General features: G+C 39.6%; 4 protein-coding genes across 5 annotated transcripts in view; 1 reads left to right on the top strand and 3 right to left on the bottom strand.

The window, feature by feature from the left end:
- Positions 1 to 2,913, bottom strand: part of mmadhcb (metabolism of cobalamin associated Db) — a 4,334-nt gene extending 1,421 nt beyond the window's left edge. The window contains exons 1-6 of one of the 2 annotated variants that reach the window (XM_079881069.1): positions 2,808 to 2,913; positions 2,160 to 2,198; positions 1,873 to 2,011; positions 1,434 to 1,651; positions 520 to 625; positions 67 to 197 (exon numbers count right to left, since the gene is read on the bottom strand). In XM_079881069.1, coding sequence (XP_079737195.1) covers positions 67 to 197; positions 520 to 625; positions 1,434 to 1,651; positions 1,873 to 2,011; positions 2,160 to 2,168 — 603 coding nt within the window. In that variant the 5' untranslated portion in view covers positions 2,169 to 2,198; positions 2,808 to 2,913. Of the gene's footprint in view, positions 1 to 66; positions 198 to 519; positions 626 to 1,433; positions 1,652 to 1,872; positions 2,012 to 2,159; positions 2,199 to 2,289; positions 2,374 to 2,807 lie in introns of those variants that run through there. The other variant, XM_079881070.1, reaches the window with a different exon arrangement.
- Positions 2,914 to 10,147: 7,234 nt separating this feature from the next.
- On the top strand, positions 10,148 to 15,268 carry rnd3b (Rho family GTPase 3b). The gene is made up of 5 exons (XM_079880406.1): positions 10,148 to 10,761; positions 10,916 to 11,003; positions 12,719 to 12,828; positions 13,832 to 13,960; positions 14,350 to 15,268. The coding sequence occupies exons 1-5, from the start codon at positions 10,654 to 10,656 to the stop codon at positions 14,590 to 14,592; spliced, it is 678 nt and encodes a 225-aa protein (XP_079736532.1). The 5' UTR covers positions 10,148 to 10,653; the 3' UTR covers positions 14,593 to 15,268.
- Positions 15,269 to 23,615: 8,347 nt separating this feature from the next.
- Positions 23,616 to 30,292, bottom strand: cyp27a3 (cytochrome P450 family 27 subfamily A member 3). Its single transcript, XM_079881132.1, has 9 exons — positions 29,997 to 30,292; positions 29,007 to 29,197; positions 27,967 to 28,166; positions 26,448 to 26,645; positions 25,367 to 25,530; positions 25,071 to 25,237; positions 24,655 to 24,736; positions 24,370 to 24,573; positions 23,616 to 23,788 (listed from the first exon to the last, which is right to left on the bottom strand). The coding sequence occupies exons 1-9, from the start codon at positions 30,222 to 30,224 to the stop codon at positions 23,675 to 23,677; spliced, it is 1,548 nt and encodes a 515-aa protein (XP_079737258.1). The 5' UTR covers positions 30,225 to 30,292; the 3' UTR covers positions 23,616 to 23,674.
- A 4,313-nt stretch (positions 30,293 to 34,605) lies between these two features.
- Positions 34,606 to 39,106, bottom strand: eaf2 (ELL associated factor 2). The gene is made up of 6 exons (XM_079881409.1): positions 38,883 to 39,106; positions 38,345 to 38,439; positions 38,117 to 38,253; positions 37,842 to 38,005; positions 35,088 to 35,315; positions 34,606 to 35,002 (listed from the first exon to the last, which is right to left on the bottom strand). The coding sequence occupies exons 1-6, from the start codon at positions 38,983 to 38,985 to the stop codon at positions 34,953 to 34,955; spliced, it is 777 nt and encodes a 258-aa protein (XP_079737535.1). The 5' UTR covers positions 38,986 to 39,106; the 3' UTR covers positions 34,606 to 34,952.
- Positions 39,107 to 60,948: the final 21,842 nt, after the last annotated feature.

The raw sequence follows: 60,948 nt of genomic DNA on the forward strand, positions 1-60,948 counted from the left end.
TTGCAAATAACATGATTTATGCACTTATATATATGTTAATCATATCAAGCAACTAGTTCAACTCACTTTAGCCAGCAGCTCTTCCCTTTCTTTGTCCACTTGCTCAGTCCAGGCCGTCATGTCGTTCTGTGTCCTCTGAGTCACAGTGACCACTATCAAGCCAGTTGACGGCGCCTCAGGGAACATGGACTCAAAATCTGAATTAGATAATAAATAGGGTACACGCATGTAAATAAACATTAACCACATGAAAGCGACACTACAGTACTAAGTAATAAATATCTGTACAGTAATTACATACAAAACACAGTTAGATTTTGAGATTTAGAACAACCACAAAATTCAGTGCCTAAAATACATATGGAAATGCTACCCTCTTGTGGTCATATTTTACACTTGCACCATTCAAACCGAGACCACCGCTACTGCCAACAACCTCATCAGAAAGTCACAGTGCAATATAACAAGTCCATGCTAAATCTGATGAATTCAAATACTCTAAAACAGCAGCATACTGACCTTTCTTTAACAGTTCAGGGCAAGACTGAATGGCACACTCCACACTGGAATTATCAAAAAAGTGCTCTGCTTTATCTACGTTCTGTGCTGAAGTTTGATCAATTTCCTAAAAAACAAAACAAATACATGTATATGTACATATATATACACACAGTATTGTATTCTCTCTCTCTCTTTGTATAAATAAAAGTTTGGTGTCAAGATCTTTTTAAGGAAAATTATACTTTTATTCAGCAAAGATGCATCAAATTGATCAAAAGTGACAGTAAAGACTTTTATATTACAAACAAAATAATTTATATTTCAAATAAATGCTGTTCTTTTGAACTTTCTATTCATCAAAGAAACCTAAAAAAAAAAAGTACGGTTTCCTAAAAAATATTAAGCAGCACAACTGTTTTCAGCATTGATAATAAGAAATGTTTCTTGAGTAGCAAATCATCATGTTAGAATGATTTCTGAAGGATCGTGTGACACTAAAGACTAGAGTAATGATTCTGAAAATCCAGCTTTCAATCACAGGAATACATTTAATTTCAGAATATATTAAAAAAATAACAGTTATTTTAAATTGTAGTAAGATTTCACAATTTATAGTATTTTGATCAAATACATGCATCCTTGGTGAGCAGAAAAGACTTCTCACCAACCCTAAACATTTGAACAATATAAAACCTAACATTATTTTACATTATATTAAAATTATGAGGTAACATTTAGATAACCCTTATTATAAGCAACAGCAAAATAATAACTTTATTAATGATAGTGAACTATTTTGTTTTTCAAATTCATGTTGTTAATTATGATCTTTAACCATTAATGCATTAAGCATTAACTTCACAACCATTAATAATGTTATTTTTACATTCTGTCATTGCAAATACAGATCTTTTTTTCTGAAAGCATCATACATGTAGCTCATTGATGAAATGGGCCAGGATGAAGTTGTGCCTCTCGCTGCTGGACTGAGCAGTGAGCAAGTCCGGCATCACACTGTGGATCGGTGTGCTCCTCTGCTCCGCAGGACCCTCCAAATGACAGTCAAAGCCCACGTTACCCGGCAACTGGAAGCGCTTATCCTGAGGCCCAAACGGGCCCATGTTCTCATCCGGCCACACTGTCCTGGGTGCTATTCACAGGAAATAACCAACACAAACCATTAGAAAACACCCTTTAAAAGTTATATTACATCAAACTAATGATACAACAGCAAATGTTGTTATTAATCTGTATGTTAGCCTAAATATTTTGTAATTACGGTAAGTTTACCTGAAAAGGCAATTACTAAATTCTGTTTTATTGGAGGACAACTGGTTTTTAAATATTCTAGAGAGGAATACACTCATTTACCAATGTTAGGGGTTGTGTTGTTCAAGTGTGGCTCATCTGAGCCGGACGCCCCAGAGAAAGTTCTGGCTCCAACAACACGATGAACTAGAACGTGAAGCCCTGGCAGGTACGTCACCAGCCGAGCTCTGCTGCAGAGCACCTGAGAAAACACAGCAAGCAGTTATATAGCGCTTATAGACATCTCTACCATAGGAGAACAATGACAAACATGTAGTCATGATGTTAGATTTTGTTGTGTTTACTTGGATCCACCTTGCAATGACTAGGGTTTACAGTAGTACACTTACACTGGTCATCCTGTTGGGCTTCTCTTGTTTACAGTTCACCTGTGGATGGGGGGAAAATAATATAGTCACATAACAATACTTATTAAAATAAAACACACACACACAACAAATGTAGCTCTTCATTAGGTACCTGACAAAACAATAATTATTTTGAGCTGGATAAAACATGGATGAGAGCCGTGGGTCCAAGACTTCATAATTTACAGAAGATCTGTACAGCCCAGTAAAGAAACGGATCATTTTGTTAAAAATCACCCTGAGTTGCAATATTTCCTCTTATAACTAAGAACTAAACAATACTAATCAGCAATATGTAATAAACCAGCTGCTGTCTGTTGTGCAACTTACAGAGAGGTCATAAAGGAGCAATAAATAATACAACGTAAGTTACCACTATAAAAAACTAACATTTTCGGCCTTCAACCAATTCTCACAAATATAACAGATGAACTATAAGTAAACAGTTAATGACACATTTGTTATTTACTCATGTCTCATTAGCCCATTGGCTAAACTTTGTTGAAAAGTTCAATTTAATAACATTCACTCCAATAAAAATGAAACATATCCTGTGTTCTGTATTATTTGGTACTCTCTTTGTAGATGCGCATAACAATATTCAAAGTAAGCAAATTTATATGTTCTTACCTGAATTGTGTATGATGTATGTTAGCTGTTAGCAAGCTAACAGCTACTCTGGTTTAACCTTATGATTACGTAACAACGGAAGCGTGTGAAGGACAAACACAAGAGCGTCCCTGAAATTTCTTACAGCTCCACTAGATGACGTCCGCAGAACATAATAGAAAATGTTTCTCTTGCTCGTTCTTGAGACTCAGACTTGGGTTCTATTCAAGCATATAACAGACATTTTTAACGACTGTAGGCTATTATTTAGCCTAGTTCACACTCTTCATCTTCTTCTTCTTAAGCGTTTTTGGCGGTTGGCAAACCAGCTGAAAGGTGCCTAGTTCACACTCTCCAACAATATGCTAATTAATAAAAAATAAAGTAGGCTATTTCACCTCTTTAAACTAGGCCTACATAATTTAATTATTTTGCTCTTGGGTTGCTTTATAATAGAATGAAACCGGAAAAGCTTGTTGCCATTGACTTGTTTCCATTGACATTGTTGACTCACAAACATGTCTGGCAGGATAAAAGCACACAACAAAAACACAGGAAAGATGGCAGAAGAATAATTTGTCGGGGGTCGAAATTCGGCACAACACCGGCAATGTTACTAGGTCCCCATCCCGGCATCGATCCCGGGATTGGGACGTGTTTGCATTAACACAGAAGGCACTCTAGCAATTTTACTGCAATGTCCCGGGATCAACGTGCTGTGTGAAAGGGAAGTTTTTCATTAGGATCCTTGAGTAAAAAAAGAATGAAATAGCTAATTATAACTTATTAGGTGTTTTGAATTTGTTTTACTGAGGGGGGGAAGCATTGCAATGTGATAAACTTGGAGGTGTAAGAGGAACTGTATGGCAAGCCGTTTTGACTTTTATTCATTGGATATGAATTTGTGATCAACAATTCAATTTTCACTAGTTATAAAATGCTTATTCTTAATAGGCTATCAGGAATTAGACTTCTAATAGTAACAATGGTAATTTGTGATAGGCTATCAGGAATTACATTTCCACTGGTAAAATATTTAATTCTTGATATCAACAATGACATCATCACTGACAGAAAAATGAATTATTGATATCAAGAATTAAATTATATAATTGTACTAGTTAAATGTCACCATATCGTTTAGATTCAATTGTTGATTTAGATTTAGATTCAGTTGTTGATATCAAAAAATAGTTTTCTTATAGTTGAAAATCAGAAATACAAAAAATCATAAAAAATATTTTTTTATATATATATATATCAATGAATAATTAGCCTACGTAGTTAGGCTACTAGTAGAAAATAAATTTCTGATATCATGAAGTAAATTTTCACTAGTTGTAATGTTACTTCTTGATATCTATAAATGTGTTTCAACAGGTTACATTTGTTATTTCTGATATCTGAAAATGAATTTCTGATATCAATAATTAGGAGAGTATTTCAGATATCTAAAATGGCTTTCTTACAAGTAACAATCACATTCATGATATCAGAAATTAACATTGTCACTGGTGACAATCAAATGATTGATGTCAAAAATGAACATAGCAATTCAGTTTTTGATATTAAGAAAAGACATTTGCACTAGCAACCACGTAATTATTGCTAGCAAGATTTTCACTAGCAAGAATTGTATTTCTGATAATGTGAAATTGGAATTTCAGCTAGTAAGAAATCAATTCTTGATATCAACAATTGAATTTGAATGGCAGCCTATATAGTGACAATAACTACTGAAAATAACAATTATCAAGAATTATAGTTTTTACTAGTTGAAATTTAATTCTGATATCAAGAATTCATATTTCTGCAAGTGATGATGTCATTGTTGATATCAAGAATGAACAATTTCACTAGTGGAAATGTAATTCCTGGCATCCAAATTTGCCTTTTTTTTTTTTTTTTTTTTTTGTAGAAATCTAATTCCTGATATCAATAATTCACATTTTAACTATAGATAAAATTGAATTTTTGAAATCAAGAATTAATATCCAGGGAATGAATAAAAGTCAAAATGGCTTGCCATTCTACTGTGAATATGCTTCGGTGCTGTTCTGGTGATGGAATCACCTTCACATTAAATAAAAGCATCAATGTTAGCCTATAATAATTTATGTTATTTTCTGCCTTGCACCAGAACGGGTAACAAACCTTATTAATTTCAGCCATGAAGAAAACTTGCCATTTGAAAACCAAACAAATTTATATAGATCTTTCCATTTCTTCCAAGCATGTAAGACCAGCCAGAGAATGTGATTTATATAGTCTATTAAAAATTGTCTTGGCATTTCTTCCTTTATTCTGCTAAAGCCAGCTTAAAATACATGAAAGCAATATGTGGCTTTTCTGCAGTACAGCATGCTTTCAAAGTATGACAATAAGAAAAAAGTGATTTATTGTTTCATCTTTCACTGTATTTTTAGCAAATGTAAGTTGCACCAAATGCTTTTGACTTTAATAAAAGCCAAATACATTAAAGAATCCTCAAAGGCTTAATAATGTATTGGTCTATTAAAGATTGTCCATCCTAAACAAACAACAACGGAATAATGAGAAGATACTGACAGACAGATGTATTTGTACCCAAGTTCACTCTTCATAAGTAAAACCAAAATAATCAGCACATTTGAAGCACTGCATTACATGAGTTTATGATTAGTGTTACAATATGAAAAATATAATGCAAATACAAACATAATAGTGTCCCACAATAGGGTATTTCGTTCTCTCTCTCTCCTTTTTTTTTTTTTTGGCCTATTTTTTCCTACATTATGGGTCAGGTGTGATATGCACCAATACTAAAAACAGCAACAGAGCCCATTTCTGTAAAGGGCGGAAAGCTTTTGTCAGGGCCTACTGAGGCTTTCACTGCCTCGCATGCTCTTCTGAAACTCGGAGGACATTCCAGGTCACCCTGAAGCAGTGAATTGCATTACCGGGCGCTGTTTGTCAGTCCTATGTGGCAACTCAATATCTAAAAGCTGTACCAAAGCCAAAGGGTTTCTCCTCAACAAAGACACAGTTAAAAACTGCAGCACTGTACTTACTCAAATGAAGTGTAATGGAATTAAATAGCTTCAGGTTTTCCCTTAATGTTCTTTTAGTGGCACTAGTCACTTGGCTGCCTTATTTTTCTCATGATAAAAAAAAAGATGAAAAGACAAAAGATGTCCTAGATGTCTTGTTCTTTCAATGTCAAATGTGTGTACTGATGAAATGCTGCAAATGAACATTAACCTGAAGTAAATCTGTTTAGAAATGTATTAGTTCATGATACCTAAAGCTTGTTAGGAATTGTTCCTTATTGTTAAGCAGTTTCTGTTAGATATCAAATGAGAAATAGACAGACCATTCTGCACAGTGGGAGGATTTCCTGTGATCATCCTTTTCTTATTAGTGTTTTGGCTAGGCCCCTTAATTCCAATGAAGACCATTCTTATCTGCATGCACAGTCCAGTGACACTAGAGTACTAGATAACTGTTTGAGTTCAACTTTTTTGCATCAGTTTGGGGAGTTGGAGGGCTTTTTAATTCCAGCATGACAATGGGTCTCATTCACAAATAACTGTGTGGATTAATCATACTTACAGTACGCACAGGAAAACTTCTAATGAAAAATATGCTGCCTTAAGATGAGGCAGCAAGATGTGTTTAGTGGAACTGCGCATTTCATTACAGATCAGCCAATAGAGGTAAACGTATAACTGATAATGATAATGTAAAGTTATTTAATGTTATTTTATTACTCACTGGATGGATTTTAGTTGTGTTTTGTAGACACCAAGTAATCATCCAAGTTGCCGTTCCCCAAGAATGTGTAACTGAAGGACTGGAATGCCTGAGAGATTCCAGAATGATGCCACAGCAGGATTACCAAACACATTCAGCCGATCAGACATTTGCTCTTTTTATGGAGGAAAAAGAGTCAGATAGTAGGAAAGACAGAGGCAACAGGCATAAATATTGAGAAATTGTTCCTCTCTGGGGTTTCAAAGACAAAACATCCTGACTTACGACAAGCCACCACATGCTGTGGTTTCCCATATAGCACCAGATGAACCGGTCGAAACAGAGATACATGCTTTCTGTGCATTGCAACACATATATGTACTAGCCAGAGGCACAAACCATTTACTAGAACATGAAAAAGTTGCTTGTTGTGGTGTAATTTTAGTTGATACGACTTGTTTTTTGATTTGTGAGACAGATCAGAATATTTTCAGTGTTTCTGTTTAACCCCCTGGCCTTATTATTATAACTAATGGTGAATTTGATACTTTGTCATTGAGATTAAATACATTTTTAAAATACATTATATATACTGTATATGAAGAGTTCAGATGCAAAACCCTCTAAGTGCCATCTGAAACTTTCTTCTAAAATTAGCATTTTTATCAAGCCCGTATATTTAGGTTCAGTAATTTCACTTTAATGACAATTAATAGGTCATTTTCTTTGCCATTAAAGTGAAATAACTGAACATAAACATACAAGCTTGATAAAAATGATCATTCTAGAAGAAAATATCAGATGGCACTTAGAGGCTTTTGCATCTGAACTCTTCATATATATCTGTGTGTGTGTGTGTGTGTGTCACAGCATGTTTTAACATTCATTCTCTAAAGTCTTTGATAGTTGTAAGATATTTAAGTCCCCTTGCATGCAAAACGAAAAAGTATGTACCAGCCTAACACATTTTACACTTACATAAACTATTATGTTGTTTAGTACTGGAAGTGTATATATTTTTTCTTTGGTCATGTTTTATCTTGCCTGTAGCACAAACCTGGGACAGCCACTGGTGCACCCTAAAAGAAAAAAGAAAAGCCTTCATGATGACCCTGGGTTTGCCACAAACTTTCAATCACTCATATGCTCTCATGAAATTGACACAATATAAATATACTCCCCCCTCCTTCTAGAATGTCCTTGCACTTAGTATGCTGTAGTTATTTTAGTTTGTTTCATGTCTCGGTTGTGGGAACAGCAGATTCTGGCAAACTGCCTCCACCTCAGAGTCTTTCCCTCCTTATGGTTCAATCTAAAATCAGAGAGCTTTTTTATCAGGTGAGGAGCTGCCTTGTAACAGAAGAGGCCCATGTCTGATGTTTAACTTTCACATTCCACAGACTCACACAGTTTGTTATTCTATATTCTGGTGGTCCAGCGGGGGTTGGTGAATAACGTTTTCGAAAATTGTGTTATCAGATCCATATGTTTCCACACACAACGAGTGACCGCCACCTCTCAAATTGTTGAGTTCTGCGTATGCACATGTGGTCTTTCTGCTCACTCAGCACAAAGCTACACTGAAGCCAATAGGGTTTCTAGGGACAGAAAAGGAAATGACACAAACATGCGCGGTGATGGTGAGAGACATGAATTAGTATTAGTAAAGACGTGATTAGCACATTTGAAAAGTGGAAACCCTGCTGAAAAATCCAGCAGCATGAATTCCATGTTTAGAGCTGGTATAGTGCTATGGACCATCATATGAAGTTCTCAAGCAAAACTGAGCTGGTCAATCAGCACTCCTGTTTCCCATGCTGGTGATGACCAGCAAACCAGCAACCGGCATCCCATGCAAAGCAAGCCGTATGCTGGTGACCAGCAATGCTGAATTTTTTAGCAGGGAAAATCAGCATCACTTAAGTGTTTCCATATGTGATCAGTATTCTTAAAAGCATTTCTATCGTGTAAATGATCCAGGATGCATGGAGACAGTTCTTGTTTGACTGTGAAGATATTCATTCAGTCATGGAGCAGCTTCTTGCTCTGGCTGTCCTCCAATTCTGAGAACATTCCTGCTCTGGGTTGTGCTCTTAAACTGCTGCTGACACAGAGGGCGTTCACTAATATTTTCAGCATATATAAATAATAATGAAAACATTTAATCAATTTTTTTTGCAGTATATCAGATTACACAACATTTGATTAAATTATTACTGAAATATTTTGTTTACAAAATGAACAGTCTATACCAGTGTTTGCACATTACTCTGTTAAAAGGACATATGGTTTCATTAGTACTGCTTATTGATGATCATGTTTTACACCCTCACAGAGCGAAAAGCAAAACATATGATTCATGTGATTTTTGTGTTTAGACATAGCCGTGTGGAGCCAGCAATATTGCGAAACTGTTGGGAAAAGAGGAAAAACCAACCACAGGACATTCTTTTCACATTTCATCAAAAGCTAGCCCTCCCTATAAGGTTGAAAAGTCCCTTCATGGCTGTTTTCTCTTAAAATATCTTGTATATTGACCTCACAGTGAGTGCTCTTCGGGACAAATGACACTGTCTTTAGTAAGACTCAAGAACATAAGATCAGGACATTCAACCCATTTTAAACTTATAGTGCATTGTTGCAAAGCTGGACTGAGGCTTTTGTTATTACATAAAATCCACATGTAAACACATAAGACTGCGATTTATCATATCTGCTGTTTTTAACTGTTGTAAAAGGACTTAAATTCCTCCTCATGGTCATTTCTTCTATCTTGTATCCTTACAGTCTGCTTCCTGAATCACGCTTTCAAGGATATTTGAGCGTTTTCTCAGGCACTAGATCTATAGATATCTTGATTGACTAGGGTTAATTCAGGCAAAATTGGACACATTTTGTTAAATAATCTAGAAAAGTATTAAAGTGTCTTCTCGCATTTGTGTTATGTCAGGTCTCTTTTATCGTTTTATGTAGGAAATATAACAAGAATCAGAAGTCAAAATGAGTGGGTTCAAAATGGGCCAATGAGTGCGAAATCATTATGAACTATAGGTCCTCTTTTTTTTTTTTACCTGACATCATCCCATAATTTGGTTAGTAAAAATAAAGACAGTTACTGAAATTTTAGTGTTGAGTCATAATAAATTATGATTTCATTTAAATTTAGAAAGTTAATCAGAGAAATTATCCAAAGAAGTCTTGTTTGTAAAGAAAATATATTTTTTTAATGAAATTGCATTACAGATACTCTTAGGTTGCATGATCAAAAGTGGCATTTATAATATTATATATAGCCTACAATTTCTATTTCAAATAAAAGCTGTTCTTTTGAACTTTCTTTTCATCAAAGAATCCTGAATAAAATGTAGGCCTATCACAGTTTCCACTAAAAGCATCACAACTGTTTTCAATATTGACAATAATAAAGAATGTTTCTTGAACACTAAATCAGCATATTAAAATGATTTCTGAAGGTTCATGTGACAACGAAGACTGGAGAAATGGCTGCAGAAATGATTTAGACAGGAATACATTAGACTTTCAAATATATTACAATAGATAATAGTTCACAATAGCCAACTGTTTTTACTTTCTTTTTGTTCAAATAAGTGCAGCCTTTGTGAGCAAACGGCAGTGTTAGTTAAAACAGTTTCATGTTACAACCAGACTGTTAAATTGATCACATCACAGTCCTGGGATTTGACCACATCTGCGTTTCTTTAGGCTTTTGTCATAGCTCTGCAGAAAATCCTGTTTCCTTAGCAGCATTTGTCTCTTTGGAGCGGTGGAGCGCGCGGCGCGTCCTCGCGCGCTGGAATGCGAGCCGATGCTCGGGGCGGTCTCGCGCTGCGCTCATCACACAAGTATGTGGATGTTTCACAGACTCCAAAGCGAAACGGTTCAAGCGGTTTAGTCCTCAGCGCTGCGAGCAGAGGATGCACCTCTCGCCTTCAGCTTTACAAATATCTCATCTTTATCACAACCCGAGGAGCACCGAAGACAACTTAAACACTTTGCACAGAGAACTGGAATCTTTCTCTCTTACTGTAACATCATGGACAGACTGCAGTCTCGAGGTCACCCGGTTGATGTTCAGCGACGGTGAATGAAGATGAGGTTCAGTTAACGATAGCTCATGATGGATCACCATCACGATATGAAATGTAAAATAGTTGTGGTCGGGGACACTCAGTGTGGGAAGACGTCTTTGTTAAATGTGTTTGCCAAAGACTCCTTTCCAGAGGTTTGTAGAGAAAAGTCGCCAATAAATATTAATGTTAATTTGATTTGATCATTAATGTCATTTGTGTCATGAGTGTAACATTTATTGAACGTTTTAGCCATGAGTTGGTCATTTTGTTTGGTTAAATATTAAACTTTGGATCTTTCTCTTGCAGAACTATGTTCCTACAGTGTTTGAGAACTACACAGCCAGTTTTGAGGTGGACACATTGAGAGTTGAGCTCAGTCTTTGGGATACTTCAGGTAAGAGAAGGAAAAGCAATTTGATGTTGTTTTTATCCAAGCCTCGATCCACACACATGCACATAGCCTATGAATTTATTGGTCTTCATAGAAGCTGTAATGCAGTTTTTGAGATTTTGGGCGTTGTGGGATATGATGACATGACACCCTCTATTTTTGGTGGACTGGAGACTGGATGAGGACCACAGATATTCTTGTCAGACTGATGTATGATTCATCACTTATGATATAATTCATTAATAAAAAATTTGAATTTGTGATGATGAGGTTGAAGAAGAAAAGTGAGTGCTATGAGCACTTTTATATTTTATTAATGTACACTTTTAGGTTTTGGTTTCGGATTTGGTTCAGGTTTTTCTTATCAAAAACCACGTTTAAAATATTAATTATCTATGCAGTCCAGTTTAATAAGCTCTTCATGTTGCACTGCCAGCATATTAGATTGATTCTCTCTTAAGAGCCCTGGTTTTCTTAAGAAATGAAAAATAAAAAGTGTTGTGGAGCTTAAAAAGGTTCTTCAATGGAATAAAGCTGTAAAACTGTGTTTGGTTTTAAGTGGAAGCTTTATTTTTGCCCATGATGTTCTCACAGCAGACTCACTCTTGTCTCCCACACTTCTCGAATGACTCAGATGAATGTTGTTAATGTTAGGTAATACTATCTCAAAATAAACTACACATATGTGGTATAGCATAGTTTGTTTGCAAATAATGCTTTCTTTAAACAGACAGTTATCATCTTTTCCTCCTCATGTTTTTTGCGAGCAACCCATGACTCGCCATGGACAGACATTTCAAAATGAGACCTTTAAATATTTCAGTAATGATGGCTAATGATCTGAGGTTTGAACTCATTTCAAGCTCTACAAACTTTCTAGAACAGATTCAACACTCACCTCCCAGAATAGCACTGTAACCTAATTTGCTGCGCTTGAAACATGGATACATGTGCTGTGTTCCTATGTAGAGGGACAGTGACTTGCACAGGGACCCCATAGAAAACCAACCAGTATCAGTTCAACCAGTTCAGAATGTCCTAAGAAGACTTTACTCACAGCGACACTGAATAAATAAATGAATGGATAGAGAATTATTCGCTTTTGACTTTTAATTATTTGAATTGAATTATATACTTTTTTACTGTTCAATGACAGTAGTAATATAGTGGGGACGTTGTTCTTCAAACTGGTTGCTATAAAAGAAAAGATTATTCCTAAATTATGTTTTTCTAGGACAGATGTGCATGGTTTCTGACACTGCATTGTAAAGAGAGAAAAACATAGATTAAAACAAAAATGAGAAATGCTGTCTTTGGCAACTAGCTGAAAATTATTAAAAAATAAATTAAAGCTAAATAAAAATATTTTAACTACTAACTATTTAATAATTTAACTAACAAGTGACAAAACATAACATTACTAAAACTACAAATAGCCTATATACATCATTCTAAAATAACACTGATTTGTATACTGTTGAACTTTGAAAGATTGTGATATAAATAACATTTCATTGCGATACATATGGAATAAATCTAATAGCAATATACCATCTTAAAACAATTCAGTTGCATAAATATCATGCTAACATACTGTGTTCATTGTTTAACTTACCAGTTTTTCCATTGCACCGTCAGGTTATTGTTCAGATTATTCATTTATGTAATAATAAGTAATCATTTATTTATTAGTACAGTGTTTTGGTGTCTATTTGCAGGGTCTCCGTACTATGACAACGTGCGCCCCCTCTCTTATCCGGACGCTGATGCAGTTCTCATCTGTTTTGATATCGGTCGACCAGAGACTCTGGAGAATGTGCTAAGGAAGGTACGCTGATTTTCAAGACATTTGTTCATCGGTGCAGATGGTTTATAAACCGTTGTAGCTCTCCTGAACTGTTTTTTTGGGATATTCTCACAATCCCTGTCTTTGTGGTGATGAGAACAAAAGTCCAGACATCTGAGACAAGAGTCCAATGAATGAGAGAGGGAATGTGTGGGAGGGCTTTGATCCTTTGACTATCACATGAGGGGGAGAACGACAACCAATAAGAGTTGTTTACGTTGGGCCTCAGAATCATAGAGCCTTTGTGCCGCAGAATGCCTTGTAACCTCTGATGTCATTGGGAGACAAGAGGTTTTAAGAGAGCAAGAATTAGCCACCCGTTTTGGGGCTTCATTGGTTTTCCCACTGACTCTCTCTGAGCGAGGTGGTCTGTGCAACACTGATGTCATCGGGTGATTCTAGGTGAACTACTAGAGAACATTACGCTCTAGACAAATGCCCATTTCACCCATGTCGGGGTCCTCCACTGACTAGAAGTAGGGATGATACTTCAAACGAAAGTGTTTTAATAACTGGGTCATGAAGATATATCATGCAATCACAGATTTGTAGACATCCTGGGATAACAAAATCGCTGGAGGGTTTATAAACAATGTGGAAAGGAATTTGTGGTGCTCTCATTTTCAAAATAAACAGCCGAATCGTATTAGATAAAAGATTACTTAAAATTAATAATATTATATTCTTGTCTTTCAAAGGAATTTTAGGTTTTGTTTTCTAATCTTAGTTTTTCTAATAATAGTTATATAAATCATATTACACTAAATATTCAAATAATGAATGTATTTTTTTTAATATTTCATATATTTTTCAGTTTTTGTTTTAATTCTAGTCATTTTGTTGTGTTGTGTCACTTTTATTAGTGTTTATTTATTTCAGTTTTACTTCAACTTCAACTTATTTTATTTAAGTTAGTTGCCAACATTTCATTTTATTTCATTTAATATTTATATGATTTATGTTTGTCGGTTTTTAAATCCTTTAGTGGAAAGGGGAAATTGAGGAGTTCTGTCCCAATACTAAAGTACTTTTGGTTGGATGCAAGTCAGACCTACGTGCAGATCTGGCCACATTTGTGCAGCTGTCCAATGACATTCCTTCATCATATGACCAGGTGAGTTTAAAAAAAAATGTATAGCTATAATCAAAATAGAACAAATGAAAATTAACATTCAATTTCAAAAGCTTGTACTACAAATAATGCAATTACGTATCTTCAACCAAAAGTGGTGGATAGTGAAACATGTTGCATTTTTAACCTGGGCTATATAATAAAATTCATACAGTTCCATATTAATGTATTTACAGACTTTGTTATGATGCTTAATCAGCTTGCAAAACAACTAAAATAATCATTGTTGAGGCCACTTGAAACATTGACAATGATACATTTGGCTCAACTTTTGCTTAAACTTTATATTGTAATTTGACCCCTGAATTAGATGATCAGTTTAGCATTAAACTGTCTATCAGCTTTCATTTTTGACTTCTTGTGTCTTTTAGGGTTCAAACATGGCCAAGCAGATCTCTGCCCCTTACATCGAGTGCTCAGCGCAGCAGTCTGAGAACAGCGTGAGGGACATTTTTCACATAGCCACACTGGCCTGCATCAGTAAAAGCAACAAGAATGTGAAGCGCATGAAGTCCAGCAGAGCCACCAAGAGGAGCTCGCACGTATCTAGGCCTGAGCTGGGATCAGTGTCATGTCTACACAAGACCAAGACAAAAACCTGCACAGTCATGTGATTTCAGAAGCCATTTCATCTGCATGCATTCATTCTCTTATCAGGATTCCTTCTAGAAGTCCATTGGGGAATTAACTGAAGGGAGATATTTTGCACTTCACTAGTATTCACAATATGTACCGGTGAACTGAGTGAGCGACATGTATTAATGATGATGCATTCTATTCTCCCCTATTTAAAAGCACCTCAGAACATTTTAGCCATCATAATAAACCAAAAGCAGGGAAACCATCTGTTCCTATACTGCCAAATGAGCACTTATGACTTTGTAGAAGCCGTCCAAAGAAGAATTTCCTCTGGATTTTGTTGTGTCATATTTCAGTGCAATGACCCCCAGTTTATGCACGTAACTAACTTGCTGGATTAAAATGTGGTCAGTGCTGCTAACCTCAGCACTGTCCTATTAGATCTGACATCACCAAAAAGTGTCAAATAATGTCACAGATATGCATTGTAAGTAGTTTTTTTTCTATATGAGATATTAATGAGGCAATAAATTAAGCATACCTGCCGCAATCAGTTTGTCAATGACAATTTATGGCATATGCAAACACATTCCAAACACTATTTCTAAAAACTTTTCTAAAATCCTTTATGTATTCAGATTTACAAGGTTTGCCTGTATTCTTTCTTTAAAAGAACTTGCATGGCAACCATTATAATATTTTATATCATGATTTACCAGTGTTGTTGAATGTCTCTTGATCATTCAGCTGAAGAAAAAAAAAAAGTGTTTTGTGCTGTTCTAAGAGATGATAATTACTCTGTGAAGTGAAGCAAAATTACAAAACTTATTATGGATCTTTCCCCAAAACAGCCTCATACACAAATGATACACTATTTACACTAAAATATATAAATAAAAAGTGTCTGTATGAATTAAAAAACAAGTTTTTTGACTTTTTAACATTTTAAAATGTTACAAGTGTTACATTAAAATAGAAAAAAAAAGGTTTGTAACTGCATTTATGTAAATTAATCCACAATTTCCTATAAAGCATTCTATAAGTATTATTTCCATTAGTGTAATCTTTACTTATTTTTGTGACCAAAAGCAAGTTTATAATGTATTTACTGATATATGTATCAATGGTTCATTTAAATCACAATTGTGAAATAAATCACGCGCTGTGATTTACTATTTATTCATTTAAATGTAAGATACCCAAAAGGTCCATCTGCTGGGCATAATTGGAAATTCTGGTAAATTGGAAAAAAAAACATAAAAATACTGTACTAAAAATACTGTAAAATATATATATTTAAAAAAATTTTTTTTTTTAAGTAGCCTACACTGGAATCTATCCCTCACATGTATCCAGTTGAGAATGCAGATTAAGGAGTCAGGAAAATGACAAATAGGAAGGAATGTTTCAGTTTAGGGCATCAGTGGAGTCTCCTTTCATATCTAAACAGACTAAAGGGTGGCCCAAATTTAAAGATTTTAAATGTTTTTATCAGATTTTCACAATGTAAGATACCACAAACTAAGCATGACGGTAAGTTTAAGATGGGCCTGGCCTCGCCTGAAATGTATGCGAGAGAAGGTGGCTGCAGTGAGGGGAGGAGTGAAAAAAGTGCAAGCAAGCTAGACAAGTTCTCTCTTATCGTAGTGGATCAGACACCTACGAGATCAAAGGCGGATCTCACGGGATTCATGCTCATGTACGGTGTTGCTAATATACTAGATGTAATTTAAGCTATGTTGCTTTTATATGAAAATTAATATGATCAAAAAGACACCAAAGGTAGCCTATACACTGTAAAAAGTGAATAGTTGGATCAACTTAAAAAAATTACTTCAATTGGTAACACCTAAAGAAATTAAGTTTTCTCAACTTAAATTATCACGTTTTTCACGATAAAACGTGATCATTTAAGTTGAGAAAACTTCATTTCTTTAGGTGTTACCAATTGAAGTAATTTTTTTAAGTTGATCCAACTATTCACTTTTTACAGTGTACTTGTTATTTAATTCCAGACGTGTTTATCATTTTTGCTTTAATACAGACATGTTTTTAAATATTTTTTGAAATATGAAAACAATCACATCCATAGAGAGATATCACTGTCAAACAGATTAAGAAGATTCACACATAATTTATACACATAAAAAAAATGATATAAGAGTTTTAAAATCAAACATTTTAAAAGAGAACAATACATCACAGTTGTTTAAACCAATGAACATTAACTCGGTGGAGAGCAACTGTGTTTAACTACAGAATCCGACACGTCCGCCTCACCGTTGCGAGGGTTTTTTGTTCCCTATCAGTCGCTCACGTTCAACGTAACGTCGATGTGACGACGTAATTGTGATCACTTCAGGGAGCCCTATCAACTTCGAGTGTCTACAGACCGAGCCAATGCCCGTTGGCGTGCGTGAATGGCGTCATGTGTCACGTGCCTGCAGAGCGGGTATAAACAGGAAGCGAGCGCACACACACATTGTCTTTCACTTCGGAGCCGAGAGGTTGTTACTTCAGTGCTGCAAGAAGAGACTCTGTATCGGTGACCGTTCCTTGAGTTTTTTTACTTATTATAGCCGCGGCTACCCCTGGGTGCCTCAGCGTGGGAAGAGTTTTTATTTTCTCTTTTTTATTTTCAACTAAAAGAGCAACTCAAGCCTGACCCTGCGTCCTTTCCAGGATGTCATTTCGCTTGTGTGTTTCTGGGTGCGGTCGTTCCCTGGCGCCAGCAGACGGCCACAATAGTTGCCTCTCATGTTTGGGCATTCAGCATGCTGAGGCAGCTTTTGTGAATAGTTCATGTTCCCATTGCGGGAATATGACTATGGCCGCGTTAAGATCGAGACTCGCTTACCTCAAGGGAGGTGCAGTCCCCTCGCCTATGCCCCGATCTAGTGTCTATTCTGCACTGGCACACAGCTGGCAGCAGGGTCTACGCAAATATGCGTTTCCCCCAGTGAGCCTTCTTGCACATACCCTGGGCAAAGTCAGGGAGGAAGAGGAGCAGGTCTTGCTCGATGCGCCGTATTGGCCCAACTGGACCTGGTTCCCGGAACTAGTGCTCCTCGCGACAGCCCCTCTCTGGCCCATTCCTTTGAGGGAGGACCTGCTCTCTCAGAGACGGGGCACCCAATGGCACTCGCGTCCAGACCTCTGGAAACTCCATGTCTGGTCCCTGGACGGGACGTGGAGGTTCTAGGTGACCTACCTCAAGCGGTAGTTGACACCACTTCCGCTAGAGCCCCCTCTATGAGGCACCTCTATGCGTTGAAGTGGAACCCGTTCATTGAGTGGTGTTCTTCTCACGAGGAGAACCCCCAAACTTGCTCGATTAGAGCCGTGCTTTCCATCCTGCAAGATGGGTTGGAGCGAAGGCTGTCTCCCTCCACCCTTAAAGTGATGTTGCCGTTATCGCCGCACATCAAGATGCAGTTGAAGGTAAGTTGCTGGGAAAGCACGACCTGATCGCCAGGTTCCTGAGGGGGGCAAGGAGACTAAATCCACCTCGTCCGCTCTCTATACCCTCTTGGCATTTGTCTCTGGTCCTTTTGGCACTTCAGAGACCACCTTTTGAGCCCTTGCAATCAGCTGAGTTAAATATTCTGTCCTGTAAGACAGCACTCGACGAATCGTGCCTAGAATTCGGCCCGGCTAACTCTCACGTGATCCTGAGACCACGACTTGGATACGTGCCCAAGGTTCCTACCACTCCCTTCCAGGACCAGGTAGTGAACCTGCAAGCGCTGCCTTCGGAGGAGGCAGACCCAGCCCTGGCTTTTCTCTGTCCCGTTTGCGCTCTGCGTCTGTACGTGGACAGAACGCAAAGCCTCAGGACCTCAGATCAGCTCTTCAACTGTTACGGAGGCCAGCAGAAGGGAAAGGCTGTCTCCAAGCAGTGGATTGCCCTGTCCACTCGGGTTGAGAGCCCACTTCACTAGGAGTGCCGCTTCTTCCTGGGCGCTGGCACACGGTGCCCCACTGACAGACATCTGTAGAGCTGCGGGCTGGGCGACACCTAACATGTTCGCTAGGTTTTATAGCCTATGTGTTGAGCCGGTTTCTTCCTGTGTGCTCGCTTCAACCAGCCAGTAACACCGAAGTTCCTGCTCTAGTGTCGGCTTGCTGCGCCACTCCCCTCCACATGGAGCGGATACGTGCGCTTTTTTGCTTCAGTCGAGATCCCCACTCAGGTGAACCCAGTGAGTTCCTCCGCACCCCTTCGGCGGTCGGACGCTCTGCAACGGCCTAGTGCTCATATGCTTGTGTAACTTGTGCTAGGCTGGGTTCCATATGTGGTGATCCCTGCGGCGATCCCATATGCGTATTCTTCCACGATCAGCTCCCTGCAGTAAACCTGTGTCTTTCCCTTGGCAGAGTCCGCTCTGCCATCACTGTCTGGTGTTGCTTGCCCCTTCTTAGGCTAGAGCCACCCCAGTGACATTCCATATATTGCACTGCCCCTAACCGGCCAGTCCATATGTGTATTCTCCACGTTACCTCCCTTTGGGCAGGATTTGGCTTCCGCAGCGAAGAGAGCTGATCGTGGAAGAATACGCATATGGGATCGCCGCAGGGATCACCACATATGGAACCCAGCCTAGCACAAGTTACACAAGCACGTTACCTCCCTTTGGGCAGGATTTGGCTTCCGCAGCGCCCCTCTCCCCTGGAAAGGCACGCTTTCCCAGTGTTATTCAAGAGTTCCACTGTGTGGGGTATAACGGAACAGCAGTTTGAACTCCTCTATGCAGGCCTTCTGCCCCAGCCAGTTGGGGCTCTGTGAGTCTTGCGTAGAGCGCTGGATGTGGCAGCAACCACAGCGTTTTCCATGGGATCCCAATTACGTCGTCCCAATGTGACCCTCATTTCCTGAAGGAGGGAACGGGAGATGTAACGTCCCGTCAACACCGTTGCTGACCATCGCTGTACAGCCATCACAATCTCGGCTCCTAAGTGAAAAACAATGTGTGTGTGCGTGCGCCCGCTTCCTGTTTATACCCGCGTTGCGGGGCGGGGCGCGTGACGCGATTCACGCACGTCAACGGTAATTGGCTCGTTCTGTAGACACTTGAAGTTGATAGGGCTCCCTGAAGTGATCACAATTATGAGGGAATGAGGGTTACATTAGTAACCGAGACGATATAGGCTACAGGTGTGTTCAACATCGGCTGCGGCTGGATGTAACCGATCGGCGAGAGTAGCCGGGTGGAGGCGGGGAGGAGCTGCAAACGGACACGTGAAGTCGGACACTTTCTGGTTCCCGTAGTGACCGCTCATGTGGTGTTTGCATACTTTACCACAGCTGAAGTGAAATAAATGCAATATTTGGCAAATAATACACAGATGTTTCAGAGACATTTTCATTCAATACTTTTTGTACTGCTTCATACAGGGTCTATTTGAACAAGAATAAAGTTCAACTTAAAGGTGGTATCAGCGATTTCAGGCCCAAACATAAATGTTCACATTCATCTAATCTTACCTAACGATCCGCTAGCTGCCCGCCCCATAAGCATGCCGTCAAAAAAACGCGTCTCTGTAGGCAGCCTAGGCTCTGAGATCTGCACACAAAAACAGTTGTTTTCACCCGTTTTAGCCAAACACTCAAAACCCAAACAAATAGTGTTCCAACCAATCACCGACAGGAGCGGGTGTTGTGAGGTTTTCGCGTGCAGCCGTCATAGGCAGCCGTGCACGAGCGCAAAACCTCACAACACCCGCCCCTGTCGATGATTGGTTGGAACACTATTTATTTTGGTTTTGAGTGATGTTGATACCAACTGTTTTTGTGTGCAGATCTCAGAGCCTAGGCTACCTAGAGAGACGCGTTTTTTTGACAGCATGCTTATGGGGCGGGCAGCTAGCGGATCGTTAGGAAATATTAGATGAATGTGATCATTTATGTTTGGGCCTGAAATCGCTGATACCACCTTTAAAGGTACAATATGTATTTTTTTGCTTTAAAAATATCAAAAATCACTATATCTACGTTATATATTTTTTTTAGTTGTGTACTTACATTATCCCGACTGTTTCCAACAACTTTCAAACCAGGAGAAATTTGTAATTTAATTCGAAGACACGGACCGTTTCTTTATTTCCATTTTGTCGCCGTCAATGGCGTCATATCCGCGTTCTCCCTGGTTTCTGCTCGTGCTGCCATAGTAACCAGAGCCCTCTGATAGTAACCAAGGCGACAGACGTGGACAACTGTGTAGTTCGTAATGTCTATCTGCACGCTGTTGTTGTTTCTTTCAATTATATGGACCATGGCAAGCAGACTTTGGATAAAAAAGGAGAACTAAAACGAGAATCAATATCAGAGCAGTGTTTTCGAGATGCCAAGAGCTACACGTCCGAGACTTCGACCGCTCCTACATGTACTTTATTAAACAGGTGAGCACATTTACATAAAACTAATCAATGTTATATAGTTCAACAATGATAAAATGTTAGAATATGATCTGTATGTTATTCTAATGTTGATCTATCTTACTGCTAGTCTCATACAGACAAACTAACACAGAATAACATAAATTTCAACACATTCAAATGCAGTTTAGTGTGATAGTGTAATGTTAGACCAAGTGAAACAGCGCTGCGTTACCTCACAAGTCACAAGTTTAATTTGTCTAATAAACTGACCTGTGAGTAGTAATTCTGCACTTGTGTGTGGTTCGGTAGAATGAAATGTCCATATTCCTTTTATATCCGCTGGACTCGCGTCGCGTGTGGAGCTGATAGCTGTCTCTTAGCAATCCCGACCTGCTTCATATCACAGTCATGATAAAAACATCGATGTATTTACTCATCCATAAACATTATTAGATTGGTCGGCTTGACGTTGACGACAAGATCCATAATTCTTAGCAAATGTTGTGTCATCAAACTACGCCTTTGTTATTGTAAGAGGTTAGCGACCCCTAGCGGCGAAAAAATTACATATTGTATGTTTAAGCTACTATCAATGAAGTGGAGTCTACGTTTTTTAATCAGTTTTAATTTGATAAACATGACAAATATAACATTGCAACTACATGAGAAGAGTGTTTACTGTTATAAAAAAATGATTTGTGAGCTTTAGAGCAGGGGTGTCAAACTCAGTTCCTGGAGGGCCACAGCCCTGCAGAGTTTAGCTTCAGCCCTAATTAAACACACCTGATCAGCTAATCAAGTCCTTCAGGCTTATTTGAAAACTGTAGGTGTGTGTGTGTTGAAGCAGGGTTGGAACAAAACTCTGTAGGGCTGTGGCCCTCCAGGAACTGAGTTTGACACCTGTGCTTTAGAGGAACTAAAGGTGTTCGAATAAACATGAAACACACGTGATCGTTGTCATGCGGTGAATCCGGCCAATCGTGGAACAGCTGTGTCGTCATCAGAGCTCGAGAAGCTGCGCTGGCTGAGTTCTCCGGCTACTCTCGAATTGCTCTCGTGGTACTTTAATGGCATACGTCACAGTCACGTGGCGTCGGCGCTGGATCAATCGGACAAAATTTCTAACCGGCACGCACTGCTTCAAGTCAGTCACCGATCGGTCTGCGCAGAGCTGCATGAAGTCGAACAAGCCTTACGTCAGCATGACATTAGAGCAAGGCGGACCAGACCGGTGATAACCGGTAAACGTTTCTGCGCATATTTTGCTCATCTTAAACGAGCATATTTCTATTCTAACCGGCATGCATCTCGCGCAGGGGCGTTTCTAGGTTTTAAAAACATCAGGGGCTGGGGGTGGGTTACAAGATAACATGATTCGATACAGAGAATAATGTATATTGTAGGTCTATATGCAGGGGGAAGCCACACCAGCCCACATTACCCCACAGACACGCGCATTCAAATGTGAGGTAGGCTATTAGGGGGGTTCGGGGGCATGCTCCCCCGAGAAAATTTGGATTTCTCGGACCTACATATGTGCATTTTAAGGCGTTTGAAGGCCAAAAAAATTGGATAACAATAGCTTTAAAAGCATGTCAGTGGGCAGTAGCATAAATTATTTGTCAAGCAGATAACAGATTCTTAAACATGAGAATGAGGATAAATGTTGAAATGAATGATCCACACTACAAAATGGAAATGCAGAACGTTTCTGCTTATTGTTGACAAAACACAATCACATATTCCAAACAGGAATGGCCTTAAATGAGAAATCTTAAGGATTATTTTGCATGTTAGGCTACATTTCAATCAAACACCAGTGCAATCTTTTGTTTATTTTATAAATATATATTTATACTTATATTTTGCTTATAGTTTCTGTAATTAGCAAAGAATATCTGTGTTAAATAGGAATAGGCCTACATTGTAATAATGTTAATCAAGCTGACTAAATCACACTACTGTGCAGCAGTTCACTTCACACTCACAATAAAAATACAATATAATTTAAACAAAGACAAGCTCATTATACAAAGGAAATAATATTACAGATCTAGACAAATTGGGTTGCTTATAGTTGAAAGAATGTCAAGAAGGGTTAAGAGGGTTAAGTCTTTTCAATGTTTTTTTCTGTTTCAAAGTTAATGAGGAGGAAGCACTAGGATTGTCGGAAGGTAAGAATTGGGCTTATCTTGTAGTGTGTGGAGGCCTTAACAGTGAGAGAAGGATTTCATGCAAACAGTGGACTGGGGTTGCAACATGTGTTTAATATGAATATTATTCTTACCAGCAAAGAAAAATGTAATCCAAAATTAAATGTTAAACTGTGATATTCTTTTCCTCTAAAATTATTAAAATATAATTGCAAAAATTAAGGTGTTCACACAAAAAAAAATTGTTTGTAAAGGATCTAAAAAACTTACATTGGACAAAATAATCCACATACAATTCTATTTAAACAAAACTATTTATACAATGTAATGTCAAAAATTATATTATATTTACAGTATATAAGTATTTATAACATATAATAAAGTATTTTATTATAAACAAAAAGACCTGAAAAAGGCAACAGTAAAGCCATTAAATTTAGTCAGCACTACGTATTGTAGTTACATTTTGCAATTATACGTGTCATATCAAATTTGTAAACATCATCATCTAGAAGCACACTGCTTTGATAAGTGCACAATTCTTTATATAGAAGCATTTTGCATTGACTGGTTCCTCTTGCTCTTTTTACCTGTCAATAAACTGAAGGTCCATAGATGTGGCAGGGACCAGCAGAGTTCGTGTGATCGGCTTCACAGTCTTTCCTGAAGGGTCTGGGCGCACTTCATAGTGTTTAATTAACTGTAACCATAATAATAAATAAATAAAACCATACTGAACACTGACAGATCATTGAAGTTTAGAGAAGTCTTAGTTACTCATTGACAAGCAGAATTATCTCTAATAGCAGAGAAGGTTGAATCAAAGGTGAAGGACTGCAGACTAGTCAAAGATCTAAAACTAACATACAATATGATCAGCTAAACTGGGACAATCATTGGTGATAAGGATGGGTTAAAAATTCACGGAATGACCTAAAACTGCATTTCTTTGTTTTTATGGGTAATGGCAAAAATGTGAATATGAGCAAGAAGGTGACTGGCCGCACACTGAATTCAGTACAGACTACAGAAGTCTATCAAAACATTGCATAGTGCAAAAAGTGCAAAGTGAATTAAAAACAAATGAACAGGAGCAAACGTTTCAGCACATTCCTATCCTCACTACTCCACATTATTCCAAAAATGTGAATTAGCCATCAGATTGAATCATCTGATGGTGAGGTTAAACAGAAAATGTTTCTACTAATATAATAACACAAACATCTGCTCAGCTATGGAAGGGTGCAGACAGTGACTGTGCTGACAGATATGCACTCTTACCCGTGACAAAAGGAGGTACATCTCCAGTTCAGCCACTCTGCGGCCCAGGCAGGCGCGAATGCCGAAGCCAAACGGCACAGACCCAAAGGGGTGCTGGTTTAACTGCTTCTGCCCCCGGATCCATCGCTGGGGGAGAAAAGCAGAAGGATTGGGGAACACCTTCTCATCATAGGACACCGCAAAGTGGCAGAGGTGGAACAGAGTCTGGAAAACACAGAATACTGATTAGTTTGGACGTCCATTTACAGGTGTGTTAATGGAATGGAGGTTTGTAGTTCAGCTTACGTTTTTAGGGAACAGATGGTCACCAACCACTATTTCACTTTCAGCAACAACACGAGCATTTCCAGGAACCACTGGATATAACCTGAGAAAGTCAGAGAACATGTTTTGAAGGTAATTTAGCAGGCTAACACAACACCCGAAATCGCATACTGTATAGTAGGTACTACATTAGGTTTGACTTGCTTCGAAAACGTTAAAAAACGATGTTCTATATAGTATGAATGTGTGTAGTATGAATGAAATTTGGATGTACTACATTTGGCATGTGGTCATTAACATGTTGACTCACTGACATTCACAAAATCACAAAGGGCCTGTTTTCTCTATGACGCTGAACTAGCATATTAGACAGCTCTTTTTGCTCTTATTAAATATGCTTCTGACAGTATAATGGAGAGATACGGTATATGCTGTACCGAAGAGTCTCTTTAACGATGGCCTTTAGCAATGGCATCCTGGTGATGTCATCACTGCAGGGCACCTTGTCCCCCGGGCAGACGCTGATCACCTCCTCATGCAGCTTCTGCTGGATCTCTGGCTCCCGTGCCAAGTGATACAACGCCCAGGAGATAGTGTTTGAAGTCTAAATTGAGCACACATTGAAAACTTTCAATTGAAAACACTTTACAAATACTAGTGACACTATTTTCTTTCTTTTAAATCAAATGTTGCAAAACACTGCATTGCCCCTGTAAAGAGTGAAGACACTTACAGTGTCGACTCCAGCCAGCAGAAGCTCTGTAATGCTTCCCAAAACCTCCGTTAAGGACATCTGTTCACTGGTCAGGAGGTGTGTGAGATACTCGCCCTCCACTGGCTGTCCAAGTTTCACCATTTCTTCAATCTCTGTCATCTTCTTCTGCACCAGTTCATCCGCTGTGCAAAAAACAGCATATTTAAGGATGACTTCCATGCTGACAACTCATTACTATAGTTTGAATATAGGTGCTCTACTACACCACCATTCAAAAGTTTGTAAGTTGGTAAGATTTGTTAATGTTTTTGAAAGAAGTCTCTTATTCTCATCAAGGCTGCTTTTATTTGATCTGTAAAAATACAGTCAAACAGGAATACTGTGAAATAGTATTATTATTTAAAATAACTGGTACTCTATTTTAATATAATTTAAAATGTAATTTATTCCTGTGATGGCAAAGCTGAATTTTCAGCCTCATTACTCCAGTCTTCAGTGTCACATGATCCTTCAGAAATTAGAATATGCTAACTTTGCTGCTCAAAAAACATTTCTTATTATTATCAATGTTGAAATAGTTGTGCTGCTTAATGTTTTAGTGGAAACAGTGATACATTTTTTTCAGGATTCTTTGATGAATAAATAGATCAATAGAACAGCATTTATTTGTAATAGAAATATTTTGTAACATTATAAATATCTTTACTGTCATTATTGTTTAATTCATCACTAAATAATAGTATTAATTTACTTTTTTTTTATCTGTAACACTTTATTTTACAGTGTCATTGTTACATGATACATGTAGTTACTATAATAACTGTAAATTATGCATAATTGCATGCAACTAAGCCTGAACCAAACCCTGACCTTATAGTAAGTACATGTAGTTAATTAATATTACTCAGTACTTAAATGTAATAATAATTACACTGTAACAAGGACACCTTAAATAAAGTGTAACAAAAAAATCTTACCAACCTCAAACTTTTGAACAGTTGTGTACATGGCAATAAAAAAGCTTTTATTATTAATAATAATTGTATTAATTTTAATATTTTTTAAACAAGACAATAAAAAATAAAATAAAAAAACTAACCAACTTTGAACAAATGGTCCCAAACAGCCACAAAATGCTTCCAAAAAGGCATGTAGGGCCAGATAGATTTGGGAAACAGGATCACGATGGGTGAAAGACGGAACATCTCCCCCACAGAGAAGATAAACTTCTGTGTTTCTTCAGGAACCACATCATTAAGACACCCCATACGAGTTTCAAATAACACTAAGCAAATTCCTGATGAGAAAGAGAATAACAATATTACTGTGATGGACACAGTGCGTGTTACCAAATATACAGTATATCAAATATAACAAAGTACAACAAAACAATGAATCTAAAACTCAGAGGTGGACAGTAACAACGTACATTTACTTGAGTACTGTACTTAAGTACACTTTTTGAGTATCTGTACTTTACTTGAGTATTTTTTTTTTCTGGAAACTTTTTACTTTAACTTCACTACATTTGAAAGGCAAATATTGTACTTTTTACTCCACTACAATTCTGTCAAGGTCCTTGAATAAAAAGTAGTAACATCAGTCAGGGGAGGATTTTGGTTGCAGGACTGCATTTTGCAAAGAAATGAAAGTCAGATTGACGTCAGAAACCGACGACGGATTGACGTCAGAACCCGACTTATGTTGGTTTCTGACGTCAACACGATTTTCATTTTCAACCACAATACAACGTCTGTCCAACGTTGGAGATTAATGTCAATCTGCCGTTGGATTCTGACATCAGCCTGATTTTCATTTTCAATGTTGGGTTTGGTCTTCTAAATGCGAATGTTATCATTGTTTTGGAGCACACTAGCTTACAGATAACAGTAAGGCTAACATATTCATACTAAAAGTCCAAAAACTTTAAATAGGGCACTATTTGAGGGAACAGCCATTTGGGTGTCCGAAACCATTGTGGACGTTATTGAGTGCACTTATTCAATCTCACATTCAATCCTACTGGAACTGTGTACTAGAAATAAATTTGATATTGATATGAGGGTAGGCAGGCATAGATTCAGAGGCATAAGGTACTGTAAGTGTTACATACAACAATGCAACAAGAATAAAACAATGCATTGACATTTACTTTGTACTTCTGATTCTTAAGTACTTTTAAAAACAAGTACTTCTGTACTTTTACTTAAATAAAAATCGGTCTTTACAACTTTTACTTGTAACAGAGTAATATTTGACAAGTAGTATCTGTACTTTCACTCAAGTAAGGAAGTTGTGTACTTTGTCCACCTCTGCAATACTAGGCTATTTGAGTTTATCTGTAAGCCCAAGATATTTGAGAGCACAATTGCTTTCCAGGTCTTCTTTTGACATTGATCTATTTGAAAGGAAGAGAAATTAAGATAAAGTCTGCTGCACATGACTAGAAGCTATGGTAACCAGTGGCCTTTGTTATCTCATGTGTGGCATTGACCCTTTGTACTCACATGATTCACTCCTATAAATCAGCAATTCATTAAAACTCTGCTATTATGAATGCCTGAAATGTCTTTATGGCACAGCCTAATTATCTTGACCTTGAAATTACCCAGTATTACCTTCAAAAGCGAACTTGTACAATTCTCCTGCCAAGTCATACACCATAACGTCATTGCCTTTTGTTGTCTTAAGCTTAGCCACTTTCTCAATAAAGTCGCTCACCACGCTATTAATGGCATTAGTGTAGGAGGACACGTGTTTGGGCTTCAGCATGCGAGGATTTAGTATGCTTCTGATGCGCTGCCATTCCGCTCCCATTCTGTAACAGGACAACACATATATTATGAGTAGTACTGCCATTTCTGTAAGCATAATGACTGTCACACATGATCATTTGCAATGATATAGCATTTTATATTTAAAATAAGTTCAGAACATTGAGTATGAGGTATTTTTGATCAAATTCATGCAGTGTCCTCATGGTCATTCTATGATTTACCTCTGAACAGTGAAAAATACACTCTTAAAAATAAAGATCACAAAAGCAGGTTTTCGCAGCAATGCCATAGAAGAACCATTTTGGGTTCCCTAAAGAACCTTTCAGTGAACGGTTCTTAAAAGAACCATTAGTTTCTTAGTGTAAAGAGCATTTTTAATAACTATAAAGAACCTTGTGTAAAATGGAAAGGTTACATGGATGTTAATTTTCAAGCCTTTTAAGAGTGTAGCCCTCTATTTTTGCTTTAGGTTTGGCGGATAGAGTTCCTCAAAACCAGTTTTCCCACTTACACTTGCATCTATTGATTGCTTCTGTTGTCTTCCTTTACAGAGGAGTTTCACTGTACTTTCATTGTTCAATGTAAGATCTCAAAAACAATTCCCTGTTTTCCTCAGGGTTATGAAGCATACAAATTACAAGAACTGTTTGATTTATTGTTTGACGCACAGCGCCCTCAGAAATGTTTCCATTTTGTACATCAACTGCAAGCTGCTATTCAATACATGTTTAGACATGCACAGTCTGTGGCTTCATAACATCTGCAGGTGTCTTTTTGAGTATACTTTTGCAGCATAGCTCACATCTTAAAGACTTTACATTATCTTTGCAATGAATGTAAGTGACAGATGAATGCTTGTGCCAGTCTCCAGTGATACTCACTCTGTGAGGGGTCCATAGGCATGATTCCGGAGTTTCCGGTAGCCTCTCCAGTGGGGCATGTCAGTGCGGATGGGATGGCGACCCTCTTGCCGCAAAACCTGTTCTATGAGGTCTGCACTGGCCACATTAACAATAACCAATGGTCCATATTTGGACTTCCAAAGTGGGCCGTAGATTTTGCTGTGCTCTATCTGCATTAATTAGAAATTTTAAAGTAAATAAACAAAAAAGATTCAGTAAAACATTTTAACCACACACAACCAACATGAAAAAAATTCTTATAAATTCTTAAAAGTTTCTTATCATCATTTGTTTTCATGTTTATATAGGCCTAAAATTAGAGAGAGAGTGGAGAGTCAGTCAGGAGTGCCATAAAGTCGCCCAACAGCAATGTGACAGACTGATAGGGAGCATGCCAAGATGCATGAAAGCTGTGACTGGAAGTCTGGGTTATTCCACCAAATATTGGTTTCTGAACTCTTCTCAACTTCCGTTGTTTAAAAATTAATACAGAATTGTTTTCTTTGCATTATTCGAGGTCTGAAAACATGGCAACTTTTTTTCTTTATTTTGACCAGCAATCAAATTACTTTATTTGAAATTTGGAAGAAATGTTGTCAGTGGTTTCTTAATTTTTTTCAGAGCTGTATATATATACAGTATACACACACACACACACACACACACGCACAGTACTGTGCAAAAGTCTTAGGCACGTTAGTATATACATACATGTATATACTATATATACTATACTATATTGTATACACAATATATATACATGTTTATAAAGTTATAGTGTTTGTGGTTCATGAAGGGATATGACAGCTATTCGTAGATTGTTGACATTTCCATGGAAAGTAGCCTACCATCTCATTCATTAAAAGTGGTAAAAGACATAAAACATGAAGCAAACATGACGATTTGAGTTTAAACTAATATATCAGTGCAACACTAAACCCAGTAGACTACGTTTTTATGAATCTTTACCTGCATTTGATGTGTCGTTTGAAAATAACCTTTTCCAAAAAGCCAGTATAATGATGTCAGAAAGCTAGGACCATCCAAGTCGTCCATGGTTTTTTGTTTATCACCACCTATCAGTGTACTGGTTGTCCGAGTACCAACGCTGAGGAATATCGATGACAAGCATTTTATTCCACTGCTGTCCTGCTTACATAAAAATAATCCAGTTCTAAGAAAGGAATTGGAAAACATATCTAATCTCGCAGTCCACAGCACCGAGGATGTACAAGAGTCCTGCTACAGCAATGGTCTGCCCTGTAATGGCAGTCTGTGCCAGAAGCAGCTGCTCTTCTTCCCCTGCGCATGAACTTGAGTAAACTCGCTAGTCATCGTCGTGATTCTGTAAAAGCCGCCAGTGTTACAGTCTTACTTCCACGGCAACCGTTGTTTCCGACAAAATACTGTTGCTACTTAATAAACAACGATGTAAGAAGCTTGCTGAGTGTTAGCACTACTGTAATTTCAAGCGAATGTATAACGTTAGTAGCCTACCTTTCCAAAGCTTGGAGTTGGTAAGAGTTTTTAATGCTTTTGAAAGTGTTGCTACTCGCAACACAAAGGCTAAATTTATTTAATCAAAATGACAGTAAATCAGTATTGCAAAATAATATAATTAAAAATGTAAATAACAGCTTTCTATTTTATTGTTTACATTTTGATCTATTCCTGGGGCCTGTTTCAGAAAGGAGGTTCAACCAACTCTGAGTTAAAACTTGAACTCTGAGTTGACTTACCCTGAGATGGGAAACTGAGTTTTCGGTTACAGATCAGCTGAAATTAGTTAGTTCAATCAACTCTGAGTTGACCTACTCTTGAGTTAAGCGCTTGCACCACAACTATAAAAAGCCATTATCAATGGAGCGCAGAAATTATGAGTCACCATGGCAACAGCGCCAGACAAAATATTTCTCACCAGTACGAACACTATTACTGTAATTTTACAGTATTAGAACATTAATGCTGTAATTTAATTAAAGGGATTACTCTTAATTCTTCTGTAATTTAAAGTAAAATCTGATGTAATTGCATTAGACTAGAACAATTCTGTATATTTAACATACATTTTTAAAAGGTATATTTTTAATGTAACCTTCTCCCTCTACACACTTTGGTCAATTCAAGAATAATTCATGCAATTGTATATTGTTTATTTGAAGTGCAGTTTCTTGTCTCTCCTTGTATTGTTCAAGTGGTTGAGGTTGATATGGGATTTAGTAATAAGTAGACCAATGCTTTCTAAAGATAGTCATTATTAATCTAATTACACTGTTGAAGATGTCATTTGTCATTAGTAATACAAGTAACTTACCCAATTGTTATAATATCAGAGGTGAAACTGGAAGAACAGTATGTTATTCCACCTAATTTTAATTTTCATGTAGGGACAATCCTGCAGGTATTAAAAGAACATGGCAGCAGCTGAAAATTAAATATAAAAACATAATTCAATCAAGTAAGGCTTGAGCATATCATGGGTGTAGGCCTGACTTTACAAACATTTGACATATTAAATAACTAAAGCATCCAGTGTCTAGCAGTGCAGCAGCATTTTTGGCTGAGGGAATTCCTGGAGGGACTTCAGAGCCAGTCACTCCCGAAGATCCAAGGGCCTCATAAAATGTAAGAGGTTTACATATGTGTTATTTTTTATATAGGCTATTTTTGATATTTCCATTTATTTTACTTTGGGTTGGGTTTTTTTGTTGGTCCCAACAGATTCTGATGGTAATATCTGTCTTTTGGAGCCTCCTGTCCCAACAGAACCCCAGGCAGTTGTAAGTAGCCACTCAATACACCAGAAATTATGACAAATAGTGTTATAAAGTGTACTCAACCAAATGCTCATCTTCACAGGACGATGGGGATAAAGAGCTTCTCCTGATATAGAGGCCTACAGAGGTAATGTTAATATTATGTGTCTACACATCAAACAGTCTACACATTCTGATTATTTCACATTTTTATGTGGAGTAGCCTATAGAATCAAAGTTTAAATCTAAGTATAAACAGGTATTCGTATCTCTCCCTCTGCCCCCAGAGTGTGGAAGAACAGCAGGAGGAGGGTCCATCAACTTATGGTGCACAGATTAACACAGTTCAATGATTTCCAGTAAATGCCAGTTTAATTCTGTAGAATTTGTTTAGAACTACATTATGTAACTCTAATCTACTACTGTATTTTCAGTTGCCAGTTAAGGAGATATATAGACTTCATCTTATTAAAAAAATAGAAAAAAACTGCAGTAAAAATAGCAATATTTTATTTATTAATAAAAGATTAATTTGAGTACTGAAAGAATGAATGAGGTGTTTAAACACCACTTCCTCTTTAAAAAAGGGGAGGAGACCGATAGAAACTCTGGGTTTACCGAAGAAAACCTGCTCCTGACCAGGTTAGGTTCACAGAGTAAGTTACCATGGTAACTGACTCTGAGTATAAGTTACCTCTCTTTCAGAAACGGGCTTGACTTACTCTGCTTTCTCAGGTTTAACATACCTCCCAATCTGAAACAGAAAACCCAGAGTTTCCCTCATTTCAGGGTTAACATACTCAGAGTTTTCACTTAACCTCCTTTCTGAAACAGGCCCCTGATGGCAAAGCTGAAAAGTTACAATGTAAAAGTTTTACTGTCACTTTTAATCAATTGAACGCATCCTTGCTGAATACAAGTATCAAGTATTACAACTTCGACCATCAATTTGTCACCATGGTCAGACTGGATATCTTACCGTGTTGACAAAAACAAACAAATAAAAACATTGTTCATATGTTAGGTAAGCAATAACCATTTTTGTTGTTGCTACAAATTAAAAATAAAAGACCTTTAAATGCAAGTCAATATATATCTAAAAATCCCGGACAATTTCTTTGCAAATCAAATGATGGTTGGCACTGAAAATGAAAGTACAAAAGATAAACTCGTAGCAAATGAAACGTGGAAATATTTTACCTGGTTTTATAAATGTTCTAATGAAAATCTGACAATGTTTTGCGGGAAAAAAAGCTTTATGGAAATCTTTATATTTTGATGGTAGTGACAACTACTATCAAGTAGCCATGGTTTTATTGAAGTAGTAATAATAAATCTGGCAAATGTAGGTAAAATTTGTAGACAAATTTTTGTAATTGTATTGAAAATTAGTAAGTTCATGTTTATATACATCCTTCCCTCTGGTAATTTTTTTTAAATTTTATTTAGTCAAGAACTTTTTTTTTGTGGTTGAAATTGAAAAAACTAGGCTAACAAATCCTTCCCTCACAGGTCAATTTGACCCCTTAGGAATGAATGGAATGCTTCAGTACACATAGAAAAACCTAAAAATGCTCAAAATTCAAACTAAAAATGCAAAAACTTGTCAACATGCGTACCTCAATGCAAACTGAAGAAAAAATGACTTAAGAACCCAGCGGAACAGCTCATGTGCTCCAAATAGAGCTATAAGGCCATCTAATAGTCATGAAATATCATGTTATAATATTTTTTTCCACAAGAGGTCGGCAATGTAAGATATTTTGAGCTGAATTAAAAGGGCATGAAATTAGGAGTTATTTTCAAATGAAGTTGAAAGAATGTGAGGAATGTGCTTAAATTACTATTTATTTATCAAATCTATTAATTTAAAGGTAAATAAAATGTAAAATAAATCTCCCAAAAAAACTGCATTAAAAAATATTATCAAAATGAAATAAAATAAGCTTTCTGGACAAAAGGGGCTTCGGGTCATTTTGACCCGTGAGGGAAAGATGTGTTACAAAGTGCGAGGGAAGGAGAGACGGTTGAATGCACACACACACAAAACTAAATATTTCCATAGTAGAAGATGATCTTTGCTTCAGAAATAAACCAATGCCCGTTTTTAAAGTCTGTGCCTCTAAAAAGTCATATAAAAAAATACATAAAATGATTGCATAATGTTCAAAAAGATTTACTGCATATTGAAACCCTCAGCATAATTGAAGTAATGCTTGATCAAGTTATTCTTGCCACAACATGAAGCTACTGTAGGTTAAAACTCTGAAAATTATCAACAAATAAACATTGTCAATAAACAAGTCTTTATTTGTCTATACACAATTTGAATGATCAAACACCTCCCACAGAACAACATTTACCACATCAGTCAACCTTACTATAGTAGAATACATAGGATGGCACGTCATATTTTGCAATTAGTGCTCAAGAAGGGCTGGATAAAGACATCCTTTAAGAGTGAAGAGTGTTGCTTTTGGGCCTGCCAGAGGCGTACAGTAAGACACACACGACACATAGGCTTCTACATCTAAATGGAGATTACATCTTAAGGAATCCAAGCAGGAATTGAAAACAATGGGTAAACTTCAATGCAAGAGAATGGGATGGATATTCAAAATACACCTTATGTACAAGGCACAGTTTGTTATGAACAAATGTCTCTGAATCATCAAAGAAAAAAATTCAAGTATTGCAGGTCGGGTAATGTGTAAATATCTGAGATTGCTGAGACTGAGCTTGGCACATTAATGCACTCATGCTCCTTAAGATTCCTAATAGTATTCTGCCGATTCACATGTGCTTGAGAATGTTAAGCTTCAAAAAATATATATATTATAACATGACCATGGTGATCTTTCTAAACAGTTATCTCAGAAATAGATATAATTCTATAACCTTTGAGGAAGCAACTATAGGACATTCCTATAAAACTAACATCTATGCAGTAGCATTCTTAACAAAATAAATACTTTTTCTTAATTTACTAATAAAGCAAACCCCCCAGCTTTGTGTCCAATGACAGCTTGTGCTGATGCAAGTATTACTAAGAAACTAGGGGAAAGAAAAGATTTCATAACTAAAAAGTTGATAGGGATAGTCATAACAGATACTGTACTTCCTGAAAACATGACTCTTTAAGCATCAGATGTCCAACAAGTCTTTGCAATCAGTCATCGTCACTTTCACTCCCAGACTCACTCAACTGGAGATCGTTTTCTGGAATAAATCAAATATTAGCATATTAGACACACAAAAGATAACGCCAGACCAACTAAAATCCCCCAGCAGCCCTGAAACTCACTGAGCGTGTTGATGAAATGCCCGCTGCTCTCTTCCACGCGGCTTTGAGATGTGTTGAGGGCAGAGGTGCTCTGTGGGGGGGCTGGGGGCGCATTATGCGGAGGGCGACTCTCGTCCTCGGAGTCGCTGCTGGAACTGTCCCCACTACTGGATGAGGAGGAACTGTGGGAATCTGAGGAGCTGTCTCCACTGCTCATCTGCTCCATGTCTCGCGCCTCGGCCATGAGCTCTGCACAAACGCATGAAAACTAGAAGGATTCACAAAAGAATTCAAGTACTATTCAAGAATTCTTTTATACTAGCATTTACACTAAAAGATTAGGGTCTGTTTTGAACATATTTGAAAATATTACAATTTCTTATTACTATTTAAAATGACACAATTCCTAGGCCAAAAGTTTGACATGTTCACCGACAGCACAGTAATGGCCGAGATCAAATCTTACCTCCAACAAAATTTTGGCAGCGTCAGAATATTTGACGCACAGTCCTGTAGTGTGGCTTCTACTACGACTACAGGCAAATTAAAAACCAATAGTAGCGCAGAACCAGATGACGCAATTAGTGAGACAACAACAAACCCCCACTTGCTCCACACACACATCTTTTACCCCAGTTTTCTTTTCTAAGAAAAGCCACGATCAAAATTTACGCTAGAGATTGTTTTTGTTTGCTAGCCACAATTTTTATCCCGCATGTAAATGCAGCTCAGTCACCGAATGTGTCACGGATTGATGATGTAAATCCCAGGACAGTCTTGTGTAACCCTGCACCAGGCTTATTAATTATTCCGATGATGGCAAAGCTGAATTTTTAGCATTATTACATGAAATCATTCTAATATGCTGATTTTCTGTTCAAGAAACATTTCTTATTATTATCAATGTCAAAAACAGTTGTGCTGCATAATATTTTTGTGGAAATCATAGTACAATTTGCCAGTTTGATTAAAGGTGCTCTAAGCGATGTTGGGTGACGTCACTTCTTGTTGACGTTCAAAGTATTGTCAAACAAAACGGAGGCTAGCTTGACCCTCCCTCCTCCTCATCCCGTCCCCTCCCTTCCGTGCTTCCTGAAACAGTCATGAACCATTTAGAAAAACCAAACTGGATTTACCCACCTGTCCAGCAAAAACAGAGCCACCTGAATTTCGGATTGGAAGCCCTTCTGCCGGCGGTGCTCTAGCCACCTTTTGAACGCTTTTCCAATGTAAATTCGGGACTTTGCGCGTTCCTTCTTTTCCCTATTCTTTGTTATTTGTTCATCGGAACATCGTCTCTATAGTCATGTGTCGGCCATATCAAAATTCTCAAGAATATTAATTTTTAACGTTAGTTGTTGTTGCTGTCTAGGACATCTCTCCTCTAGCTAACTTCCCTTTTCATGCTTCTCTCTCCTCCAAATCATTCTTGTCGGTTATTGGCTGGAGCACTGTTTGTTATGTTTCGCGGTCCAGGCTGGGCCAGTTTGTTTTTGTTGCAGTTTGTGTGTTCAGTGGACAGGCAGCTAGCGGATAGTGAGGAGATGTTTGCTGTATGTGTCAAAAATGTTTTGGCCTAAAAAAATGCATGACATTGCTTAGAGCACCTTTAATAGAAAATTTAAAAGAGCAGCTTGCTGAATAAAAGTGTTAATTGCATTTTTTGAAAAAAATCTTAATTACCCCCAACTTTTCAACGGTAGTTTATTTTTTTCATGTTTTTGGTTCATCAAGCTAGTGTCCTGCTAATTGTACTAACTGAACTAGGGCTGCACGATTTGGGGAAAATGTCATATTGCGATAATTGAGGTCAATATTGCGATTACGATTGTGATATGCGATATAATAAACAAATGGTTTCATGAGTCAACTTGCTTGGTTCTCAAGAAAAATAAATGCACACACAGATTAGTGATAATCAGCCTAAAGAAAACAGTTCTTTAGTCAAGAGCAGTGAGTGTTTTCTCTGTTCCCTTTGTTCTTTGATTAACTTTAGCAACAGATTTTTTTTTTATAATTGCATTTTAACAACAAAACATAATTTACATACAAGAGTACATATAACGATACATGTCAGGGGTAAAGAAAAATAAGAATAAAAAAAAGAATAAAAAAAAAAAGAATAACTTTAGCGACAGATGTAATTAGTGGCTACTGTGTACTGTCCCTTTAAGACCAGCCGCTGTCAGAGACTCGGATCTCACACGCGCCTCATTCTTTCACGAGTCATCACATTCACAACTCTTCATGTTCATCATGAGACTACTCTTATGTTATGATGACACTCGACAAAAAGACATTTTGGCATAATTGTGTGTGTTATTGTTCGTTCAAGCTCGAAATAGAACTGTATTCTGTCATGCTGTTTTGTGGGCACGCACATTAGCGCGAGCTCTTTCTGTCTGTCACAATCAGGACGTTCACAGGCAGCGCGTTCATTTTGGCATACGTGTGTTGTTCGTTCTACCGCGAAAGAGAACTTGATACTGGCGCGCGTCTATCTGTGTGTGTGTCAGGAGGACATTCACAGACAGCTTGTTCTTTTATGTCTTATCGCGCATGAATGGTTTAAAAGCATTTGCATTAATAAGTGCGTTAACAGCGCTAATTTGTTTATTTAATATAAAATCGCAGCATTTTGCGTCATACAATCGCGTAGGCTTGACATCGCGATTGCGATTGCGATACGATTAATCGTGCAGCACTAAACTGAACTAGTCAAAAACCTTGTTTGCTACTCTTTCCTTCCAGCTTTTAGCAAGACACACACATTACCTCGCTCAATATCATCCATGGGAGATGATGGAGACATTTTCTCCTTAGGAGGAGAGCTCTTGGTGCTGGAGGGAGCCTTGCTTCCACTGCCTGTCTTCATCTGCTGACTGAGCCTGCTGGTTTGCTGCTCCAGCCGTGACTGAACCTTACTGCTTCCTTCAGCCCTGCAAAGAAAGCAGGATTTAACAGTTTATTTACTTAATACAAGCTTTAAAGACATATCTCATGAAATAAATTATAAATCCATATGAATTGGAACACAAAAGCTATATTACCTGGTCTTCTTGACTGCAATGTTACTGCTGAGTTTCTCCAGACGATACTCTCCTGTGTCGTGGTTAACAATGAGAATACATTCTTTCATATAAGGCCTTTTGGAACCTTTAAAAACAGTAACAGGTGCTGTGGATCCCTGTGAAGGTTGAGGGGTGAGAAAAAGATTCAGCTGAATTATCTGTGCTACATAAAATAACTGTTCCGTAGAATAAGGTTATCAAACCTACCTCCAAGTTCGGTAGTGTGATTGTAACTTGCTCTCCTTTGCCCACTTCCAGATCCCCCTCACATGTTGTGTCTATGGAGGCTGGTTTAAAATCATCTATGAACAGGAAGAAAACATTCATATTTCATAATCAGTTGAGCAATTGCCAACTTAAGTAGTGTAGTACTACTGTAGAACCTACAGAGGGCGCACGTGTCCTATTATAATATATAAAGTCATTAATTCCTCGTGAATTTAATGTTGCCCAATACTTCATCTTAAACCACAGTTCGTTTAGGATGTTTCCATTATAAGCACAAAGACAGATGCTTTTTTTTATAATTTCCAAACAACATTACAAATCATCTGATCTTTATCCAGCAAGGTGGAAAAGCACATAGCTGCCTTCTCATATGCCTGTCCGTTTTGTTTAAAAACAACGCATGGTTTCAGTATCAACGTACAAAACAGCTCCTTTTCTTTTTCAAAATATGTTTTCTATTAATGAGTGTATATGAATATTCTAATATACAGATAATAATGTAAAAGATACCACTTACATCGTACCGTGTGGAATGCACTTTTAGGTTGTTTCTCAAAGGTTTCGCCTAGTTTGAGAACGTGCTCTTGATTGTCAAAGTTTGAATATGCTGTTCCATTCATTCTAATCACAATGTTCAACCATATATTAGCAGTTTTCAACTTTCTACTTGATTCGATACCATCTACGGCAGAAATAGACACCTCACTTCTGGACCCGTTGCTTGCGCTTTCCACGCTCTGATTGGCTGCGTTTGTGCTCTTGGTTACGCCTCATTGGAGCTTAACTTCAATGTAATTGGTTAAGAAAACTGTCAGTCAACGCTTTCGCAACGTCAGACGGAAGTATCCTTTTGTACCCCACCGCATGGTGCCCTCTAGTGCTTTATAAGAAAATTGTCTTTTTTTGTCTCACATATTCAGAACAGAAAATTTGCAATAGTAACAAAAAAGATTTTTATGAATAAGTATTACATATTGAATCGTAGTTTAAGTCCAAAATAAATATTTGAACGTATGTTACCATATTATATAAACATAAACATATAATACATTTCTAATGACATGAATTATTTTGCATTAGCCTATATTAAATAATGACTGCAGAATAGACTTCCCTTTGATCATGGTGCAGCATAAAGGTGCGATTACGTCATTTACGTGCTTTAATAAAATGTTGTTATTTTATTTCCGTTTCACACAGAATATGGGGTCGTAGTTTATTTGGAGGTCGACACTATAGCCGGTTCTTTTCCCAACAGCGTCTGTAGAATCGGCAGAATTCTCTAGGGAAAATCACTTACTCGCGCATGCAAGTAGCATCCATTGAACCGTCATTGGACCTGGATATTAATGAGTCGGTTGTGACTCAAAGCACAGTGTTTATTTTAATAACAGCGCAAGCTAAATTAACGGACTGTCGCGTTTTCACTTAATATTTTTGAGCGAGTTTTTTTAATACAACAAGCGTCCTTGAGTTGGGTGCCATTAAGTTTACGCAATATAAGTTACCCACTGAAGTCCATGATTTCTGAATAGCCTACTGAAGTCATATGATCATTAAAAGTCAATAGAGATTGAGATGTAATTGGTGGTAATTAGCTGTTTGCTGGTTAACTGTTTTGGGTGACTTGGAAATCGGCCATTGTTTGCCATTATTAGATTATCATGACCTGATGATTGTTCTGATCGATAGGCTATATTTCTGAGAGTGCACTACACTAATTTAACTTTATATATGATCCAAAAGTTCGAGAACACATTCAAAATATGGTATTTAGTTTATTTAAACCTGGAAATATACAGATTTTGAAACAAAGATTTATTTTTATTTTATTTTTTAATCAAGAAATTATGATGTAAAATTAAGAAGAAATTCTGCAGCTCATGGCACATGACATTGCATTTTTTTTACAGCTCTTTGAAACTCGTCCAAATTCTTGAAATGCATAATTCTTAATGATAGAAATTTGTGTTAGAAAAATGCAAAATAAAATAATTGTCTTTGCAATTGGTGGCCACTGCCAGGTAATATACACAGTCATTGTAGACTCAGCAATGGTGGACAGATCATGATTTTTCTCCATTAAATGATTGGCTGAGATCAGGACTCCTGGCCACACAGACTGATTTATCCAAGTAATGGTTATTAGGGGAGTCATTACAGAATTGCTGTTCTTTCCTCAATTGCTTACTGGACAAATAACGTTGTCTTTAATTTTAATGAGAGCAGACAGCTTTGCTTGAAGAGAAAGTTTAAAGGGTTAGTTCACCCAAAAATAAGATTTCTGTCATTAATTACTCTCCCTCATGTCGTTCCAACCCCATAAGACCTTCTTTCATCTTCGGAACACAAATTAAGATATTTTTATGAAATCTGAGAGCTTTCTGACCCCCAATAGACTGCAACGTTATTACCACTTTCAAGGCCCAGAAAGGTAGTAAAGACATTGTTAAAATAGTCCACGTGACTACAGTGGTTCAACCTTAATGTTATGAAGTAACGAGAATACTTTTTGTGCGCAAAAAAACAACAAAAATAACAACTTTATTCAACAGTTTCTTCTCTTCCGTGTCAGTCCCACTCTATAAACAATGATGCACTTCCGGATTCTACATCAGAACGCCGGCTCAGTATTGGCCGGCTCTTGCGTCAGCATCACACGCATGCGTCATGGTGCCCACGTGAACAGCGAACAGCAACAGTCACATGGACTATTTTAACGATGTCTTCACTACCTTTCTGGTCCTTGAAAGTGGTAATAACGTTGCAGTCTAAAGGGGATCAGAAAGCTCTCGGATTTCATCAAAAAGATCTTAATTTGAGTTCCGAGGTGAGTAATTATTAACTAACCCTTTAAGAAACATTTACTATAGTAGTGATGCAGCAAAATTATGTTTTTAAAGAAACACTGGAACTAACATTAAAGTTTTAATTTAGCCGAAAATCAAGTCTCGGTTAATTCTGTTCTGTTCACCCTGAACAGAATTCGTGTTCACAGGTGATAAACCAGTCATAAAGTTTTTTTGGCAATGAGCCACCACTCAATATTTAGGCCAAACAAATTTTATATATACCTACCCCTAGAATCTATTTCTTTAGGGCACGGTGAAGTGTGTCTTTACCTGTTGTAGCATATCCACATTGTCTTTAAGAAATAGACACTGACACAGTCAAAACACATCACCGGAGAAGCGCTTACTGTTTTGATCAATAATTTTGACCCTCCAAAACTATTTTGGCCAAATGCCTAAATAAATTATTTTTTCTGCCATTTCGATGGAATATTTTCAGTTGCTGAAATTTTGGGGCATTACTGCAATTTAGCAAGGTTAAAAAGATTGTTTGGTCGTGTCAGTATACATCATTTAGCTTTAAACCAAAATTCCAGCTCGCCCAAATGAGGGTAGAAAGACAAATAAGATCCAAATAATAATGAAAGCACATTTACCTATTTCAGTTTTGTATATAAATTGTGTTTAGCTATAAAACACACATGAAAAGACCTTGACATGTCTCATGTTCACTGGCAGAAAACGTGGCAGGAGAGCTGCAAGGACAGATGAGCTCAGAACTGCTCAGTATGAGTCACTCAGAGCTCATTTGCATATCTCCTGTAGATTACATATACTTTGAGTGTTTTATTTAAACAAACTATTAATGTTCCATTATTGAACATGGCTTATATGCAAATGACATTTTATAGCTACTGTTTGTTTTGCCTAAAGTCAAGTGTGGATCTCCTCTGGAAGATTTACCACTGCCGAAAGAGCTATATTATATCAGTCTGGCCTTGCCCTTGATACGAGGCATGTCGCTTTATCTCAAGAGACAGAATAATCAGAAATGCTACTAAAACAGTTTCACAACTAGAATACTACATGACATTGTCATGTTATGATGATGGATTTTATGAAGAGCATGCTGATGACTAAAGCATAATTAGTTTTACAGTTTTTAACAGTATGACAAATGAGTTAAGTTTGGGAATAAAGCAAAGGAACAAAATGTGCCAATTTGGTACTCCTCTTGCGCTGTATATAGCTCTGACACAACACATATCATTGTGCAGCTCTATTATGAATGTCCCCTTTGGTGTGTTTGGATCGTTTTGTTAAAGTAGGTCACCTTTGGACCAATATGTGTCGGTGGATAAAGATGTTTTATTTGATTTTGAAAATGTAATTTGCTTGTTGTAATTCAAAAATTTAAATGACCTTGAGGCAAAATTAAATTTTACATTTGCAAAATGTCTGTGTAATAGGCTTTATTCAATGTTGAGTCTTGACTAAAGTACATTATGCACAACGGCTCTGCTCAGAATATATAATTGTATAATAATATCAGCACTTAATAGGCCTCCTGCTTTTACTGTACATTGCTGATGTTACAGTTGCGATGAAACAGAAGTAGTGTCTGATCTTTCTTCCATATTGAAAAAAAAAAAAAAAAAGTATGGTGGACCTTAGTTCTACAGTATTCATCGGTTGTCAATTGGATGAGATGTGAGCGTGGCATTCAAAAATGGAGGCAGATGACCACCACAAGCTTGCAGGGGCGGGTTTAAGCAGACTAAATGATTGGAGAAGTTTGGAGAGAAGTCGTTATGACTTTTGAAAAATTACAAGGTTCATTTTTTTTTCAAAAATCACACAATAAGATCAAAAACATTTAATGGAATACTGTGAAACCTTTCATTTATGTATGTTTAATGTATCAGCGGAGGCATCAATGCATACACTTAATTTAGACAGACTGTGGCTTCTTTTAGTTACTTGTTTTACATTATCAAAGTCACCTGGATGCCTTCAATCGTTTCTATGTTTTTTCATAGTTGTTTTGATGAACTAAAGGCCATCAAGGGGCTAGTAATGCATTCAATGTGCAGTTTTATATTCTCTCACATCAAGGCTGATGGAAACCCCCATTGAAATGGTGACATGAAATGGCCACATTGTTGGTCGCAAAATCATCCATGCTGTTGCCGGGCTTCATCTGCATAGCGTTCAGCATCAAATGCATTGAATATTCTGCATCATAATAGTCCCGGTGCTTGATATATGCTGAAAGGGCTTGTTAAGACCCCTTTTGTTGTGTAAATACTGATGCCAATGAGGAGTTCAGCTCTTCCTCATGTTTTACATAAAGTTGACTTTGAATAACGCCCTATTCATTCAATTAAATCAATTAATAAGAACGATTCTGACCAAATATGGGCCATTTCCAGGTACCACCCACTTCCTGAGGATAGATGAAACAATTTACAAAAAGCAATTGTAAGCAGATGATTATAAGTCATTACAATGCTATTGAAGATCTTGACTCTTTCAAGGCAGGCAGATGACAATATCATCGTCATTAAAAAAGGATTTAAAGAGACTTAAATACAAAGATTTCGAGTAGTCTATACAGTCTATCTCGAGTCTATATAGTCTACAGTTTTTTTAAACTATAAAATCTAAATAAAGGCATTAATATTAAAACAATTTACTTGAAGTAAAAAAGCAACATTGTGAAATGAGTTTACTACATTGTGCAGAGTCCCGGAGGACAAACATATATTAGGAGAGGAAAACACTGTTTATGCTGTGCAAAATTAATGTGAGCTGTGATGTTTTGTTTGGACAGTGTACAAGGATTTTATGTGTTGACTGTGCAGTTTTCCCATGCATAAAAAACTTTGATTGCGAATAGACTATAAAAATGTAATTTGGGTAATATTTAAGTGGGTAAATCTGAAAGTGATGACATTTAGTGGAATGTGCAGATTAGCCTACATTATTGGTTATTTTCTTATAATATCCTTTTGTATAGCATGTAACAATGTTTGAGCATATTTGTACCTTTTCAGAAGAAAATACGAATAGTGTTGTCCATGTAAAACTCACCGTCATGATGTCATGGTGCTCTGGATGCTAGGGCACTGCAAGAGTGTTCTGGGTCATGTCTATGGTGTTATGGGTGGTTGATAAGGTGTTCTGGCCTGGGTCATTGCTAGTGTTGTGGGTGGTTGCTAGGGCATTGCTAGAGTGTTATGGGTGGTTGCTAGGTTTTTCTAGGTGGTTGATAGGGTGTTCTGGCCTGGGTCATTGCTAGGGTGTTATGGGTGGTTGCTAGGGCATTGCTAGAGTGTTATGGGTGGTTGCTAGGTCATTGCTAGGGCTTTCTAGGTGGTTGATAGGGTGTTCTGGCCTGGGTCATTGCTAGTGTTGTGGGTGGTTGCTAGGGCATTGCTAGAGTGTTATGGGTGGTTGCTAGGGTTTTCTAGGTGGTTGATAGGGTGTTCTGGCCTGGGTCATTGCTAGGGTGTTATGGGTGATTTCTAGGGCATTGCTAGAGTGTTATGGGTGGTTGCTAGGGCATTGCTAGGGTTTTCTAGGTGGTTGATAGGGTGTTCTGGCCTGGGTCATTGCTAGAGTGTTATGGGTGGTTGCTAGGGCATTGCTAGTGTTTTCTAGGTGGTTGATAGGGTGTTCTGGCCTGGGTCATTGCTAGTGTTGTGGGTGGTTGCTAGGACATTGCTAGAGTGTTATGGGTGGTTGTTAGGGCATTGCTAGGTTTTTCTGGGTGGTTGATAGGGTGTTCTGGCCTGGGTCATTGCTAGGGTGTTATGGGTGGTTGCTAGGGCATTGCTAGAGTGTTATGGGTGGTTGCTAGGGTTTTCTAGGTGGTTGATAGGGTGTTCTGGCCTTGGTCATTGCTAGTGTTGTGGGTGGTTGCTAGGGCATTGCTAGAGTGTTATGGGTGGTTGCTAGGGCATTGCTAGGTTTTTCTGGGTGGTTGATAGGGTGTACTGGCCTGGGTCATTGCTAGTGTTGTGGGTGGTTGCTAGGGCATTGCTAGGGTTTTCTGGGTGGTTGATAGGGTGTTCTGGCCTGGGTCATTGCTAGGGTGTTATGGGTGGTTGCTGGGGCATTGGTAGAGTGTTATGGGTGGTTGCCAGGGCATTGCTAGTGTTTTCTAGGTGGTTGATAGGGTGTTCTGGCCTGGGTCATTGCTAGTGTTGTGGGTGGTTGCTAGGGCATTGCTAGAGTGTTATGGGTGGTTGCTAGGGCATTGCTAGGTTTTTCTGGGTGGTTGATAGGGTGTTCTGGCCTGGGTCATTGCTAGGGTGTTATGGGTGGTTGCTAGGGCATTGCTAGAGTGTTATGGGTGGTTGCTAGGGTTTTCTAGGTGGTTGATAGGGTGTTCTGGCCTGGGTCATTGCTAGGGTGTTATGGGTTGTTGCTAGGGCATTGCTAGAGTGTTATGGGTGGTTGCTAGGTCATTGCTAGGGCTTTCTGGGTGGTTGATAGGGTGTTCTGGCCTGGGTCATTGCTAGTGTTGTGGGTGGTTGCTAGGGCATTGCTAGAGTGTTATGGGTGGTTGCTAGGGCATTGCTAGGTCTTTCTGGGTGGTTGATAGGGTGTTCTGGCCTGGGTCATTACTAGGGTGTTATGGGTGGTTGCTAGGGCATTGCTAGAGGGTTATGGGTGGTTGCTAGGGCATTGCTAGGGTTTCCTAGGTGGTTGATAAGGTGTTCTGGCCTGGGTCATTGCTAGGGTGTCATGGGTGGTTGCTTGGGCATTGCTAGAGTGTTATTGGTGGTTGCTAGAGCATTGCTTGTGTTTTCTGGGTGGTTGGGGGTGTTCTGGCCTGGGTCATTGCTAGAGTGTTATGGGTGGTTGCTAGGGCGTTGCTAAAGTGATGTGGGTGGTTGCTAGGGCATTGCTAATGTTTTCTGGGTGGTTGATAGGGTGTTCAGGCCTGGGTCATTGCTAGTGTGTGATGGATGGTTGCTAGGGCATTGCTAGGGTTTTCTGGGTGGTTGATAGGGTGTTCTGGGCTGTGTCATTGCTAGAGTGGATGGATGGTTGCTAGGGCATTGCTAGGGTTTTCTGGGTGGTTGATAGGGTGTTCTGTGCTTGGTCATTGCTAGAGTGTTATATGTGGTTGCTAGGGCATTACTAGGTTTTTCTGGGTGGTTGATAGGGTGTTATGGGTCATTGCTAGGGTGTTATGTTGCTCTGTTCTGTTGTTCTAGAAGGTTAAGCACTCATCAGGGCTTTTCACACTTGAAATAGTTAACCCTGGGTTATTCTGTCTGTACCATCGAGTTTATACTGAATGGACATTTCGGACTATAAAGGTAAGAATGAAATGGTCTCTTCTTCACTCAAATGTTGTGTTTTCTGTCAGCATTTGACAGTTTTCCTCTCAAACACTGAATTTGCTGTTTATACAATGCACAGTGTTTCCGTGACTGTCCAAAGCACGCACATATGAGTATGCGATTGGTTGTCTGTTGCTAAACGTCTAGCTATAACATTCTAATGCAATGTGGCTAACCCCGGGTAAAAATCGGTGCTAACCCCGCTACTAAATTACAAGTGTTAAACGTTCCTTTACCCAGGGTTAAAATCGGTTTAGAACGTGATAACCCGGGGTTAAGCGCAGTGTGAAAAGCCCTATCAAGTCTGCATTATATTCTGGTGGCTTAGATCCACTATTCAGACCGTGTATTTTTGCCAGTTTTATATGTCCATTCATTAGAAACATTATAGCACACCTCTAAAAGCTGCATAATTTGAATTTTGAGGTGTCATTCAAGGGTTTAGCTTATATTGTGTGGGACAAGTTACACGCCAAAGTTAAACAAAGTATGTTATCCATTAGGAATAGTGAAGCTAATGTAAGGTTAGAAAGCTGTGGGAATCTGGGAAACATTGTATGGCATGATAATGTGGGCAAATATGGATTTATGGTATAATTATAGGAGATACTTGGATTCAATGCTTCTCGGAAATTTGATTGTTTTGACTTTCTCCATGTTTAAAGCATTTAACCAGAGGTCTGTTAACAAACAGGGAGAACCATCAGAACCTGACTTTAAGAATGTGGGTTGGTTATTATATAAACATTGAGATCGACTGTCTGCCCCAATGGACTAATCAAACTTTCCACTCACACACTGCACACATATAACATTGGTATCTGTTGCAGCTTCATTGAATACAGTTGGGTCAATACCTTAGTCTCATTGACATGGTCCCATGCACAAATGACAATACATTCCTGCTACACGTTTGCAGTCCCCAGTCGTGACTCATCTGAGGAATGTGGGACAGTTCCCATGTCGCTTCCCAGGCTCAGAGTAACACAGGAAGTGATGCCAGCACCAGCCACCACCTCAGCATATTAAACATATGCATTTATATGAGTAATGTACCACACACAGGAGCATAGCCGAGCACTGACCTACATCTGATACATTATATATTCACATCCCATACAGTTTCTTTGTTTAGTTAGTTGGAGATGCTCACATGCACCATATGCGTGTCAGTGTGTTAGACCGAGCTGCCCTCTCTCTGTATTTGTGTCAGTGTGTTATGTGATCCCTGTTCTCATGGTACAATACAATCGATTGTCCCACATCCTTCCACTTTTCAATACCAATATTGTGTCCCATAATGGTGCCAAATATAGGATATAGAGTCCTTTAGCTAAAGTAATAAATTTATATGACATCAGATTAGGTTTTAGGGACATCACTAACAAGCATTATGTGTCAATGTATTCTTAGTTAATTCATTGTGGTGTTTTTTTTTTGACACCATAAAACAATAATAAATACATTTTTGTACATTTTCATGTATTTAATCTTTAATCTTTTTTTTTTTTTTTGGTCTTGTGTGAAAGGCGGTCTGTGCTTCAGTGATCACTGTGTGGAGCTGGGTGAATGAATTATTAAGGCTTGGTAGAGCCCTCATAAATAAGGAATGGTGGAGTCTTTGGGCAGGGTGACGGCCGCTGCTCTGTGGCCGCTCTGCATCTTGAGTGTCACGGCCACCAGCTAGCTCTCTCTCTCTCTCTCTCTCTCTCTCTCTCTCTCTCTCTCTCTCTCTCTCTCTCTCTCTCTCTCTCTCTCTCTCTCTCTCTCTCTCTCTCTCTCTCTCTCTCTCTCTCTCTCTCTCAATTCAATTCAATTCAATTCAATTCAAATGAGCTTTATTGGCATGACTGTGTAAAATAGCACAATATTGCCAAAGCAATAGACATATACAAACATATACGTACATGTTGATACATAAAAGTGAACAATAATAATAATAATAAAAAAAAAAAAATACATTTCAATATTATGCATAAATATATCACAATGAAAAAAAAAAAAAAAAAAAAAAGTCCAGAGAGCAGTTTAAGGGAAGAGGGTTCAGCCCTTGTCCCTCATATGATGGCAGGAAGACACGTACTGCGCTGCCAGGAGAACACACTCTTCTTTCTCTCCCAGAATATAAGACAGTTTGTCTGTGAGGCTCGCTTGTTGGAACTGGGGTAAAATCTGAGCTATTCGTGTGAAATAAGAGTCTCTGATGTGTTTGTACTTGCTGCACTGGGTGAGGAAGTGTAGCTCGTCCTCTACGACTCCATCAGTGCAGTGTGAACACAGTCTGAGCTCTCTGGCTCTCCAGCTCGGCTTGTGCCGGCCCGTCTCCACACACAGACTGTGGTCACTAATGCGATACCTCGTCAGGAGCTTTCTCTGACCATAATTACTGATCTCGGTCAGGTATGGGGCCAATTTATAATCAGACTTTATTTTGTGGAAGTATTTTAATTTATTTACTTGTGTGACCTTTATCTGCCAATCTTGTATGTATTCTTCTTTGGTTATGTTCCCTATTTCTTTTACTTTTGCGTGTCTGAACTGAATTGTTGGATTAAGTTGGTGTTTTTCCACTAAATGTTGCATGGGGTCGCTCTCGGGGTGTCCTGCCCTGTGTCTGAGAGCGCAGTGATGGTAACTCTCTGTCTGCGCGTCTGATAGATGGAACCAGAACTTTGCGGCTCTCTTCTGGATCTCAGATAGGAGAGGGAATCTGCCTAATTCTGCCCGGCAACCCAGACTCGGAGCGTTTCTGTGAGTTCCTAGGATGTTCTTGCAGAACTCAAGGTGGAAAGTTTCAACAGGGGTTTTGTCCCAGGAATCGTAATTTAGTTTAAATTTGGGGCCCCAGATTTCACAGCCGTATAGGAGGATGGGTTTGATGATGCTGTTAAAGATTTTCAGCCACAGTTTAACGGGTGGGTTAAATTTGAACAGGGGTTTTCTTATTCTATAATAAGCCCTACGTGTGCTCTCTCTCTCTCTCTCTCTCTCTCTCTCTCTCTCTCTCTCTCTCTCTCTCAATTCAATTCAATTCAATTCAAAATTGCTTTATTGGCATGACTGTACATATTACAATATTGCCAAAGCTTGTAAAAGACATCAAAATAATAAAATATTACAACATAACTTAAATCTAAATGTACTACTTAAATTAATTGTACAAATTAACAGTGTAACAAATTATAATATCTGTAAACATTTTACACCATAGTGTTTTAACATATATACAAATTATAGTATCGGAACATTTTATACCACAGTGTTTTAACATACACACACACACACGTCACTGAAGGTCACTGTGGTGGACAGTGGGGAAACACACTGAGGTCAGACACACACATTACACACACATTCACCTGCTGTCTCTCAGGCTGTGGCACACACACACGTATCTGGCAGTGAGTGCTGCTGTCTGGCCCTCTCCTAGCAGGATCTTTAACTGATCTACTTCAGTCATGGCTGTGAAGTTCTGTATTACGTTAGTGAGTTTGCTAAAGTAGAGTTCTCTGACTGAACTGTATTTGTGACAGTGAAGGAGGAAGTGCGTCTCTGTCTCGATCTCTCCTGTCGTACAGTGAACACACACCCTCTGCTCTCGGGGTAACCAGCTCTTCCTGTGTCTGCCCGTCTCGATGGCGAGACTGTGTTCACTCAGCCTGTACCGGCTCAGGATCCGTCTCTGCTTTGTGTCTCTCACACTCTGGAGATATTCTTCGAGTTCATAATTTGATTTCAGATTTCGATAGAATTGTAATTTACTTTGTGTTTTAGTTTCCTGATCCCAATGTTCCAGATATGAATTTTTAGACTGTTTGGTAATTTGGTTTATTCTGATGTTAGTGTGAGAAGCAGTGCTGGTCTGAGACTGGTTAGTGTTAGTAGGGTTAGTCGGGTTAGTGAGTCTCAGAACCAGCTGACTGAGGGGACTCTTTTCGGGGTTCAGTTCTTGGGTTTGTAGAGCTTTAAAATGTAGCGATTCTGTGGGACTTGATTTTAGATGCATCCAGAATTTGAGGGATCTTTTTTGCATATTGATAATCAATGGGAATCGGCCTAATTCTGCCCTGCATGCATTATTGGGTGTTTTCCTTTGTAGTTTTAGAATCATTTTGCAGAATTCAGTGTGTAGGGCTTCTGTTGGATGCCTGTCCCATTTAGTGTAGCTCTGATCACTGAGTGGACCCCAAACCTCACTTCCATACAGCGCAATGGGCTGAATTACACTATCAAAGATTTTACACCAGATTGGAATCGGTAATTCAATGTTTTGGAATTTTTTCTTAATTGCGTAGAGAGCTCTTCGAGCTTTATCTTTAAGAGCATTCACTGCCACACTGAAACTCCCCGATGCAGTGATGACCAGGCCGAGGTAAGTGTACTGCATCGTGTGCTCTAGGGCGGTGCTGCCTAGGCTGAACTGGTGTCTGTGTTCCTGACATCTGGGCTTCTTCTGAAAGACCATAACGTTGGTCTTGGTGAGGTTGACTGCCAGGGCCCAGTTCTGGCAGTAGTTCTCCAGCAGGTCCAGGTGCTGCTGTAGTCCCTGTGCAGTGGGTGACAGCAGCACCAGGTCGTCTGCGTACAGCAAGAGCTTGATGCTCCTGTCCTGTAGAGTGAGTCCAGGGCCCGTAGACTGCTCCAGCTGCACCGCTAGTTCATTAATGTAGATGTTGAACAGCGTTGGACTCAGCCCACAGCCCTGCCGCACTCCTCTTTTCTGGGTGAAGAATTCTGTGTGTTTGTTGCCAATTCGTATTGCACATTTGTTGTTCGAATACATTGATTTTATAGTGTCATAAACTTTACCCCCTACACCACTTTGTAAAAGTTTATAATATAATCCGTTGTGCCAAATAGAATCAAATGCTTTTTTGAAATCGACAAAGCATGCAAATATTTTTCCGTTTTTGGTCTGTTTTACGTGTTTATTGATTAGGGTGTGTAGGGTGTAAATGTGGTCAGTAGTTCTGTGATTTGGAACGAAGCCAATCTGACTCGAGCTCAGGACATTGTGTTCGTTAAGGAAGCTTACAATTCTATTGTTTAAAATACTGCTAAATAACTTCCCCAGATTACTGCTCACACAAATGCCTCTGAAATTATTAGGGTCCAATTTATCTCCACTCTTATGAATTGGGGTAATAAGTCCTTGGCTCCAGATGTCAGGAAAACAGCCTGAACTGAGTACAGTGTTGAACAGTTTGAGCACGGCCGCCTGCAGCTCAGGTGTACTGTGTTTCAGCATCTCTCCTAGAATGCTGTCAGGACCACAAGATTTCTTTCCTTTTAGGCTTTTGAGTTTGTTTGTCAATTCTTCGTGTGTAATTGGGAAGTCAAGTGGATTTTGATTATTTTTAATTGTCTCTTCAAGAGTTTGTAGATTTTGTTTGATCAGATTATAATTATCATTAAGTTGGTTTGATGGGATTTCTTTATACAAGTTTTCAAAATGATTTGTCCAGATTTCTCCATCTTGTATTGGCAGGTCTTGTGGTTTCGTTGTGCTCAGATTGTTCCACATATCCCAGAACTGATTCTGATTTATTGAATGTTCTAATTCTTCTATACTTTTGGTCAGATGGTGTTGCTTTTTCACTCTAATTGTGTCTTTATATATTTTTAGTTTAGAAAAGTATTCAGTTCTTATCTCAGTGTTGTTTGGTTCTTTATGTTTCAGATTTGATAATTTTCTAAGTTGTTTTCTTAATGTTTTGCAGTCTGAGTCAAACCATTTTTCATCTTTTGGAGTATTTTTAGTGTATTTTTTGCCTTTCTTTTTCAATTCACTTTTATGTGCTGCTTTTTTAAATATGTAATTTATTTCGTTTGTAGCCGAATTAACACCATCTTTAGTTGTTTCGAATTTCTTATTAATAAATGTATTTATTAGATTTTTTAGTTCTTCAGAACTGAGGGCTTGCACAAATTTGTCTGCGCTGTCTGGAGCCCATCTGTACCTCTGCTGGACCGGATACATTTGGCAGGTTTCCGGCCTGTTTTGTTCTGGTGTGTGATGTGTTTTGATATAGATGTTAGTTTGGTTATGGTCAGAAAGCGGAGTTTGCTGTTTGACAGTGAATGCATTGAAGGAGGAAGGGTCCATGTCAGTGATGGCATAGTCAACTACACTAGCTCCAAGACCTGAACAACACGTGAACCTCCCTAAAGAGTCCCCTCTGATCCGGCCGTTCAGGATGTACAGGCCTGAGGCTCGGCAGAGCTGCACCAACTCTCTACCGCTTCTATTCACGGTTTGATCAAGGTTGTTTCTCGGTGGAAGTTTTCTTGTGAGACTCGGGGGGTTTTGGCCAAACACATGTTCATTGCCCTTTGGATCTATGACATCCGGTTCAGATCCAGTTCTCGCATTAAAGTCTCCACACAGCAGCACGTTTCCCTGGGCCTGGCAACGGCTGATTTCTGTGTGGATGTTGTTGAGGTACTCCTCATCATGGTAAGGGGACTCCGCTGGGGGAATGTAGATGGCACAGAGATATGTGTCTGTAGCTGAACTGCCAATTTGGTTTAATTTTAACCAGCAATGAAATTTCCCAACTGTAATGGTAGAAATGTGTTTGGCCAGATCCTCCCTGTACCACACCAGGATTCCTCCCGAGTCTCGTCCACGATGGACTGTACTTATCTTGACTGAGGGCACAATTACTTCATAATAGCCTGAGGGACAGTAGGTGAGCGCATCATTTCGACACCAGGTTTCAGTGAGGATTATGATATCAACATCTTCAATATTTTTTAGAAATTCAGGGTCTGTGCTTTTAGAACCAAATGTTGAAGAGTGAAGACCCTGAATATTCCAGCAACTTATTTGAAATGAACGCATCTGTATTCTAAAAGAAAAACCTATTTGGTGAGACAGAGAGAAGATAAGGTGAAGTTAGAGTACATGTGAAACATACATGTGAAACATTTTACATTAGTGCACTTTTTTTTTTTTTTTTTTTTTTTTTTTTTTTCCAATAGAGCACTGTGTGTGTTCTTATCTGTTGAGGAGCTGGTTGCACAGTGTGTGCAGCATCTCTCGGATCTGGCTCAGCTCGCTGGCAGGCGTTGAGCTGGAGGTGGTGGGTGGAGCGGGGGGCCGGACTAAAGCTTCAGCGTAGCTCTGTGCTCTCGGATGGGGGGGTTTATCCGGGTGTGGGGGGTTTCTTGGTTTCTTATTGCTAATGGGGACTTGATGGCCAGCGGGTGGACGTGGGGTTAGTGACTGCAGGTTTACAGGTGTGTAGTGGGCCATCAGTGGGTGTGGATGTGGAGGATGATGTGAGAAACTCGTCCGGCCGACGTCTCTCCTCGCCGGGGTCGGGGGGTTGTGTCTGGGCATGAAGCGGTGATTCCTCGCTGGGGTCGGGGGGTTGTGTCTGGGCATGAAGCGGTGAACGGGCCGGTAGTGTTCTGGAGTCGGTAGCAGATGTCTCGGTGATGATGGGGTGCGGCCCAGGGCTGCATCTTTAAGGGCCCTTGCAAAAATGCGCACTGCATCTCTGTGCAGGTGGAGTCCGTCGTACAGGTGGTGGAGGCCGATGTGGTGGTGGTGGACCAGGTGCACGTTTGGCAGTGCAGAGCATCTACGGGAGATTTCAGTGTTGATGTTGTGGATGATGTGTGGTGGTGTGTCATGTCGTGGGAGAAGTGTGGAGATAATGATCCGGGATTCTGGGAACTTTTTGCTGGTGATTTCCGCCATTTTTCTGACCGCATCAGCAGTGTTGTTGCGCAGCGAGTGGAGGTCATTGGTCCCGGTGTGGATTATGACACACGAGGGGTGTCCTGTGAAGTCTCTGATGATCTGCTGGGCCTGGCCAGTTGTGCTGCATCGTTTTGCAGAGACTGTCTGATGTGGGAAGAGTTTCTGTGGGTCCAAGAACTTCCCATTAGAGTCCATGAGGAGGAGAACATCTGGGTCAGGTTCTGGAGGGTGGGCGGGGGAGGATTGTGCTTCTGCAGGGGTCTGTGTGTGTGTGGCAGGCTCGCTCTCTGTGTTTGTGTAGTCTGTAGTAGGAGCTGTACTGTGGTGAAGTGTGTTGTCTTCTGTGTTTTTCTGGAACTGCTCTCTTATCTCTTGCAGCTGTCTGGAGAAGTTCTCTTCTTTTCTCTCGTTGTCTTCCTCTAGCTTGCACATCTGTGCGCGGAGAGCTTGGTTTTCTCCTTGCAGTTCTCTGAGAGCTCTGTTGAGTTCAGTGATGGAGGAGTTGGTGTCTGTCTTCAGCTGCCTGAGCTCATCTTTGAGCTCTTGGATGGAGATGTTTGTGTTGCGTGTGTCTGAGAGTTTGACTTGAGTGTGTTCTCTGAATTCAGTGAAGTCCAGTTCCAGTAAAGCTAAACTGTCTCTCAATCGACGGTCTGATGATGAAGGTGAAAGACTCGCTGGGCCTTCCTCCTCAGAGTCTGTGCTGTTTGCGTGAGGCTCGTCTCTCTCCTCCTCTACTCTGGCCTTCAGCAGGGGGAAGATCTCCTCGAATGAGTTCAGGCTTGCCTCATTGCCTTGCAGAAGGAAGGTGCCTTTAGTGTAGTAGGTTATGGTGAGGATTGGGTTGTCTGTGTCTAGCATTTCATCTTTGCATATAGTTAATCTTCCACCTCGACCGATTCCTTCTTTAAAAATGTTCTTGAATTCCTCACAGATGGCTGATTTCCATGCATTTATCAAGGTGGTGAAGAAGATAAGGTTGTTCTTGATTCTTCTCCCATTGAGTTGAATGTAGTCAGCATACAGAAGATCAGGGTTGTCTCTGAGAGTTTTCTCTTTGTGTTTTTTTTTGGCCTGTACACTTCTGCACTTCTCTGGGTAAAGCACCTCCCTGCACTCTGCCTGCGCCGGGGTTGCCATGGTGATCGGGCTGGGCCGGGGGCTGGGCACTGAGCCAAAGCTGCAGCTGACTTAGCTTTTAGCTTGTAATAATGAGTGATTTTACCAGAATAAAGCCAAGATATACAGTTTTTGTGCAAGATTTTTGCCAGATAAAGCTCATCTCTCTGTTTAGTAACTGAAGATCAAAAATTGTGTGAAGTTTTTCAGCTGTAGTTCCTTTAAAAAAGTGTTTCGCGTTTTGGAGGGAAAACTCCAGTTAGCTGTTAGAGTGGAGATCCAGTAGCCAGATGCTAATCCACAGGTTCAAGTCTTCTTTCTTTTATTAAAATGTATTTTCTAGTAAAAAAATCTGTATTTACCCGAATCCAAGTTGTTCCTCTGTTGTTTGTTCTTGTTTGTTGTCGTTATCTCACTCTCTGTCTCACTTTTTGGCTCAATCTTTTATAATTTTTCAGGAGCTCATTTTTAGAGTGGCTGATCAGAGTGGCTGATCAGAGTGGCCACCAGAGTCTCTCTCTCTCTCTCTCTCTCTCTCTCTCTCTCTCTCTCTCTCTCTCTCTCTCTCTCTCTCTCTCTCTCTCTCTCTCTCTCTCTCTCTCTCTCTCTCTCTCTCTCTCTCTCTCTCTCTCTCTCTCTCAGCCCTGAGGCCCTTCAATCTCTTTAATGGTTCCACTCTCCCAGCCATAGCTACCAACACTGTGTATTCGGAATCTGGATCTAATTTGTGCATTTGTAAAAAAACAAAAAAACAAAAAAAAACGCTTAATTCACTTGGCTCTAAATTGATGTTTCTTCAACTGAAGGCACTTTTATGTCCAATGGGTTGATTTGTATGTCTGCAACTGATAAATGAAGGTCACAACAAAACTTTTTTTTTTTCTTTAAAGAAATTCATCATTTTATTCTGCTGTGACATTAGTAAATATTTCTGTTACAAATAAATGCTTTTCTTTTCAGCTTTCTATTCATCAGATAATCCTGAAAAAACGATCATGGTTTCCACAAATATATTAAGCAACAATTGTTTTCAACTGCTTTAATAATAATAATAATAATAATAATAAATGTTTATTGAGCAGCAAATCAGCATATTATTTTTTTAAGGATCACTGAAGATTGGAGTAATGATGCTGAAATCCAGCTTTGCCATCACAGGAATAAATTACAGTAGCCTATAACGTATATTAAAATAGAAAACAGTTATTCTAAATTGTAATAATATTTCACAGTAAAAAATTACATAAATTACTGAGAGTGTGAAATTTAAGTCCCCCCATGGTGAAAATAACGTTTTTTAATGTTGACTATCGCCTATATCTATGTGGTGTTTTTATTGTGCGTTAAGACAAACCATGTGCAGATTCAGAATTTAAGTCAACAACCATTGCTGAGTATTTTCTCTTAACTGCGGTGAACAATAGACTCTAACCGCGTTTTTTTAGAATCTATGGTTTAAACCACAGATTCTAAAAAAAACGCGGTTTGAAATCGGTGGTGTTTCTGACGTCACAAACGTACTGGTTACTTTCGTAACCTCGGTTCCCTTAGAGATAAGGGAACGAGTACTGCGTTGCAAACGCTTATGGGAAAACTCCTTTTCTCGAGAATATTGAAGCCTTTATTTTAAAACGCATTTGCTACAGCACAGGCGAGAGCATCAGACCCACGTGAGTGAGCTGATAGGCTGTGCTGTGGGCAACTGCACGAACCAATGGCGGATAGACAGAAGCGCGCGAGCCAATCAGGGCGCTTGGCGCTCTGTCACTGTCAAGCGCGCGAAACTACACGTGACCATAACATATAAATACAGATAGAATCCGCCATTTGACAGGTATAATCGACTGAAGCGACAAACCTGCCATAAGAAAAATAGCACGGCAAGGCAACGCAGTACTCGTTCCCTTATCTCTAAGGGAACCGAGGTTACGAAAGTAACCAGTACGTTCCCTTACGAGAACGTTCTCTCGTACTGCGTTGCAAACGCTTATGGGAACGTTTCCATTTAAAACGCCGTGCTATTAATCTTTTGGCCACTCTGACTCACCAGAGTTCCGGGAAGTACAGAATAGCCAGGATAAAAAGAGACCGAACATCGGGCCCATCAATTATCCGTAATAAAGACTGGCCAGAGCCAGTCATTTAACCCACAAGGTGATAGCCGTGTGTTTAATATCAAACTAGTCTGGGTCCGCAGAGCCAGAGTCTAGACTGAAAAGACTGTAACTGCAAAGCAGGGACATTAAAGTTATAATTCATCGGATCTGGCCAAAGCCAGTCACTTAGTCCACAAGGTGAAAACCGTGTGTTCAATATCAACTAGACTGGGTCACAGAGCCAGTGTCTAGACAGAAGAACTGTAGCTACAAAGCAAGGGCATTAAAGCTATAATTCAACAATGTGGACGGAGCGGATATCCGGCCGCCGCACATATGCTATAGATGGGAATACCCAAGTGACCATGGTTCAAAACTAGTCTGGATCCACAGAGCCAGAGTCTAGACAGAAAGAACGCATGTCTGCAGAGCAGGGACATCCAGATTATAGAATCTCACAAATGTGGACGGAGCGGACCAGCCGGCCGCCGCACAAATGTCTTCAATGGGAATACCACTTGACCAAGCCCACGAAGAGGCAACACCTCTCGTGGAATGAGCTCTAACACCTATGGGACAAGAGAGGCCCAGTGAGGTGTAAGCCAGGGCAATGGCGTCAACTATCCATCTGGACAGTGTGGTTTTAGTGACCGGGAGGCCCTTGGATCGGCCCCCGAAACACACAAAGAGCTGTTCAGACTGTCTGAAAGAGGCCGAACGCTCCAGATAAATTCTCAAAGCTCTGACTGGGCAAAGCATGAGAGAATCGCTATCCTCCTCGGAGGAGGGGAGAGCTGACAGAGAAATAACCTGGGCTCTGAACGGAGTTGAGAGCACCTTAGGAACATATCCATGTCTTGGCCTAAGAATGACCTTGGAGTCATTAGGACCAAACTCCAGACAGGAAGCGCTGGTAGACAGCGCCTGTAAATCCCCTATTCTCTTTACTGACGCCAGTGCTAGAAGCAGGGCGGTTTTCAGAGAGAGAGACTTAGGATCAGCTGACTGAAGTGGTTCAAAGGGAGGTCCCTTAAGAGCCCGCAGGACCAAGGAGAGGTCCCAGGCCGGAACAGACGGTGGCCGAGGCGGGTTAAGCCTCCTGGCGCCCCTGAGGAAGCGAACTATAAGGTCGCTTTTTCCTAAGGAGGCCCCGGCTTCCAATACGTGAAAAGCAGCAATGGCTGCCACGTACACTTTGAGAGTGGAGGGGGAGCGACCCGCGTCCAACATCTCCTGTAGAAAAGACAGTACTCTTGGTACTTCACAAGTGTATGGGTCGAGGTCTCGAGCTAAACACCAGCTGGAAAACACTGATAGAGATAGAGGCGTCTGGTAGACGGAGCTCTAGCTTCCTTTATAGTATTCAGGACGCCCTCTGGGAGGTTCTGGGGTACCCGTTGAGTGGCCATACATGTAGGGCCCATAAGTCGGGACGGGGATGCCAGATTGTCCTGTTGGCCTGAGTCAGGAGGTCGCGCCTCACTGGGATTGGCCACGGGTCTGCTACAGACAGCTGCATCAACTCTGGGAACCAAACCTGGGTCCGCCAGAGAGGAGCTACTAATAGCACTGCGCTTTTCGTGTTCCTGATCCGTTCGATGACCTGAGGGAGCATCGAGACCGGGGGGAACGCATAGAGAGGAAGGTTGGGCCAGTCGTGGGCCAACGCATCCCTGCTCTTTGAGAAAAAGATTGGGCATTGACAGTTGTCTTCTGAGGCGAAAAGATCTACTTCTGCCTTCCCGAAGACCTCCCAGAGTAGGAGAACTGTCTGAGGGTGGAGAGACCATTCCTCTGGGGGAACTCTGCCCCGAGAGAGCATGTCTGCTCCTGTATTCAACGTGCCTGGCACGTGAGCTGCCCTGAGCGAGCGCAGATTGGTGTGAGCCCATAGCAAGAGCTGTGAGGCTATGGCAAACAGGTTGCGGGACCTGAGGCCGCCCTGGCGATTTATGTAAGAGACCACCGACATGTTGTCCGTCCGTACCAACACGTGGTGTCCCGCCAGGTATGGGAGGAATGTTTTTAGGGCTAGAAAAACTGCTCTCATTTCGAGGCAGTTTATGTGTAGGCGTTTCTCCGAGCTCGACCAGAGGCCGGAGGCAGGCCTGCCCTCGTACAGAGCTCCCCAACCGGAGTTGGAGGCGTCTGTTGAAATAATCCTCCTCTCTGAAACTACCCCCATGCTTACGCCCTGCTGGTACCAGCTGGCGTTTTTCCAAGGGGCCAGGGCTTGAACACAGCGCTGGTCCACCTTGATAATCAAGTGGCCTGAATGCCAGGCGTGGGGTGGCACCAGAGGAGCCAGCCACAGCTGAAGAGGACGCATACGCAGTAGGCCTAGTTGGAGTACTGATGATGCAGAGGCCATCAGGCCAAGGATCCTCTGAAACGTTCTGAGGGGTACAAGAGAGCCCTCTATGAACGATGCCGTGAGCTGCTGAATCGTTAGAGCACGGGCCGGTGTGGGCCATGCTCTCATAAGTACGGAGTCGAGAACTGTTCCCAGGAACGTGATACGTTGGCTGGGCAACAGAACACTCTTTGCAACATTGACCCTGAGCCCTAGACATTCTAGATGGCTGAGGAGCCAGGCTTTGTGAGTATGTGACTCCGCCTCTGACTGGGTCAGTATGAGCCAGTCGTCGAGGTAGTTTAGGATGCGCATTCCCCGCTGTCTCAGGGGGGAGAGAGCTGCATCCATGCACTTCGTGAATGTACGAGGCGCTAGTGCCAGTCCAAATGGAAGAACTGTGTACTGGTATGTCTGCCCCTCGAAGGCGAATCTCAAGAATGGCCTGTGGTGGGGGTTCACTTGAATGTGAAAGTAAGCGTCTTTCAGATCTACTGAGAAAAACCAGTCGCCTGGGCGAATCTGCGCCAGGATATGTCTGGTCGTGAGCATTCTGAACGGCCGTGACATGAGAGCCTTGTTCAGATGTCTGAGATCTAAAATGGGTCTCAGGCCGCCGTCTTTCTTTGGAACAAGAAAGTATCGGCTGTAAAAACCTGACTCGCTCAGAGAAGGGGGGATCTTCTCGATGGCCCCTTTCGCCAGCAGACTTAACACTTCGGTGCGGAGGACATGACTCAATGTGCCCCTTACCGTGGTTTGTATAACCGCGCGAAAACGCGGTGGTCTGCGGGCGAACTGAAGCGAGTAACCATGCTTTATGATGTTCATCACCCATACTGAAACTCCGGGGATAGCTTGCCAAGCTAGAGCCCGCAGAGCTAGAGGCATTATCATATCTGGAACACCCAGAGTGGGGGGCTCGGACTGACATGTATGCATGTGAGAAATTATGCTCGATTTGTGCTTTGTGTGGGTCGCTGTTAAAACAGCGTTTGTTTGCAGGGGTGCGTGACATGTGACGGGCCCATGAACTGCATTTAGAACTGCTGCAGCCGCCTGAACTGAAGAGGGAGCCGTGAGCAGTAGTCGAGCGATTTTTGGGGCTGGTCCGGCCGCAGCGGGACAGTGACCCCTCTTTGTGCCGGTTAGGAC

This window comes from Squalius cephalus, assembly GCF_949319135.1.
Source record: "Squalius cephalus genome assembly, chromosome: 9".
Taxonomy (NCBI): Eukaryota; Metazoa; Chordata; class Actinopteri; order Cypriniformes; family Leuciscidae; genus Squalius; species Squalius cephalus.

Coding starts and splice junctions, on each gene's coding strand:
- rnd3b (XM_079880406.1), top strand. CDS start 10,654: ATGATGGATCACCATCACGATATGAAATGTAAAATAGTTGTGGTCGGG. Junction 10,762..10,915: donor CCAAAGACTCCTTTCCAGAG/GTTTGTAGAGAA, acceptor TTTCTCTTGCAG/AACTATGTTCCTACAGTGTT. Junction 12,829..13,831: donor TGGAGAATGTGCTAAGGAAG/GTACGCTGATTT, acceptor TAAATCCTTTAG/TGGAAAGGGGAAATTGAGGA.
- cyp27a3 (XM_079881132.1), bottom strand. CDS start 30,224: ATGTTTTCCAATTCCTTTCTTAGAACTGGATTATTTTTATGTAAGCAG. Junction 25,531..26,447: donor GGACCATTTGTTCAAAGTTG/GTTAGTTTTTTT, acceptor TTTTTTGCACAG/CGGATGAACTGGTGCAGAAG. Junction 23,789..24,369: donor TGTACCTCCTTTTGTCACGG/GTAAGAGTGCAT, acceptor TTATGGTTACAG/TTAATTAAACACTATGAAGT.
- eaf2 (XM_079881409.1), bottom strand. CDS start 38,985: ATGAATGGAACAGCATATTCAAACTTTGACAATCAAGAGCACGTTCTC. Junction 38,440..38,882: donor TGCATTCCACACGGTACGAT/GTAAGTGGTATC, acceptor TCCTGTTCATAG/ATGATTTTAAACCAGCCTCC. Junction 38,006..38,116: donor ATTGCAGTCAAGAAGACCAG/GTAATATAGCTT, acceptor CTTTCTTTGCAG/GGCTGAAGGAAGCAGTAAGG.